This window comes from Melanostigma gelatinosum (assembly GCF_949748355.1).
Source record: "Melanostigma gelatinosum genome assembly, chromosome: 15".
Lineage (NCBI taxonomy): Eukaryota > Metazoa > Chordata > Actinopteri > Perciformes > Zoarcidae > Melanostigma > Melanostigma gelatinosum.
This window is the reverse complement of record NC_136648.1, coordinates 2,842,479-2,914,567: the sequence shown is the minus strand read 5'-3', so window position 1 is coordinate 2,914,567 and position 72,089 is coordinate 2,842,479. Positions and strand designations below refer to the sequence as shown.

Genomic DNA, 72,089 nt, shown 5'->3' with positions numbered 1-72,089 from the left:
ATGTTCACATCCTACTGTCTGAATATCCCTCTACTCGCCCTAGTCTGAGCGTCTGTCTCTTTAAGCCCAATCCTTAAAAAAGGCCTTTCACCCTGAACTCTCAGGGACTAAACTGAGGTCACCGGTTGAGTGTGAGAGGCTGCAAGGCCTTGAACTTGAACTTGAACTGAGCGGGACAGCACTTTGCTGCGACGTATCACGTTATCGTGACGTCTTTGTTTTTACCCTGATTTCAACGTCTTCCAGGCTCTTGCCTCACGAGGCCAGAGGAAATTGTCAAATAATCGAGTTACTTGTTTTTGGTCAAAACGGCTTCAGTAACAAAATGATAAAATGTTTGATGAATACATCTGTGTAATAAAGTCTCTGCTTGTGTTCCTTGTTGTGTTTTTATGTACCATCTTTATGAATCCTTAATGTTTCTGTGTGCATGTATTATTACAGGCTCAACACCCATTTGCTGTCATCTTTGTTTACTTTTTTTTACGTCTTTAGCTTCCAGCTTGTTTAACGTCATAACACGATGCATTGTGGGTCATTCTTTGAGACAAAGTCTGCAGAAATGCGGATTTACGTAAAAATGTTCATAAAGGGCTCATAACTGGCTGCGAGAGAGTCGTCAAACACTCGACGCTTTGACAGTGGGACAGCCCGAAACCCTCACGGACTTTGTCCGTTCATTTGTATTTGGCATTGGTCCACATTCTCAAAATACTCAGAGTATATATTCTATTGAGCCTGCATGTGACATAGGAAGGAAAGCTACATCTGAACGTTTTCTGATCTGGGCAGCACGACGCCAAACGGCCTGTCGTCTTATTTCACACTCCGTGGGTCGATAGGCATTCCAGATACCCAAATGTGTTTGAGTTTTTCAGAAGTCCCCCTTAAATTACCCAGCAAATGATGTTTTCTGGGTAATTTAACAACACTGTAGGTTCAGCGTTGTTAAATGACTCGACTAGACACAGCTTGGGCAAATTCTGAACGCTTTACTGCTGAGAGTGCAATTCATTTTAAACTTGTTGCTTTAATGTTTCGTAACAAAGTACTTGATATAGCCGTTGACTTATTCATGTAAAAAGTGAATTGTACACATGCTTGTACCGCCAACAAAACAGATATTTTACAACACATTTTGTAGTGATGATTAAACCGTTCCAGTTTCATGTCCATCCAAAAGCTTGGAAATTGGAACTGAAATTGCATATATCAGACACTTTAACACCTTATAGGCATGTAGAGGAGTGTATATAAAAGGTTCTGGGTGGAAAATAGAGACAGAGAGTGCATATAAGAAAAAGATAACCAAAGCAAAGATGTGCAGTTTAACAAACGAGCAAGTGAAATGGAACCCATTAAAAAAAAAAAAAAAAAAACTGCTGAAGGATATCCAATGTGTGCCTGAATGGTGCAAAGTAGGGATGCAACATGAAACCGAGGTTTCTCTGGGTGCTGTTTCTGGGTGATCAGTGGACTGAAATCCTTTATCATTATCGAGCCATTTAGCTCTGTGGCTCCTCACAATCTCCCAGCATTCAACAGCGATGTAAAACACCAGCGGCAGAGCCAGTCTGGGTCACTGTAAGCATGACTAAATCCCTACCGGAGAGATACCAACAGTGAGGACCCATCGGCCCGCCTTGGCAGGAAACAAGTCCCCGAAGCCTCGTGCTCCTCGCCGGGCCTGAGACATGTGTAATTAGGCATAAAATACAGCTGTGTTGGAGGGCGGGGTGGGACCGGGCCGCTGGAACACCGAGGGGAGCCTTGAGCTGCCAGTGCACAGAGACAATTAGGTCCAAATGAAAAATTGATTTCCACTCATACTGAATGGATGTTAAAACAAAGCACGTAATAAATACCATCTGGTGACAGGCGGGAGTGCACAGCAGACGAAGCCCCTTGTTAGCCTCGGGAGCGCCAGCGTATCGATCGCTCGTGGTGACAAAGGCGACTCTAAACGGGGCCTAGAAGATATACAATTCAATAAACATGTCAGGAGGCCTGAGATTGGTACGTGGCAACATGTGCGTACCTTTGAAACGCTGCTGTCGGTTGGCCCGTTCGTAGCCCGCCGACCATTAATGAAGTGAACATGAGGCTCGCATGGATCAAAATATTGAGTTATGCACCAAGGTCTGTGTTGTTTGAGGCCGGAGCACACGTATGAAGTTGTGCCGAAACCCATTCAGCAGCATTTAAGAGTGCTCGTTCTCGGATTACACCCCACAAGGCAAGACACTGAAGGTAAACAGGGTACAAAAACAAACGTATAGTTGTCACCATGAAACTTCCCCAGTTGATTAATTACGTTCAGGTTTTTTATATTACAAGTTTTCTGATCTTGAGTGTTTAGATTCACAAACTAAGCATTATCTCATCTCATGGTAACTTTTGGTGAATTTAGGCAAAATCTAGAGCAGACAAAGTACAACAAACACCTAAATGTATGTTTTGGATATTTTTATTTGCACTGGTCTGAAAGAAGACACTTTATGGAGACAACATTTTGTCTCTTATATTTCCCCTTCGGGAGCTTTAATTCAGGAATGAAAATGATTTCCGTTCCCGTGTCTTGCAGTGTCACAAGTACATTGTGTTTGAACTTCATCCAGCTCCTCATTGACGATATATATTTACATTTAGTGAAACATTAATGGATGCACCAGTTTATACATATTCTCTAACAAACAGCTTTCTATTTTTTGTACATCTGGAACATTTGCAGTCATTTAAAACCTGAACTACATTTTGGCCCAAACCTTAACCGCACAGAGGTTTCCATGTGAATATTGCAGGAATAAATCATTAAAAAAAGTAGTATGAAGAGCTAGTGCTTAGAAATCACTTATTTATTCTTTAGAAGATGAAATATTTTGGATGAATAAAAAAGGGAGGAAACTTCAATGTGATGTAAAAAGCCGTGTTGCCGGAGCAGTTCATCACCTGACATTTCTCTGTGTTTCATTCCTCACATCAAAAAGCTCCTCGTCTTTGTGGCAACGCTGTGTTGTCGCACTGAACATTGAAGAGGGTCCTCTTTCTAAGACTCCATCCTCCGCTGAATCCGGAGGGATTTCTCCCTTGAAGCGATGCAGAAGAGTCTGATAGCATCACTAATCTCAGAGGGCTTTATGCACTTCCTATACCTCAGTAAATCAGGACTGAGCATAGATCTTCAAGAGAGAGAGAGAGAGAGACAGACAGGAAGGTAACATGAAAGACAGACACACACAAATGGGCATGGTAGAGATATAAAGGAGAGACGATGAAACACAAACTACAAAATGGGTGAATGTGTATTTTCAAAAATGTTGGCACAATCGCGTTTACGGCCAAGTTTGAGGCAAAGCATCTAAAAAGCCTGCGAGACAACCGGAGAGACAAACAGAGAAAGAAGCTGCTTTCGGGTCACTGTGAAACATTTATAATCATGTCACCTCTATGCAAGAGAGTGTGGAAATCACGGAGACGTTAGTTGAGTGCAGTCACTGGCACAATAACAAGCTACGCAGATAAACAAAATAGACAACAAAACAATAAAGAGATGAAAGATGAGATGAAAATCCCAAAAGTCTCACCTCATAACTGGCAGAGAACACAAAGCATTATATCTGCAGCACGTATTCGCGTCTAATTAAATACTTTTGTTTCTTTACTTTAATCTGCTCCACAGTGCAACTACACACTGAATCACGTTTTAAAGGAGACCCTTTCATCAAAGCCTTTGAAGGTGTGTCCATTTTTTGTTTGTTGGATTTGGAGTTTTGTTTTTCATGCATTAATATTTGTAAAGCAAAACAGCCCAAAACTGTTTTAAACATGTATTTGAGACAGGAAATAAAACAAAGGAATCCATTATGTGTGTGTTTACTGACACGCAGCATTAATAAGATCCAAAGAGCAGAGCACTTTCTCCAGCTGCTGTCTGACGGGAGCGGAGTGAGAGAAGCAGGAGAAGCAAGAAACAGGAAGGAAGCAATTGCCAAGCGCTGTTGCAACCAACTTTTTAAAAAAAGCATGCAGTCAAGACGTTCTCCTTACTCCCTGGAACTGGAGTGGAAATGCAAACGCATGCACAAACTCAGGTCACTGGCACACGAGGAAGAGACCAGCGTTGTGGCTAAAACCAGAATTCAACCATCTGCATCTTTTTAACTCAAGTCAGTGAGTTTAGATGCTTTCTAGCCGGCAAAAAACAGGAGAAATGCCTGAACATCCTTCACATATAAGACAATTTCTTACAGCAACTAAATAATTGCACATCGTAGGGATGGATTACACACAGAAATAAGACGGTATCAAAGGTAACTGCTCATTAAATCTCTTTTAAAAGCAGCAGACAGTTAAATTGTTCCATTTGTGATTGTGCGTCATCCAGTGGAACTGAAGAAGAAGCTCGTGATTCCAGGAAAAGGAGAGACGAGACACAAAAAATGCATTGATATCATTTAATATCTGTGACGTTTCTAAACTTAGAGGATAACTGTGTTGCCGTTGTCGGTGCGTCGTGTTGCAGGTTTAAATTAGAGGCACCTGACTCGATGCTCTGGTGGGATGTTTAGGGTGCGTTTACGGCCCAATAAATCAGATCGGCTCTCTGCCTCCCAACATATTGCTTCATGGGTATTTATTGGAATACACATTTTATTAATCCATCCAGGAGGAATGTGGGTGTAGTCGCCTGGAGGATGACATCAACTTAACCTCCCTGCATCACCCTGACTTTATGGAAAACACAACTCTTCCCACCTCTCTAGACCGAGTATTCTCCCTCAACAGGCTCTAGATCACCTCTCTAGACCCAGTATTCTGCCTCAACAGGCTCTGGATCACCTCTCTAGACCGAGTATTCTCCCTCAACAGGCTCTGGATCACCTCTCTAGACCCAGTATTCTCCCTCAACAGGCTCTGGATCACCTCTCTAGACCCAGTATTCTCCCTCAACAGGCTCTGGATCACCTCTCTAGACCCAGTATTCTCCCTCAACAGGCTCTGGATCACCTCTCTAGACCCAGTATTCTCCCTCAACAGGCTCTGGATCACCTCTCTAGACCCAGTATTCTCCCTCAACAGGCTCTAGATCACCTCTCTAGACCCAGTATTCTCACTCAACAGGCTCTAGATCACCTCTCTAGACCCAGTATTCTCCCTCAACAGGCTCTGGATCACCTCTCTAGATCACCTCTCTAGACCCAGTATTCTCCCTCAACAGGCTCTAGATCACCTCTCTAGACCCAGTATTCTCCCTCAACAGGCTCTAGATCACCTCTCTAGACCCAGTATTCTCCCTCAACAGGCTCTAGATCACCTCTCTAGACCCAGTATTTTCCCTCAACAGGCTCTAGATCACCTCTCTAGACCCAGTATTCTCCCTCAACAGGCTCTGGATCACCTCTCTAGACCCAGTATTCTCACTCAACAGGCTCTAGATCACCTCTCTAGACCCAGTATTCTCCCTCAACAGGCTCTGGATCACCTCTCTAGACCCAGTATTCTCCCTCAACAGGCTCTAGATCACCTCTCTAGACCCAGTATTCTCACTCAACAGGCTCTAGATCACCTCTCTAGACCCAGTATTCTCCCTCAACAGGCTCTGGATCACCTCTCTAGACCCAGTATTCTCCCTCAACAGGCTCTAGATCACCTCTCTAGACCCAGTATTCTCCCTCAACAGGCTCTAGATCACCTCTCTAGACCCAGTATTCTCCCTCAACAGGCTCTAGATCACCTCTCTAGACCCAGTATTCTCCCTCAACAGGCTCTGGATCACCTCTCTAGACCCAGTATTCTCACTCAACAGGCTCTAGATCACCTCTCTAGACCCAGTATTCTCCCTCAACAGGCTCTGGATCACCTATCTAGACCCAGTATTCTCCCTCAACAGGCTCTAGATCACCTCTCTAGACCCAGTATTCTCACTCAACAGGCTCTAGATCACCTCTCTAGACCCAGTATTCTCCCTCAACAGGCTCTGGATCACCTCTCTAGACCCAGTATTCTCCCTCAACAGGCTCTAGATCACCTCTCTAGACCCAGTATTCTCACTCAACAGGCTCTAGATCACCTCTCTAGACCCAGTATTCTCACTCAACAGGCTCTAGATCACCCGATTCTTTGAGACTTGCTTGATTTTAGTTTGCTGCTCAAGTGAAACCTGCAGGTGCAATGCTTCGCTTGCATTGAATGTGAATGGGGAGGAGTTGTGAGTCCAAAAAGCTGCAGATGATTTGGATGACCTAACGACTAAGGGGCTGCAGCTGTGAGCCGGTGGGTGGAGTTCAACACATGGGTGAAGGCTCCTGGAGTGGAGACCCTGGAGCACAATGAAGAAGGCTTATGAGAGGCAGAGATGTTTGAGCAGGTCTCAGTTCTCTTTGCGACAATTATCTCAGAAGCTCTTCGTTGTGGGAAAGCAGGAGAAGCACATACACAAAATAATACACACTTGTGTCCATCAGGTGGGAGGAGCTCCAGTAAATCAGAGCTGATGATTAACACAAGTCCAGCTAGAGTGCTGAGGTACCTTTGTTCCTACTTTAGATATGTGCATGCATGGATTTATCATGTTTTCCTTTTTTTTAACAAATATGTTAACGTTTTACAAGCAAATAGCTTGCTGCAGTTTTTCTTTCTCTTCATGCAATGAGAACCTGTTTCTTATTGATACCCCGCCAGTCCTGTGCTCACTTCTTCCAGTGTGTCGTAGCACTTTTCAAGAAGATGTTTCTGATTAAAGTTAGGCATGACTTCAAAACATCCTTACAGAAAGGGTTGTGACATGTTTTTCTACTTTCTCCTCTAAAACTGGTTCTCACCCATTTTGAGGCTCCCCACACCAATTTTTAAAACCAATTCTGATAAATGTTTGTCTAAATAAAACTGCAACCCACAAACACTGCACTTGTTCTTCCTCTTTCTACACATGCACAAAAATACACTCGGGGACCCAAAACCTGCTTTTACTGCTGCTAATTGCACTACTTTTACATTTATTAACACTATTTTGTTTTTGTTTTATTAATATCATTGCACTGCATGTTTACTGATTTGTTTTTATGTTTTGTACCTTGCGTCTTGTTCTGAACCTGTTTTTGTATCTTGTTGTTTCATTCCAGTTTGTTTTCCACCGGGGACCATGGAGACACAGCGTTGTTCATGTACTGCTCTGTATATAGAAGGACAACAATAAAGTCTCTTATGTCATCTCATGGGAAGACAAGTCCTGCGATGAACCTGCATGAGAGATCATTCATTAATGAGCTGGGGAAGGGGGGGGGGGGGCAGAGTTCCCAGCATCTACGTAGGAAGCCAGAAATGCCCTCGGGACTACATGACAGTGATACTGAGTATAGGATAACATGACTGACAGACAGAACCAAGGGGCATGATGGGAGAAATGTTTGCATGTACGTACAGGAGGGAAAAACCCAAAATGTTTAGTTGTGAAGCTTATTATCAGCCTTTTGTATCGGTATAAGACACTACGTATGCTTCTTGTGTGCTAAATTAAGCTGCAACTGTTAAATACCTGTTTTATGAATTTAGCGTAAATCCTTCATCTGCTCAGTGTGTTTTTAGTTCCCTTTTCATATGTTCTGGTGCATTATGAATGTCACTTTTGGTCCTGGGATCTGAAGGATAAATCTAATTGCTACCCAGTGACAGTAATTTGAAGCAAAGATGTGACAGCATGCTGAATCATCCTGTTGTTGCCAAGAGGAAACTCCTGCATGTGGCCATTTGAGTGAAATCCCATCCAGGTTGCGTTCGCTCTTCTGCGAGGTGCCAGGAAATTACAAAACACAAGGGTGCTCTTGCCGCATGTGAGCGCGGCTCTCTCACAAGTTAATTACAGTGTGGTTGCTGCGGCATCATGGGAAAAACAACACGCAGGACAATTGCGTCCCATTACGGCTGCAGTGAGATGTGTTTGAACTTGTTGTTTTGGCACCCGCAGGGGAGGGGGGGGGGGTGAGGATCCTAAGAAATAGGTTATTTATTTAAAGCTCTGTTTTTTCCGTTGTGTTTTTCTTACTGCTGTTCCAGAGATTGAACGGAGGACTGATCACCAGAAGTGATGATGTTGTTGTTGTTGGAGGGCCGTCACAAGCACCAACAGTTTCACCGCAGTGATGTATCCCTTCTTTGGAAGTTAGCTCGCTGCCATGAAAGTCAGTCCAAGTAATTGCAGATATTGGATGTGACCAAAAGAGGAGTGATACACCCGGGGCGATATTTGTACATCGTTCAATCCTGAGCCAGAAATCAATTGAAAGCAGTTCTGCTGTGCATCCTAACGGAAAACCCGTAAACAGCTCGTGTCCACACACACGGCCACTAAGAGATGTTAGTTCTCATAAGAAGTGGTCATAAATACAGAAAGAGCACTGCACTGATCGAGGAGGATGTTTATGGAGGCTGAATATCAACTACTTGGATACGGTACATGATCACCTTTTTCTTGTTTTTGCTTTCAGATCTTGAATGCCTCATCTCATTTAAAAACTGCTAGGTCTAAACTTCTGTGCCTACATCTTCTACCAAATTATAAAATCTACAAAAGTGTTTTTGTCGTGATAATAACTCCCTGACGGCCAGATGGAAAAACAACCCAATCAGAGTTTAAGTAGGTGGGATTTGGAATGGTGTTACCATCCAGGGCAGAACTGGGGATAAATTACATTAATGCAGCTATGAAAGTTATCTTAAATCCACAGACATGGCAACGTGTGCAACTGGTAATGAAGTCAAATGTAATGTAAATTCAGGGTGGCATTCATTTAATTGAAATCTCTCAGATTAAACTTCCACAGGTTTTTCCTCAGGTCAGATCAAATATATCTAAAGAAAGAGCAAGGACTCTGTCTGTCCGTGTGCATGTCATTCGCATGTCTCAACCACCGTTAATCCCATCTACTTCACACGTGGCAGATGTATTACTGGGGTCCCAAGGGAGTCCCGTGTCCGATTTGGTCATATGGTGGCGCTATAACAAACTTTACGTTTTAGTCTGTAATGTTTGAACCATGATGCCCAGAAACAAAGTTTCCTGGATTCTGAGGTCTGGAGGAATCTATTCATATAAGCCACACCCCTTACGTCAAGATCGATATTCCACCATTTTGAATTGTGTCCAAATCTGGTTGGTTTTTTTTTTACTTCTCCAAACAGTTTAAGCAATTGTTTTTTTAATGTTCAAAACAGGTTTGCTATAGCTGGCCCCCGACTTTGCTAAAATTGACAAAAACAGAAAAAGAATACCATATCTCCTGAACGCGTTGTGCTTTGCAACAACATTTGGTGGACATGTAGCGATATGGCCACCCATTGGCCAAATGGCACGTTTGGCCATTTCACCATTGTAGCAGCATCAGCTTTCAATGAATCAAGAAGTCTCTGTCTCACTGTTTGTCATGAGCATATCACGAGAACTCTCCGTCTGATCGACTTAACACTTGGCAGGTGTATAGCTGCGGACCCAAAGATATGCGACATGTTAAATATTGATCAACTTTGCCCTTTTGGGCTCTGCGTACTGAGTCCGCATGCCTCAGCTCATTGACTGCAGTTCATTTTTTTCTTCTGGATACGAGATACACTGATGTTACAAGGCAAGGCAAGTTTATTTATAGCACATTTCAACAACAAGGTAATTCAAAGTGCTTCACATAAAACATAAAAGCATCAAAAGAACAGGAGATTTACAACCAAACACTTCTTCACTGCCTTGGTGTCAGCAAGAAATGAGCCCCTCTTGACAAAGCTGCAAGCAACACTTCCAGGGAACAAGCAATCGGTCACATGCGCTGAACCTAAAGATATAAAAAGGAAGACTGTGGGTGTTTTCCACTTTAATAAGGCATAAAAGCTGTCAATATTCTTTGGAAATGCATTGCCACTTGGTGACGTTGTGCTACATGAATGATTGAAATAATCTACAAAGACATTGGTGTTTATCCCAACAATAGGAATTCATAAGTCTTTGTGGACAAACTGATATTCTAGTAATCCATATGGGAGGCTCAGGGGTGTAGTCTGCTCAGGGATGACATCAGGGGCGCCTCCCTGCATGATTCTGACTGCACGTGACGGACATAAGTCCATTATAGCCGGACTCTATCAATTCACTGCCGGCTACTTTCTGAGCCAGAACCAAACATGACTATCAGCTGATGCATTTGGGGTCCATGGCAGTGTCGGTGGTTCAGTCAGCAGTGTGGTGCCGTCTCCCCAACAGCATATCGTGTTTGCCTATAGGCACTCGCTCTCTTGCCTAACAGTGCGTACAGAGCATACAACATGAAAGATTCTTTCATTCCAGGAAACGGGGAAACTCAAAGATGGTGTTAAAACATTATCATGCTGCATTGCTGGGAGTATTGAAGTTGCTCTCGGCAGCCATTGGTTATTGAAATGTGTTGTACAGCAGCTGTTATGATTCCCATGAGTTTGTGTCTGAGGAGGATTGATCAGATGTTTGGGTTGATCCAGATCTGCGACGTCTGCAACAGAAATGATCTTTTCATAGCTCGAACTATAAAACGGGCGGGATGTAGGCTTGATCCAAATCCAAAGAGGAGGTTCGCAGGCTCAAGAAGTCAATTGAGCTTAAAAATTAATGAATCTTGTTGTTAATCTTGAGTGCAAAGAAATATGAATTCTGCAGTTATTTCCTTTTTATCTCGTTTTATTTTGTGTGTACTTTCAAGAGAACTTGTAATATGAAACTGTTCAATAAAGACTCATAAATCCACCTCAGGACATTCTGCATCACATACTTTGGTCCTGCCGCCTATTGCGTCACCAGAATACCCACAATGACAATAAAAAACATGCTTTATGGATCATCATAATCCCCCAAAAAAGAAGGTTTAGGCTATTTTTCTAAATAGCCAAATGCAGTTTTAATTTTTTAAGATCTCACAAACCAGACCACTGAGGTGTCACTTTGTTTACTGGTGACTTCATCTGTCTGTGGTGTATGACCATGTCTGAATGTTACTGTGTAAACTCAATCATCCTCAGTCATGTGGAAAGTCTTGCATCACTATGGATGAAGTTCACAAACAAGCTCGGACAAGTCGGGTGTTTTCTGTCTGCGCTGCAGCACACAGCAGAGAATTAAATGACGCTGGTGAGACACTTGTCAGCCACCGTACTATAAACACTGATTATGTGCTTTACATCATCTTGTCAGAGTTGATGTCATGTCACCTATTTTCAAATCCCATACGTCATATGTTTGGGATGAAAAACTCTGGGGTGACTCTGTCGTCCTGCTGAGAATTAGAAGTGTTTGTGTTCAGCGAGAGTTGTTCTGACCCAGTTTGTGAATCTGTGCCACGATATCTGCAGTATATTAATCTAAGCTGTCCAAACCAGGGTATGTAGGATGCACTTGAACCAGAAAGCTGAACCTCTGACCCCCTTTCATTTTTTATTAAATTCTTTCTTAGTCTTGTAATTGATGTGCTGTGAGTAGACGTTGAAAGGTGTGGGATTACAAACGGGTTTACCAAGGTTTCACTTTTACCAAGTAGTCAAATATTCTTACTTTTTTCATTTCTTTGCCCATAAATCATATTGAATCATGTTGTATCCCAGATTATAACTGTGGTTAGGATGGAAAAAGCCTTTGTTACACAATTTAGACCATCAAAAGACACTGAAGTTCAATGATATCCAGACTGCTGGAATTATATTCAGGTTAGCGGCTATGTATGGAGCCGTGACTGACAATTTACCGTAGTTTGAATAACGTTTCATTGCTGTAATCAGGAAGGGAGCTGCTGTATCTGAGGTTGATGTCATAACCAACATCTGGTATTGGAAAAGAGATGCACAATAACAGACCTATTCCCGCAGCATTAGTCGCAATCAACATGGTCTCTCGTGTGCAGAGCGGCGTTTCCCGCCGAAAAGCTGACAGCACCAGTGGAGCAGCCTGCAGCGCTCTGTACAGGAATCAGCTCGCCTGGCATGTCGGCACAGGAGAACCGGGTCGCACTGTCAGATTGGAGGTAACCCCCACCCCCGAGGCGACAAGTTGATTTGTTTCATCAAATCCAAATGACCTGGTTTGTCTTATGCAGACCCCACATGCCCCGTCATTAACTTGTCAATCACACGTGGCGTTTTGTGGAGATGGCGAGGAAGTATGATTTATTGTGGATGCCTTCAATTGCATAACAGGCTCATCAGGTCTGAACTGTATTGTTCAATATGCTCAATATTCAATATCGTCCATTCATTCATGTATGTAAATTGTGCAATGAAAGCCTGTGAACATGAGATGCATGTAAAGCACTGCTGTCCTTGTCACCGTGTCTGTGCAGACGATCTGCTGCAGGAATTATTCAGACTGCAAAGAGAACAAGTGAGTTCATCAGAGGCCGAGTGCAGAATCAGACAAACAATGAAAGGGGCAACCGCGGGAACACTGAGCCAAATCTCATGCATGTCAGAGGAGCAGCGGCATGTCAGCTCCTGCACTGTCCTTTTCTTTTTTCTCTCTTTCTCACAGCAACACCATCTTCAGTTTCTCAGGGACAAGCAGGCACAGGCCCACATTACGCCACCGCTAATAACCGCAAAGAAGCTGGAATCAAGCCATGGGAAAAATAAATCTGTAACACTTTAGTGTGGCTGTATTCCAGACAGCCATGAAGTAATCACTCCAGTTCTCGTAAACGGCCTTTCTGCTCTGGTTTTGGTTTGCTCTTCACTGTCATGTGCTGGAACACAATAGGGATTTACTCTGCAGAATACCTCGTACAATGTGATTGTGATTAGACAGATTTGTTTGCGGGACAAATCCTGAGCTTTGGAAAAACTTGCTTTCACAACAGAGAAAAAGATGCAAAACTGCATCATTAGAAAATCGAAAAGATTTGAAATCCTCGCTCATCGACAGAAGGTCTCTGTTCAGAACAATGAGCACAGCAGCAAAGACTTCAAATCAGCAAAACAAGAAAAAACTAAAACACACGTACGTTGAGCTTTTCTTCAGTGAATCTCAAGATTAAACTTCAATATGTGCACAAACAGCTGTTTCTAAAGCAGAGTTAAATTGAAGATGTGATCAGATGAATGGTTGCTTTCACACATGAATTACTGACTGACGTTAATCCAAACGAGTCCTGTTTGAACATAGCGCGTATAGCTGTGAATGAGAAAATGTGCCGATATCTCGTTAAACTCCCGCTGGGTTCTGTCACACCGTTGTTCCATAAGTCACCGTCTACGGAGCAGCTCCAACGTTTGTCTCAGAATGACATCACCGTCTGTCGTTGGTGTCATTTCACAGAAGTGTCTTATCACAGCGGAATATGTGACGTACATTTCACAGTGGATTTTCCCTATTTTTTTAATTTGCAGCTTTTCTCTGCGAACGACTGCTGCGGATCAAGTTCTCGAGTTGGCTTCACTTCTCTGAACCGAATGTTGGTGCCTGCTATGATCCCATCAGAACATGAACCACCACATCCACTGAAACACTGATGAAATATTTCCTCAAAACGTTTCCATATCCATGGGAAAGTTGTGAGTGTGAGCAAATACAATGCTGTACAGCGAGCCAGGCGTTTGGACACAATGGGGAACTATTCATAGGCTTCTGCTCATTTTGGACTATGAGATGAATTTGACTTCATGCCACGAGTCTTGGCATGAGATTAAGTAACCGACAGTGGGTGTTAGGCAACACTGCAGGACTGAGTCACCGGTGTTGTATTCTTCATTGTCTCGCAGTTGAAATGCTTTGTTTATTTGCCCTGGACACACATGCCTGTCACCACTCAGTTGCACAGGTGTCTGGATGTGGATGCCTCTGCACTGGGCTGGTGGACTGCTACTCCTGAGAACAGTGTTTGCTTAACTTCAGGTAAACTCCACCCAGGCTTAACAGTGGCTTCAGGTTCTCCTCGCTTCAGCAACATACCGTTGTGTTAAACAACAAGCTGAAGGCTCAGTAAAACCAGGGGAGCTTCCAATGCGGGTGACGGTTCTCTGAAGGTTCGTCGCTACGAGCGTCACATGTCAGGTTCTTATTATAAAAAGATTGATGATCGCCGCTTTAACCGCATGTAAGCGTAAGTACAGCAACAGAGTCTGAATATCCACTCTTGGTTGACCCGGTACTGACCTCAAGTGTATTTCTGTGCATGCGAGCGTGTTTAGGCTCCTTCAAACCTTCACGGTATTAATATTAAACGGGGGGACCCTCATTTCATCTCTTTATTAACCCCAAAACCCTTTCTGTTTCATGAATTGCATTCACGTTATGAAATGAAACGGTTCATGATGAGATGATTAGTGCCCTGAGGGTCTATTTCCATCAAATCAAAACATATTGAATTTTGGTTTTGTTTTATTAAAGACTATTTCAAAGAAAGAAAATATATAATTTTTGACAAATAACATAATGCACATTGTTCTCCACTTGTTGTTAATGGATGGACTTTTCTTTTTAATCCGTGTGTGTGTGTGTGTGTGCGTGTGCGTGTGCGTGCGTGTGCGTGCGTGTGTGTGTGTGTGTTTTATCAGTGCATCTAATTCGTAATTGGTCCATGCTGGCAGAGGCACCTGTGAGAGATCCATCTCCTCCACAGGCGGACGGGCCAAGCGCCGCAGCATCTCCCACACAGATGGACCTCACAGCGAGGGGCTGTCCATGCAAACCCCCTCACCCCTCACCAACGGATGGATCGCAGCGGGAGCGTCGTTTCACATCGATCCCAATGAAGGCCCGCCTTCCTCAGCGATGACATTTAGATGATGTGTATCAGTGGAAGGCAGCGAGTTTGCTTCAGTGTTTGCTTTGATGATGGAGGAATTAGCCTCTCGTGCCAATAATGCCTCTTTTTATATTGTGGGAGGTTGCGACAGTGTGTGTAATTTGGTGTTTGCGTGTGTGCCAGGAGCAGAAAATGACAGTTTAACGATGCAAAATCCATGCACTAAACGTCGTTGTTGTTTTTTGGGCAATTAGTAAACTTGGCAGCTTTCTCAAACACCACCTTTCATCTGTCACTTTAAATATCTGATAAGAACAGTAATGATGAAGCTACAGTTGCCTCTCTTCATCACACACTCCTGCTGACATTTTCTAAACTTGTGAAATTGCTCACGTAGTAATCCTTACTCTTAAGTTACTCCAAAGAGAAATAACCAAGCTGAGTTTTCTTCCACAGCACTGCGGGGTTATTGCGGCGTTGTGAGTGAAGAGATGTTGGAGATAATGAGGTAAACATTGGTTTGTTGCACCCACACAACTTGTTTGCGTACAAATAACGATCACAAGTATAATTAACAGGCTGGTTTGAAACATGTTGTTTCTGGAGATATATTGAACATCACCATGAAATGTAATAGTTGCATGAAGGCTGGAATGGAAACTTAATTGATAATCCTGGCAACTTATGTGGACTCATAACACAGCAACGATTTTACAGGTTTCAACAGCCCAGACGCAAACTCACAGATCTCTCTCACATTCATCATTCTGCAGTGCGTCGTCCTCAGAGTGAGGGAACCCAGCTTGTGTCATTGGGGCTGTTGGAACATATCAGGACACACACCTATCATAAGAAGTAGGGGAACAAATTAAAAATACATGTTGTACGAGTGAAGGAGTGAATGAATGAGTCGTCTCCTGTTATGTAACGCAGCGTTGTGCACTGCAAAACTTTGAGTGACTGCCGGAGTAAGACTCCAGAGGAATGTGTGTGTTACAACCGTTGGTTTAGTCTCAAGAGTTCAGCATGATGGAATGAGCAGAAAGAAAAGAACAGCCGAAAATCTGAGTAAGATGAGACAAAAAAAAGAAGGAAAAGGAAAAAAAAGACAGAGAGAAGAGAGCACAGACATTGTAAGACGGAGAAAAATTGCCAAAAACCAGAGATAGAGAGAAACAGAGGGAGAGGGAGAGAGAGAGAGAGAGAGAGAGAGAGAGAGAGAGAGAGAGAGAGAGAGAGAGAGAAGTGTTATGTAACGTTGTCCTCAAGAAACTCTGCCAAAACTTGGCTCGGCTTGCCTCGCTACTACGACGACAGAGAATTTTCTCATGTAACAGATTAACCGGCGCTCAAGCAGGAGACCAGCAGATGCGTGATGGATCCCAGCGCTTCCAGCTCCCACAAAGTGCAGTAGAACACCTCAGTGCACTCTGTGTATACGGCTCTACGCTCAGGTGGAATTTAAAAGTTCTTCTTTAGGTCCGTGTTCCGTTTGGCCCGTGTTTACGCTCATCCGCTATTGGACTCCTGGCACCTCGGTGCTTATGTGGTGAACTACAGTGTGAAAGAGCCCGGACCTATTAATGTGATTTCCATTGTAACTTTGGTGTCTGAGCTCGTGTTCTGCTCTCTTAGTCAGATTTCTAAGAACAACGAATCTCTCACTCTCTGTTTCCAGGAAAACAAACCACAGACTGGTGAGTATGGTTTTGAGATGAACAATTCAGGAAGCTGCACAGCACACGGCCATCATGAGCAAACAAAGAGTTCAATTACGTTTCATTTTAGCAAAAAAGTTTTGGCTTATAATACACTTTCAATGCATTTGTAGCGAGTAGGCAGAGCTGTGTTGTGTCTTTGTGCAAACATTAGAGAACTTGATTCAATAGAAATCCTGTAAAAGGGGAAGTCTGTAAACTGCAGCGCACTGCTTTTTGCAAACTCAATCAGCCTGTGATGCAAACAAGATCAAACCTCTGCTCATGAGTCAGACTTTCCAAAAGAAAAAAGAGAAACTTCGGATATGTTGAATCTCGTGTCTGAACCAAAAATCCGTTTCATATCAACCTTTCTACATTCGTGCATAACACGGTTATGTTGTTTTATCATTCTCAATTGAAAGAAAGCTGCACTTTTGGTGAGAATAGGATATAAGTCAAGCATGAATCCACAATGATGGGGAATGAGTTATAATCCTCACAATATGAGAGATAAAATACTTCCATCACACCACACGGTGTGGAGGGCAGCAATACGGCCCCACTGGACAATGTCTAATATCGTACAGTGGGGGGAACAAATTCTGTAGCTCCATATCACAAATTACTCCAGTGAGATGGTGTGTGTACCCTGAGCGCGCAAAGTAGTAATTTGGGGAAATGATTTGTAATTTGAGGGCTCAGATGACGAATTGGAGGGGTAGAATGCTGTTTTATGCACCAACGTGGATGGTCAGACTTTCCATCAAACATTAGACTGAACCTAAATTGGCTTTCAGGGAAATCTTAGTACGATTACAGCATGTTAACAAAAGATAAGGGTTTAAATGTTGCCTCCACGCTTCGCACTCTTTGCCCGATCATGTCATCCAATCATGTGCGCCGAACCTAATTGGCCTCTCAAGGATAATGGCCCGTTAGTGTGTTTTACGTGCGAGCGTTCAAGACTTTCCATCAGCTTGTGTGTCTTGTGTTGCTGTATTTGCATGAGTGTGTGTGTGAGAGAGAGTGTGTGCGTGTGTGTGTGTGTGTGTGTGAGATGGCCCCTCTCCTCGATGTAAATGTCAAGTGAATGAGGTGGATCTATGGCAGGTGTGAGAACAGCTTGAGGCGCGTGTCATTAGCCCGCCACCGGTGTCACTCCGTCCTGTGCCGATCCAGCCTGGCACCGTCCATCCACCACATGCCGCACACGCTCACACTCGTTTATTTAAAGTGTGTGTATTCGCTGCAAAATAGTTTAATGCGGACGAGCGCTGGCCTCTGTTTGTGACTGTTAAACTGATTATGAAGGAACCTGAGGCGGACTCCATAAGGAGCTGGCTGCACTTTCTTTTTAGCTGACATTTACCCAAGCACAGGCCTAGCTGCCTGTGATGTCGTGCATTTAGAGTTGTTTTGCTTGTTAACCTGCAGATTTCATGTGGGTCTCTGTTTTTACTGTCCAGACAAGCACACCTGTCACACTCCACATGACTGTCGGTTATGTAAAGGTTGAAAAGACAACAAATGCTTCATCCTCCAGATCTAAAAGATAGTGAAAAGTGCGAGGAGCGCAGTAGGTGTTGAAGTGTGTCATCTCGAGCGTTTGACACTTTTGAACATGCAAGAGTCAACATGAGCGGGGGCTTTGGTGTGGACGAGGCACGGCATTTGGGACGAAGTGACAGACTGCCCCGGTAAGCCTTTGGCACTGTCATCACGCTGCATCCTGGGTAACGCTGCGTGACACGACCACGGGAGTCAGAAAATGGACCGGTCCACCGTGGGCGGGTGCCTTTTGCAGTGATTTAACAAGGTAAATGTTACTCAATACTAATTAACACTTATTGATGCAAATTAATGTGCATTGAAGGGGCCATAAATGTTTAATTCTCGTTACTTGCAGCAAATGGAAACCCCGCGGCGGTTTTACCTTGAACTAAATTATGTGCATGCATGAAGGAGGTAAAACGCAGTGGGGGGTCTTGATAGCGTGGCGTCATCTTTGTGAACTCATCTGGATGAACAGTAGTGAAAAATATGATTTATGTATCTAACTTTGAACACCTTAAATGTTGCTCCTTGGCAGTTTCACCTTAGATTGCCACACCTCCTTTATCCAGGGAAGCTTTGCTTCAGGTATCTTTCGGATTTCAGTACAACTCTGAGCCAACACTCATCAATACTCTGCTCTTTTACGTGACTAAATAATTGCTTTTAAAAAAACATTCTATGGAATTTTTGAAACAAATAAATTCAGAACAGGATCAGAATTCATGTTCAGAATATATCTAAATATTGTTGATCGAGCAGCAATGTTTAAAGCAACAAAGTGGCTTTTCTAAGCGAACAAAAACACTACGATTCTTAGTTTCAGGTGATTATAAACTGATAAAAACAGTTATGAATATCATATTCCATTGCTGCCAATGAATCCCCCTGAATGTTGCACACTGTTACCTTTAACGAGTGTCATTTACGTGTCTGGCCTGAACTGGCAGTCAGCATGAATCCATGCCCCCGTGTTGGCGTGAGGTGGTTTTGCAGGCTCAGAGTGGAGTGCTTCGTTCAAGGGGACCTCAGCAGTTATATTGAGTGCAGTGTTACTGTTGTTTTGAATCCCATTCACATTTCTCCCAGCGTGCAGAGAATAAAGGTTCATCAGGTTCCTGTCCGTACCGTCCTGCAGCAGCTGTAACACAGCAGAGCTTGTTTGTTGGGCTGGGCGGCTCTGGGGAGCGCCCTGCTGCCACACTGGTTGCCCCGGCGCAAACTGGCCACACACACACACACACACACAGAACAACACACACACACACACACACAAGTCTGTGATCACAGTGTTCATTGTAAGTGTGAGCCAGTGTGGCACAAACAAACACAAAATGGTTACCATTCTTGCGAGAGACCAAACACGTGCACGTCAAAATGCTCCCACGTGCGGTTGAATTGACAAACCAGCCCACATACTGAGAAACACACACAATCCCCAGAGCCCAATATAGAGTCCATTACTTTGGAATGCCACACTGCTTTCCTCCAAACACGAGATGCACTCGGCCTTGGCCCGGCCCGACTGGTGTGAGTCACACAGGACTCCAACAAACCGACACGACTGCCTCGTTACCCGCGTGGCTGCAGCGACTGCATGTTTAAGGACAGAGTGACTCACGGACGCCCAAGATTACCCTCACTTTAAACCCACCGCTTGTGTAAATACGGCTCCATTATTCCCGCTGAGCTCTCTCATCCACTGTTTGCAGTGGTGTGATTCATGCACATGTGACCAGAAGAGGGCCACTGCTCTGCATTTGGACAGCATGCGTGTGAGGGCGGGGCTTCCCCCACTGCCGCTGTCATTCTGCACAAGTCTTCCCATCATTTCTGTTGAGAATATCAATTATGAGCTCAAGGAAAAGACCGTATGACATCACTGAATTACACTTCAGAAGAGACGAGCTGCGCCGTTGTCAAACATCTGGAATGATGCAACACACAAATGCATTTCATGATGACAGATGGATGAAAAGATGTCAATTCTACCAGCAGGTCTTTTGCGGTGTGGAACCTGAAACAGGACGTTGCAGCATGTTGGCAGGTTCCGCTGGCATAACATAAGCACCAGCTGAAATGAAGCTGCTGCAATGCAACGGAGGCACAGCTTATCTCAGGCAAAACTCGTCAGATACAAGGTCTCTATCTGGACTCAGTGTGGGAGGACAAACAAGCTCCCCGGAAAAAACAGAAGGTATTACTTGATTTAACTCACGCTGGAAGGAGGGTTTTCAAACCACTCATTTAACTTAAGCACCTGATGCATGTACAAATCACCGACCTCACCGAGAGAAAGAGGCCAAAAATATCATCAATAAAAGCATGCTCGTTTCTATTTCCTCGTGCTAAGTCCACAGGGGGTTTTTATGACTCACCAAGCTGTGGTGCAAGAGGAAGCAGTCCGCCAGCTATCCGTCTTCTTCCTCGCCAAACACGGCCGCAAATCGCTTCAGCTTTAAAAAGTGCCCCGCCATCCGTACATGCGTCTTCCTGCTGTTTTAGGAATGTAATCTAATTGCAATACACTTGTGTTGCAAAGTGTAAATGAATCGGGCAAATGGTTTTGGAGGGCTTCCACTGCAAACAGCTAATAAGAGATTATAACGTGATTTACACATCATTTGAATATGCATGACCATGACAGCATTTGTTTTGCTCCTGCCTGAGCTTTTGGGCAGCTTTCCAGTCTTTGCACGTTGTTAGCAGCACTGTGGTTTGTCCGTGTCGCTGACCAAGCTTTTCATGAATTCATGAATCTGGGCCCTTGGGCCCCCCTTGGGCCCCCCTTGCTCTGGAAACGCTTCCTTGCGGCTCACTCTGAACCTGTGAGGCGATGACATCCTGTGAGGCGATGGGAAAGCTGAAATGTTTATTGATTATTATCGAACTGAAACAGTGCAGACGTTGCTTCACGTTTGGCAGGATCATCATGTCAGTGTCAGACTGTTCATCGCGTTGTTATCGCTGTAATGTGGTTAGTTCTCCACCGGCCTCCTGTTCTCTCGTGAGAGTCAGACGGACAGGATGTGGAATGCTGCTGATCGGCTGGAGGATTCCCCTCGGAGTGGGGGAGGAAAGGGGACTGGATTCCAAGTCTGGGTTACAGTGTGAAGGAAGGGGTCACGTTCCTGTTTGTTCGTGTTATGGCATGGCAGCCGTGGTGGGGATCTGAATGTGGGGGGGGGGGGGGTGTGCAGGGTCCTGTGGGGTCATTCGCTCCTATCATCACATTCACAGCTGCTGGGGCTGAGTGGGAGGACGAGGGCAGGAGGAAAAAAAAAAAAATCTCCCATGATGTACACTCCTCAAGCATGCTGGCCTTGGAGTTGCAGCTGAACGGTGCATCCTGGTGAATCACTGCGGTGGAGCATGAATGAATGAATGAGCTTTAAAAAGAGAGAAAGGGAACAGCGATGCTCAGCCAAACTTCCCTGAATAAACAAAGGTTCAAATAAACCTTAGCAGTCTGAATGCACTGTTTCTGCCGACTGAAGGGCTTCTTCATAACAACTGACAGAGAGGTTAAAAAACAACTGCATATTATAACGTTTAAGGGGAGACACCCCCGGCAGAAACGTTGGTTTCCATGCAGCCCTTCAATCCAACAAACTCTCCCGTTTCATTCCTATCTGTATTCTGAAGGTTGTTACAGAGAGGAGCTTGTTCATACGTCGTTCAAAGCCTGTTTTAGACAACATTTTAAACATGGTGAGAGTATGTATAGTGTATTTTATTTATGGCTGTTTTTTTCAGATGTATGAGAAATAAAGAAAGATGTACAAAAAAACTCCTCAGTAAAAAGCGTTGACTCTAATAGGTCAACAACACAAAACAAGCATTTTAATCCTGCTTTACCCAATGTTCCGATTTCTGTTGTGGAAATATACACAAAATAGCACATATGTAATAAGAATGCATTATTTGCATATTTAAAGTAATAAACGGGAACTTTCATGATGACATCCATTAGTTACATTGTTACCCTATTTATCTGGGGTGTCTCCCCTTCTCATGCAGGTGAAGGGATTTATATATATATATATATATATATATATATCTTTAATTTCCATCTGGTATCAGATCGAGTGGCATGGGATCAGCAGACTTTTACTGAATTCCAGAATAAAGTCACTGAAAACAAGCAGGGACAGAGGAAAGAAGAACAGAAAATGTGAAGTGAAATGGGTTCAAAGAAGCTCGATCCCGACTGCAGCCTGTCCACACGTTTCCCTATCTTGGCTGCAAACCCCATTCTAAGCATCCTTCCACCGTGTCTCACATCCCCAAGCGCTGCTGTTTGTTTCCTCGACCTGCTTTTCCTATCACTTCATCTCTGTCCTCTGCATTTCCCATTTGCGGGTATCCGCCGGCTTCCTTCCCCTCTGGTGAACAACAGGATGTGTGCAACTCTGACCGTACGTGTGCGATTTTGTAACTTACAAATCACTTGTAGCTCTCTACAGTGCCGCCGACTCCATTTCGCCACACCGAGCTGCTGTTTTTTGAAAGACAGGATGATTACATTCTTCTACTCTGCTGTGACTGTGATATGCTGTCACAGTGACGTTTAGTTTGTGTCAGGACTTAAGCACCTACATGTTTAAAACCATGTACGACCTGATGAAGCAATGAAGCAGCGGTGCAGTGGAACACAAAGCTATTACGGACATGAAGGTTCCTGGTACCGGGCCCAACAGACCGTGCACATACCTCATTCCCTCAGGAACTCCCAAGGTGCAGTTTAGGCCTTTCAAACCTGCTCTCATCCTTTTTTTACATCTATATCTGCTTTGTTAGGCTGAGATTCTGATGATTCGACTCATTAATTCAACTCTTAAGTGCAGGGCCGATAATGGAGACGAGGATCCGAATTGAGCCCGTCTTTGAAAGCGGAGGCCCCGCGCTGCGGAAACGACGGAGCGCTTTGGCTTCAACACGACACGACCTGCGCTCAACTGCGTTATTACGACCGTGCACTGCTGAACGTGACAATAAAGGTTGTTCATTTTTAACAATGTGAGAATGCAGCGAAAACCGACCGCAATCACGTCCACCACCAAGAATGAGATGAAATATTAGAAGAGTTTGTTTTCAACACCACTCTGGAAAGTCTTTACTTTCCCAACCGAGAACTCAAGTAACCCCTCAATGATAATTGTTCATAAGTTGCCGTTTTCATTTTACGCCATCGATCACATTCTAAGGTGTAAACGCATCGACTGAAATCTCACTTATATCTCACTTACTTATTCCAGCGAGGATCATCTCTCTCTCTCTCTCTCTCTCTCTCTCTCTCTCTCTCTCTCTCTCTCTCTCTCTCTCTCTCTCTCTCTCTCTCTCTCTCTCTCTCTCTCTCTCTCTCTCTCTCTCTCTCTCTCTCACATTTAGCTGATGCACTTGTGCAGAATGGATGGTTCGCTGTCGTGTTCCAACATATTGAATTGTTCAGTTTCACTTTGTATTTCAGGAGGAGAAGCACTCGGCTTCAGGGCACCAACGATTACAAACATACAAAGTAAAGCCATTTGCTTCTGTAGGTTTCTCCCAAATTCACCAAAGGTTGCAAATGTCTTCATGTAAGTAATCCACCGGGGAAGTTTGACAGTGGTATCTATTAGTTGTTGTATTTTTACCCTTTAAAATGTACAAAATTCGACAAAACATCTCTTTTAAAGCCATTTTCTCTAAATGAGTTTCTTCTCAGAGCCAGAAATCTCCATTTCAGAGAACTCCATAAAAACCTTTGACTCTGATATGTGTACAAAATGACAACAATATGCTTTTTCAAGAAACTTGGATTACAAGATGAAATAGTCTTAATTATCATAAGCAATCTACTGGGGAGGTTTGATGGTGATATCAGCTGTGACCAGAGCCGCCTCAGCGTCGCTCACTCCGGCCGCCCTCAGTTAACTCAGGACGTTTGATTCCAGGTTGAGGAGATTGGAATGCATCGCTTTACCTGCAGCTACACACATCCTGTGACAGGAAACACCTGCATGATTGCACCTGTACTCGAGCAATACACAAGTAGCAGCTGCATCACAGGTGTTCTGTGTGACATCAGAGCAAAACACTGCAGTATTTAATGCTAAAAATGTAGCTATAGATACAAAACGGTAGAATCAAGTACATACTGTCCACTGTATTTAATCAGTCTGCATAAACATACACAATCTTGTAAGAATTCTTATAGTTTGCCAGTTTTCGACTGTTAATTTAACCTGAGACCTGCATGATTGTCTTTAAGAGGCTGTGGCGGTTTCGCTTTTAAAGCTTATTGACGCTACAAAGTTCGACTGCTTTTTGACGAGGGGGGAAAACGGGCATGGCCATATATTCGCAGGGGTCCCTTGACCTTTCACCTCAAGACATGCTTTAGACAGCTGCACTGCATCGGTTTGGTTGCTGCTCGCGTCTATGAAATAGAACCATGTTTTGTCATGTCGTGTTGCAGCGAATCAAAGTATATCGCCTGTCATGTTTGAGTGAAATCACTCAGTGAGAGTTGAACGCTTTGACTCGCAGCCGTTGTAGCTTTTTAACCACGAGACCAAGTACTGGGGCTGCAAACCACCGTGGTTCACTCTTTCCAAATAGATCATTGTGTTGGTGTTGAGGTTCTATTAGTACTGTGGATTGGCCAATCAAATACATGCATACAGTGTTGAATTATCACATCATCGTGTTTTACTGTGTCCTCCCCACCACCACCGAGGATCCTGATGAGATGAACACGTAAGGGTCGGTCCATTATATCAACTACATGAATGGGGTTTATGGGTTCATGCTAAATTATTCAGAATCATCAGTCAGTGAAATTAATCTGCACCGTGCGCCCTGCTGGCTGAACTGCTGTTACCCTCTCTGCGTTCATTATTTTTATGTTGATTTTCACGCCATATTAATTATCATAAAATGTCTAATATCACCACAAAGTCAAACAAAAGGCAGAAGTCAGCAATGTGTATTCTGTGCCACTGAGACGTGTTAAAGGGCAGCAGCACGAGCCCGTTTTTATTCCAAGGGCTTCAAACACCAACGCTGCGTCGGCGCCTGAGACTCGCATGGCTTTCAACTATCTCCAACGGCAACAGTGTCGTCATTAGACGCTCAGAGGAAACGCTGTGGGAACAACAGCCACATAGGGCCGGATGGAGGTGCAGGTGAATGGGTCACACAAACACTTTCAACCAGGAGGCCGGCGTCCCAAAGTCTTTGTGTTTTACTGACAGTTCACGTAGTTATTTTCAGCCCAAACATGATCTTCTTCTTCAACCTAACCACCGGTAAGTGGTTTTGTTGCCTGAACCTAAAGTTGTTTCCTGTGAAGATGAAAGATTAGTTTGAAAAGTGAACTTGACACATGTTGCACGCTTTAGTTTGAGTTCACTAATCGTGTGTTTACTGCGCCCTCAGTGGAGCGCCATAGTTTGACACGCTGGGCTACCCGGTGCGTTCGAAAGAGACGCCAAGCATCTTGACAAAGCGTCGGAATGTGACGTGTTGGAATGAGAAGACTTTCTGGAAGTCCACGGTGTTCGTGCCACCCACCGATTCATTGCGGCTGCGAGAGGGCACTCGTGGCTCAGGCTTTTGTTGAAAGTAGCTACTGGCTGCCCCCAAAACGCCGTGAGAGGTTGCCAGATGACATCACGCAGTAATTAGCACATCAATACATTTGCTGCACCACTTCTGTTTTTCCCAAGATCGTAGCAGGCAGAGTGTCTGAAGACATGAGAGAAGTCATTCAGATCAGCATCAACTGTGGGACGCCGCACATTATCCCGACGGTTTGGAAAGTGTCTGAGGCTCTCGCGTGTCGCTTTGAAGAATTGATGTCACCGGCAACGCATTTACCAACGCCGCGCGTTACGTCACCTAAAAGCTTTCCATACGCGCCACCGAGCCACACATACTGCACCGGCACTCGCATTCATCTGTCTACAGCTACACCTCTCACTTCCTCTCTCGCTCCGTTGGATGGCTGCGTTAGTGCTCCCCTGGGACGCTCGCAGCCAGCATGCTGACGTTCCAGCAAATGGTTAACATACTGTCGGCAGGTCAACTGAACTCCCCCCCCTGAGATGAACAGATGACGTGTTCCTCAGCTGGGATGAGTCATGGCTCATTGTAATGTACAGGTGATAGATGTGGGAAACACATTGGAATTGACCTTTCTGTGTAACTACCAGGCTGGAGCTGTGTTTCTGCAGCTGGACTGGCTGATTCAGTTGATCAGAATTCTGATTCCTCTCTTACCATCTCCCACCTTCCATTCCTACGGCCAGATGCATGGTTGTGCATCACTGAGTCAACGTATAAGTGATCTCATGGGACATTGTGTGTGTCGTGTCCACAGATATAAGAAGGGGACGTAACCCATTGGTTTGTGGACTTTCCTTATGAAGCCGGTTTTGGGTGGCTTGCGATCGTTTCGGCTGCTGTCTGTACCGTTTGGCAAAGCTTTCTAAAACCGGCCCGTTATTGAGACAAGCGGGGCGCTGAGTTCAATCGGCTCAACACACAGGGACCGACAAGATCACTACGACATGTGATGTCACGAAGCAATTGCACGAACTCTGCTTGTATTCTTTGCAGCAGCAGTCGCTCCACAGACTGTTCATTGTGCCTGCTCCACGCTTTTACATGCTGTACTTTTCTTCGCTCTGAATATCTCTGCATGTTGATTAGATGCAAGTGACAGCCAGTTGGGGTGCCACACACTGAATATGTTCGCAAGATCAGCCCTCTCATGCATCCACATGGCACCGAACGGGATACATTCGCAAGATCAATCAAAAGCATCGACACAACAGCATGCACAGCTGATAACGCATTGTTATTTAGTTTTTACGCCATTCTCTCCGAACGGCAACGGAAAAACTTTTTTAGTCGAATTGTAACCGCGGGTTTCTAATCGGGCACCAGACACTGTTTGTGAATTAAGAACCGGCCATTATCTGCTGCGCTAAGAATTTTAGGACAGCTAATTAAAAGTGAGTGACCATTTTTTGGCATGGCTTCCAAATGCAGGATTTTAAACTGTGTGTGTGTGTGTGTGTGTGTGTGTGTGTGTGTGTGTGTGTGTGTGTGTGTGTGTGTGTGTGTGTGTGTGTGTGTGTGTGTGTGTGTGTGTGTGTGTGCCGGATGAGAAACAGCAACGCTTTTGTTTTCTCTGCTTGATCTCTGATATTTTCTGTGGTTACACTTTCACAAAAGAACTCTGGCCGAGTACGTCGTTTTCGGCTGTGGTATAAATATGACAATCGTGGTTTTGGATGCTGTGCGAAGGTTTGCTTGTATTTAAATAACAAACAATATGCAAGCAACATAAATAAATGAGTATTTGCATTGATTATTGAAAACATATGTTTGTAACATATGATAACTTACATTGTGTCATTCTAATATGTTGTAAACATTTACTTCTCAATAGGCATGTACCAATTAATCACACAAAGAAACACAAGGCTCGATTCATGCTCATTATTTTGTTGCTATGGATTCATCCTGTCAACGGCAGGCCAGCATCCGTCTCATGCTATCTTTACATCAGACTCAGAATAACTTCTACGACAACAACAAGTGTGCAGGAATTTGCTTTGAAGGCAATAAACACAGAGTTTCACGAAGCACAAAGGTTTTCTCTTTGTGATGACAGAAGAAAAGTGTCACTTGAGACATATTTGCTGGCGAGTGTGCTGCATTCTCGAGGTGACGACGGTGCAGGAACAGACTGACGACGTGAGTTTCAAAGCAGAACCTCCACAGTATAAACAATGAATGGAAGTCGAGAGTAAATGCTGGCACCCTGAATGTGTCATTGTTGCGGGCATTACATATGAATCATCTTTTCTTTTAGTTTACTTTTCTCACGACTTAAAGTTACGGGAGGAACTTCTTGTCTCAGTTTGATACCGATGCCTCTTTATGACGTAAGTAAACACGACCATCAGCGAGAAGATTGGCTACGTCTATATCGTTAGTTAATGATTGTAAGCAGTGCCACCGGGTCGCAATCTGAGCCAAATCAATCACGGAGGTTCACCAGAAACTCCTTCAGGTCAGACTCCAGCGGACCTGCAGTCAGAGCTCTGGAGAGAGGTGGGGAGCTCAGCAGCGTCTCCTCCTCTGGCCAGGAGCAGAGCCTCTCCTCGCTACTCCGCTGGGGGCCAACACCGCCACCACGCTGCTGGAGACCCGGGCCGTGTTGCTGGACCCGCTGGAGGCACGGGAGAACCAGAACCAAGACTGAGAGGGGCCGACTGTCAGACCCTGCTGCTGTAAAATCAGCTTTTTTTTAAAGGGAATCTGGTTCTTGTCAACACTACCGTTTTTATCCACAGGGAGCGCCAAAATCAACACAATACGTTTCTCATAGTAGCTTTAACACCTGTTGCATTTCTCTGGTGACATGTTGCACATAAAAGTATTTAATAATGAGGGTACATACAGAATGCGCTTTGATATAAATACTCTACCGTCCTCCACACTGTTCATATGGTCAACAATGACTCATTGATGCTTTGGGGAAGCATGACTCTTCCCTTAATCACCAATCATCCATGTCACAACAGAGAGCTGTCCATGTGCTCTCTGTCCCTGAACCCCTTTAAACTCATGACAAAATGTGCTGCCGAGTGCTGCAAATGTGCCCGCAGCTGAGATCTCAACAAAAGAGACTCCGTTGTGGAGGCGCTCGACCGGCCCGATGGCTCAAACAATGGCGCTCTGTTCCAAATATGTTGTTTGTCACATCGCCCGCCTTCGGCCCGTCAATGCCGCTGTTGTTCCGCTTGATTTCAACTTCATCCCACATCTTGTGCAACTGGATACGCGGTTTTACTCTCGTCTAATGTATGTTAGGTGTTAGTGAGCGTAATAATAGCTCAGCATTAGTCACCGTTTGGAATGAGGGAGTGAGATCTGAGTAAGATATTCTCCGTTGGAAAGAGGGGCAGCACATAGAGCACATAGATCCCAACTAATTGAAGTGCTGTTAGTCATGTGAGCTGAAGGCGAATTAACTCTTCACTCAACAAAATAAAAGCCTAATTCTTTCACAGACTGGATCACCAATAATGAACTGTTGATGTTTTATGAAATGACATTTCACAAGTGAAGCTTTTATGCTACCAACGTGATTCAGCCCGACGCAGAGCACACACCGAGGCCATACATCTCTTCTATCGACATGTAGGCCTATTACCTCCGATTGATATTCATGCTCCTTTGATCCGGGGGTGATGGGAAGTGAGGGGTAGCACTGATCACGGCAGAGCATCTACATACATGTAGAGTGCTCGTGTGTATTTATAACACCTTATTCTTCTATCTATCTATCTGTATATAAATATATATGTATATAGAAACTCTCCCTGTGCACCATGGGTGGCCCCGTGCTTTTTTTCATCTTGTCTGCATCTACAGGAAACAAGTGAACCGGCGATGTGGTTTCATGATCATAATCGAGAATAGCAAATACGCTTTTGGTGCACGAGAAGTAAACTCTTTTGTAGAACAAGCGAGCCACAGGTGACTGAGATTAAAACACGCGCGCACACGCACGCGCGCACATTATGTCCTGCAGGAGCAAACCTGTCCCCCATGACACGCCTCCAGCCGCCGCCACTACAATAACCTGCACAGCTTTTTGTGAATAATCATCTTTATGGCGACTCTATTATAACTTAATGGCTTATTAAACTGCTCCACTGTCTTCGGGGGGACTCGTAACACTCCTCGTGGATCTCTGGACGGCCATGAAAGGGAAGAAGTCTCTCATTTGCTTCAGACTGCAGAAATTGATCAGACCTTTAACGGTCCCCTGAGTTCGCAGACGCCTCCGAACATCACCGCGTGGATCGCGCGCCCCAGGCGGGAGAATACTGAGCCCGTGTGTTTATTTGCACACGTTCCTCTTTACATTCAAGGTTCTAGTCGCCAAGAGAAGTGGTGTCAGTCGTGTTTGTGTGTGAAACAACAACAGAGAAGTGGCGTCTATTTCGAGACTGAAGCGCTCGGCGGCCAGCAGCCAGCAGCCAGCGCTTCTCCTGCTCCGGAGACGCTCACGCTCGAACCAGTCGACTTCCTCGTTTTGGTGCGCGAGCACTCCGGTTTATATACCGCTCTAAAAATAGCGATCGTTTAGCCCAATGGGAGCCGGGGACGCTTCGGACCGCGCACCAACCGCAACAGACAGGATGAGTCGGCTCCGGCTCGTCATTGGCCAGGAGGTGGTCTTTGGAGGCGGGCGGCGCGCTCCTGTGAGCCCATTGGCGGACGCGCCGAACGTAATGCAATCACATGGAAGGGAGGGGGGGATGTCTGTAATTTTGAATCGGGGGGGTGGGGGGGAGGGAGGGGGTAAGTTTTACAGTGCAGTGACGGACTTTTTTTGGAGAGTTCAGTGTTGTGCGCTTCTCGGTGCGTCACACGCTCCAAACCTCCGCTGGAAGCGCACGAGTCCGGACCTTCATACATGCGAACGCAGCCAAGACTCCAGCTTCTCTCCGAAACACAGCGAGCTTTGGCTTTTAGTTTTCTCTCTGCAGGCTGCATCTCAGCAGTGAAATGGATGTCATCCCCATGTGTAGCATCTTCCAGGAGCTCCAGATTGTGCACGACACCGGATACTTTTCCGCTTTACCGTCCCTGGAAGAGTACTGGCAGCAGGTAACGACTTTATTCCCCTCCATCGAAACGCGAACAAAACAAAAAATAGAAGCTTGACAGATCGTCCCGTGCGACTGTTTTACGTGGTAAAGTGCGAGGAATGTGGGTGAATTTGGGAAACTTGCTCTCCAGTGACAGCGGCGCGTGCGGTCCTGCGAAATGTCAAAGTTGTTTACGCAACTCCACGTTTGATTTAGTGCAACAGTTAATTCCCCGTTAAAAGTCGACTTGCGTGCTTTTTTTGAAGGGGAAGTGATGCAAGTTCCCTTAATGACACAACTCTGTCACATTCCAATGAGATGGGCTGTCATCGTGTTCCTGATTCAACACTATTCCGATGATAAGTTTGAAGTGACTTCGTGTGTTTCGCATTCTTAGTGACGTTTGCTGTTGAAAATACTGCTGCACATCGTCTCGGCTCGCGCTTGCAGGTTGTGGAGGCGCGTAAAAATAAAAACACGCCGTGTTGCAGATTTAGCGACTGAATAGCGAGCCGTGCGTCTTTGCGCGTATCTCCTCCACACTCTCTCTCTCTCTGTCTCTCACACACACACACACACACACACACACACACACACACACACACACACACACACAGACAAGAGTGACAGCCTGAGAGAGCGGGAGGGGGAGAGAATGATTTCTATTCCAATTTGGCTCGACAAAGCGGCCCCAGGATGGCAGACGCAACAGTGCAGTTCTACACTGGACACCAGCTCGAGGTTGAGAGTCGCCTCTTGCTCGGGGTTTTTTGGTTGAAATGAAATGAATTGGCAGCCCGCGTTCTGTCTCCCGCTCTCTCAGAGCTCTCCGGGCTCCGGGCCAAGTCGCCCTCAGGCATTTAAAGCTCGCCTGGGATGTATCCAGCTCTGCTGACGAGAAGCATTTGCCTCGAATGGCTTCTCTCCCATTCCCAAATTACTACCACAACATTCTTCAGACAGAAAGTGTGTTGGTGATAAGGGCTTGGTGGAATGTGACACCATGCTCTATGGACGTGTTTATCCGTTATCATATTTCCATATGAATAATAGCATTGATACTTGTCCTTCTGTTATTGGAATGAAGTGTTTCTATGAAATGTACCACGTTACCTCTGAGTCTGCACACGTCTTCTATAGAAAGTCATCTTTCTTCACTTAACTTTATGACTCATCCTCCATATTTATGGTGTGACCACTGGTACCACTGGTGTGTTCAGTGGTTTCATAATGAAGCTTGCAATCTGCTTCATTAGGAAACCGTCACGGCCCTCATGTCTGGCCTCTGCTCGCTGGCTGCAGTGGGTGGAGGAAGTGGTCTCTGGCTTCCTTTTCAAAAATAAAAAAAGGAAAATGAGCCCACAATCCACAGCGGCTCTTGCAGTATTCATGCCGGGGCTTTTTTTATGGACCCCCGTGAACCAGAGCTCCCTCCTCTCGGTCCCCGGTGTGCTATGTTATTTCTAGCGATGCCTCCGAATGCATTATTAAATCCACATAACGTTGAATAATTGATCGATTTAAAAGATCTACAAGCACTTCCCTAACCCAATGGGGGGGGGCTCTGTAGCATATGTCAATTTCATGAGCGAACCTCCAGCACACACCCATACACACGCACCCGCGCACATGTTCTCAGAAGGAAATGTGGCGCTTGTAATCTCCCCTGATATGGCCTCAGAGGGCACCCGTAGAGCGTCCACTGTCCTCTGCATAGGACATTGTGTCTTCCTGCAGGCAGGAAGGAAGCAGGGCCAGTGGTGTCACAGTGTCACAGCGTTTCCCCCTCCTGCTGCTGCTGCTGCTAAGAATAAACACAGCGTAGCGTTTGTGTTTCCCGTGAAAAATCATCATCATTTTGGGGGGGGGGGGGGGCATTTAGGGACTTTCCCGTTTGAAGAGAAGCGTTTTGTTACAGGCCTCAGGCCCTGTACGCCTGTGAACTCACTCTCTCGTCTCCCCCCACGCAGACATGCCTGGAGCTGGAGAGGTACCTCCAGAGCGAGCCCTACGTCTCGGCCACGGAAATCAAGTTTGAGAGCCAGGGGGACCTGTGGAGCAAGCTAATGCTCGCCTGTGGGGACAAGTCGGACGAGTCGGACCCAAAGATCCCCCGCATCAAGGAGGAGGAGGACAATCAGGACGGCCTGCACATCGACGCCGGGGGCTTCAACTCCGACGCCAGCAGCGAGGCCTCGGACAGCTCCGAGGAGCTCTCCCCGACCCTCGACTTCTCCTCCGGCCCGTTGACGGACATTCTGGGAGACGCCGGCGAAGACCTGGGCTCCGCCGTCATCAGCACGCCGCCGTCTTCGCCCGAGCTGGGCAAGGAAGGCTCTGCGTGGAACGGGATACAGACTGTGCTGCACTCACCCGGGAAAATTAGGACTGGGGGCATAGAGCGGGCCGCGGAGAGGTCGGGGCTGACCAGCGGGGAGGCGTCGCCGGACGGCAGGAGGCGGGTGCACAGGTGTCAGTTCAACGGGTGCAGGAAGGTGTACACCAAGAGCTCGCACCTCAAAGCACACCAGCGCACGCACACAGGTAAAGACACTCGACATTGAGATGTTGCTGTCGCTGCCATGCAAATGTCATGAGTGCAAAGTCACCAGAGGGGTGGGGGGGGGGGGATAACACTCCAGGTTATTCTGGAAAGTGAGATGAACGTAGGTATTGACAACGCTCCCACATTGAATAGTTCGTCAGGAGGAATGCCCTCAACTGACCTAATTCACACAGAGGAACATGACTTCATGCAGGGGGGGGGGGGCACCCAGAGGATGTGGATCCTGAAAACAAATCAACAGTTCTCAGCTTTCACCATGGGAACAGACCCAGAGACTCAGCCGTTTGCCGTCGCAGGCAGAAAAAAATGATGGGAATCTGACATTTGCAGTGTTTGCAGGGGGGGGGGGGGGGGGGGGGTTCAAGTGTGAGCAGTTTCCCCAGTCACCTTCGACCTCTGCCAGCCTGTTTACAGATGTGCCGCCCATTAGCGGAGGAAGTCGCATTCCGAGCATCCCCGACTGACCGCGTTAGCCGCGCGGTTAATGGCCTTCAGGACCATTAAGAACAGGCTCTGTTGCTCCTGCAGCCTCGCGGCCGTTACATAAGCCGTCTGCTGGCGCGGCTCCTTAGAGCTGCATACCACAGCGCTCGAGACCCACGAGGCACGAGGTTGTTTTCCTCTGCAACTTACAGTCGTCGGCTCAATCTGCTTGGCGCCGACTCGAACAATCTCACTCTTTGTCTGAAACCAGCTTTGTGAAACCTCTCGGATGAGTTGGAATAAGTCCAAAACGGCTAAATGTTGAATTTCAGAATGTTTGATGTTGTGACGTTTTGATTGATAGATCACAGTTTGGGCATTTGCCATAATGAAAGGGACGCAGAGAAAGTATTCTGTTGATAAGAAGGTTATTGGACGAAACACAATCATGTCTGTGAACCCATTGAACTGTCAGCAAACGGGTTTTGTGTGGGGACAAAAAAAGTGGCGGCGCTTGTGCAGAAATCTCTCCACAATGGTGTCTCTGTTGACAAGCAATGCACTTCCTCATGAATGTTCATCTCGTTGGCAGGTGAAAAGCCCTACAGGTGTTCATGGGAGGGCTGCGTGTGGCGCTTCGCACGAAGCGACGAACTCACCAGACACTTCAGGAAGCACACCGGAGCGAAGCCATTCAAATGCAGCCACTGCGACAGGTGAGAGTCCTCAGGGCATTGGATGTTTATGATAGTTTACCCAAACTTTTTTTGGTTTGATTTCATGCCTCCTTCAAAGGATTTAAAGAATATTAACTTCCAAACATCGCAGTGAATCCCCTTCTCCACTCGTTCACTGACAACAGAGCACCGTTTATGCAAATGAGTTTATGGAAACGGGGGTTAGGTGGATGAGGGTCGAGGACGGACTGATGGAACGGTGTCGAGGTCAAGGGGTTGGCTGAAAAGAGATTTCGGCACAAAGGGTCGAATGGGGATCGCAGAAGGTGTCGTGCCGGGTGCAGCATTTCAATGAGCCATCGGCGCTTCACAAGAACCACCTGGGGGACGATAATGACAGATAATGGCGTGAGACAAACCTGTACAGGTCGTTCCAGGAAACAGGATGAGAGCGAAGCACGGGCTCTGTCCTCGAACCCTCCACGCCAACGGTCCATGTCCTCCGAGTCGGAGACGTCGGACGTCTAAAGACGGCTATTTTCAACCACCGGTGGGCCGCAGAGCGCCATCTAGAGGGCCGAGAAGGAGGTTCTGCCAAATAGCAATTTAAATTATTTTTTATTAATTTACTTCCAAAGATATCTTTTTTTCATCTAAATGTCCAGAATTCACATCAATAAATAAAAAAAACAGTTATGTTTTTAATATCACAATACAGACAAACGTGCTTTGCCTCTGTTAGCTCACTAGCTAGCTCGCTGGCTCCAAGTGACGTTGGCGAAAAGCCTGGACCAGTAAAAGCTCCAAAGCATGTGAGGAAATATGAATGCGTAAGTGGTATTTGTACTTGCAGAGAGGCATACAACATATTTACAGCTCAGTTTCTTTTCTCTCTTTCATTTTCAAAGACGGTCCTCAGAAATATTTAACAATTAGAAGTGAGCCCCTGATGTCAGAAGTCTCCTTGTAGGGCGAGAAGAACAAACACGGACAGCCGTCCGTCACGTAGAAGTTCTAACGCGTTGATTTACTGTGTTCTATGAACTGTGTATCTGGATACAACACAACGACGCCGGTCTAAATCCTCTCTCTCTGTTTTCCCCTCCTCAGGTGTTTCTCCCGCTCTGACCACCTGGCGCTGCACATGAAGAGGCACATCTAAGATGGCCTCCGCGTCGAGATCTCTGAGGGATGATTCTGGTTGATTTGTCCTGACCTGTGCGGGGGGTGGGGGGGGGGGGATCAGCGAGGCCGGTGTGTGTCCCGGGAGCGTTAAACGGGGGCACCGCCACGTTCCAGTCGGTGGGAAAAAGATGAAGCAAACGCAGGCTGTTATTTGCACCATACTTAGTGCCTCCAACACCTCGCTGTGGAGATGGCTCTTGAAAGGCTTTTACGGAGGGTCGGGGTGGGCGTGGTCGGGGGGGTGGGGGAGAGAAAGAAATGTAAAAAAAAAAAAAAAAAAAACGGGGAGAAATTTGGTCTGGAGTAGACGGGAAGAGACTCTTCTGTATGGTGTTCAGCGCTTTTTTTCCTGGAGGATTATGGGACTCCTGCGGGTGTGCCGCTCCTCCAATGACAGTGTGTTTGCCTGTACGCATGGGGGACTGTGAGTGCCTGAGACTGGATGCCTGTGCCGGCTTTTATGGAGCGGATGGAGCTTGCATTGCGGAACGGCGATTGAATGACACGAAGGGGGGTTTGATGGTGTTACGCGAGGGGGGTTTTCGGGGGGATTCTTGTGGTCTCACTGAGAACGAATGCAAGCAACAACAACAACAAAAAATAGGTTTCTGTCCGTGCTGTTTGAGTCTATTGGCTGTGGAGGGGAGTAGGGGCCTGTTTTGTGTTTTTTTGCGGGAGAGAGCGCGCCCCCTCTCTGCCCGGAGGTGGAACTACAGCTCCCTATTTCGAAAACACGGGAGGTTGTTTTGTTTAGTGCAGCTATTAAATGTGCAATGTATTACGTAGCCTGTCTCGAAAACATACACGCTATAAAGCTCATCTTGTTGTCCATTGTGTAAGCTCTGTATCTTAAAAAGACAAAACCACAAAAAAAAAGCGCGGTTATTGCCATTATAACAGAAGTTGCATGGGATCTGGGGATGTGTTGCTCACCTGTTTGGGAAAACAAAGTTTCATTTGAGAGCAGCTACCGTCATAATACTCAATATCGTAGTATACAATATCACAAAACACATAAGGCAGTCATTGTTTTTGAATACTTTTCTTGATAAATTGGGGATACCACTATTGCTTTTTTTTCTTCACTTTTGCTCTTCTCTTTTGTTCTATCTGTGAATGCACTGTTGACCTTACTGATGCCTTATGTAAGTGGCCTTGTCCTGTTAGATAGATCTCTCTCACACACACACACACATCTGGAGGGTTGCGGATGCACTAGTAGTGCATTATTGCTTCATAAAGGCTCTGATCCATGCAGTCACAGCTTTGCCCTTTTGTCTGGCAACTGACTCCTCTAAACTCCTGAATAATAACACAGAAAACGACTAAATATCAGCTTCATAGTGACTGCCATTTTTACATCTCCGCGCATTCTCTGTTGAACATATCGTCAACTATATCACAACTAAATCATATTTCCCCCCCCCAAAAAAGTGACCCCAGGTCTGAGACAGAATCTTGGACCACTTGAAAAAGCAACTCGAGTTTTGTAAAGGTTTACTACTATGTAGTACAAGGTGGCGCGGATACACTTCAGATTGACTGTAACTTGCTGTCAAAGGTACAGAGTCTTGGAAATATGTTCTCATGAAAACGTGGCACGCTCAGCCGCCAATTAGGATTTTACTGCAGAGAAAACATTTCCGCTGGGGCCCATTTATATGTTGATGTGTCAAAAAGGTATAGTCTTTAAAGAAAAGTGTGGGATCCTGAAGAAATAATGACGACATTCTCAATCATGAGTCTGTTTGTGATGTTGTGTGTTTTGGTGAGTCTCGCCCTCGGGGTGAGTCGGTGTCTTTACTCAGCCCCGGCTGACACAAGCCCGTGATCTGACTAAACGGTACCCTGGAAACCGGTCCAGCCAGTTCAGCCGAGCGGTGCTGCAGGTCTCGAGGTGTCCGTCTGTGTCTGCAGCTGAACTGAGAGAACACCAGTCTGTACCAGCTTCACTATATGCATGTTTTACCTTTAGTTCCTGTACACGACTTCAACGCACTCCTCCGTGGGTTGATGGAATTCTCTAGAGAGTTTATCGAACTCCCCTCGGTTTCACAGTTGGATGAACTCCATCACCGCTTTCCCCATTTCTAACCAACGTTTTTTGGAGCCACGGTGTTTTTAATGGATAAAGTTTTGTTGAAAAAGTACGACTTATGAAAGCGTTGACAAAGATCTTATCTGCTTTAAGGGTATGGCTTGTTTAAGTGGTCATGAAACCTGTTGTCTCTCACTCATTCGTCAACCTCGCAGCTGTACAGCTGAACCCGGTCCACATTAAAGGAAGTCCATACACTGAGAAATGTCAACAAAAAAAAATGCAAAGATGTGTACATTGTAAACTAAGAGAATTTTGTAAGGAAGCTTCTATTTTGAAAGGGTATGGGACCAAAAACAAGTGCAGTGTGTTTCTAAAGATGAACCAATAAAGACGAGAGGCCGACGCATTCTTGTAAAATAGACAAACTCCATTCGCCCTCATCTGCTTCTGTAACATCTTTGTTTTTGATTGGAGGAAGGTAGAGCAAATGTATGTTTTAAAAAGGCATCAATTGCGTATACACCTGTGGCCTATCATCTTTCAAGAAAAAAAAACAAAAAAAATTAACTTTTCAGACGTGAATTGTTCTGGACACTTGAATTGTCATCATTTTTTTGCATTATTTTGCTCGCTAAGTATTATGTGTTGTTTCATTTGCCATGTGATGTCTTTCGCTCAACTTTTCAAAGACGCCCTTTTAGCCAGAGAATCTTTATCGGATAAACATGGAGATGAAAATATGAGGCTCTATTTTTGTTTGTTTTATGGCATAACAAGATTTTTTCATTTGAAATTGTTTTGTAAAATAGTTTCTGTATGAATGTATTTTTTATTGGAAAATCGATAAAAAGAATTTATTGGCTCTACATGTGTTTTTTGTTTCCTTTTGTTCCCTGCGTCAAGTCTCTGTTCATGGGATATTCAGCAGATTCCCAAAGGAGCAATTATCTCTGTTACCCCTGTTCCCATATAAGTCAAAGGTCAGGGTCAAGTACAGATCTGCACTTTACTGGCAGGAATTCAGAGACTGGAACCAGAGCCAGAAACTTATAGTAAATGACATATCTGACTCTATTCGAAAACCTTTATGCTAAAGATTATTCTGGTTCATCACAAATTGCTCGTATATCAAAAAAGTCCGTGTCTCAATACTTTCAAACTTCCCAGCCCCAAGCCCGTCGATTTCTGCTAAATATGTCGTCCCAAAACAGCTGGACACCGTTGTCGGGAACTATTTTCAGCGGTGGATTAATCCACACTTGGTGCCCTAGTGAGTATTTGTGGCAGCAGGACGGTGTTTGTTGTATGGAGTCAAAATAGACTACAGTGTGTGTGTGTGTGTGTGTGTGGTAATGAAGGAACATGTCACCAGTCCGACGGTGTGGCTCATTGATGTGTTTTTAATGGAGTTCAATGGCACAGAGCAGAAAGATTTATCAGGCTTTGATACACACACAATTACTTGTTAGCACTCGATCCGCTAGGATCCGAGCCTCGGCAAAGTTCTGTCGGATGTAATTTATATACTATATTATAATAGTAATTGTTTTCACAAACGCATCAATAATGTGATGAAGTTACTAGAAATGATGGGAGAAAAACTAAATAGCAGAATCTGAAACCTTTACGATGTCCAATGTACACTCTTTATATATGCTTTTATAATGCGCATTGATTTACACTATTTGCTGCTGCTGCACGTCTCCAATCCAAACGTACCCGTTTGCTTTTTATTGCTTAAAATACAACGACCATAATGTATAACTTGTAGCTTACTATATTATAGGCTTTAGGTGGAACCATGTCGTAAACGACATACTTAATATCTCTGAGACGCTGCACGCAATGTAATCCAGCCTCCAACGGCAGCATCTTTTTCAGAGGCTTTGTAAAACAAATCCATAACAATCAATCCAATGTTTTCTGTGTTTATTTCGCCCTTTTTATTGTGTCTTCTCGTGGTTATTATCGCTGTTGGCCGTCCACTAGCAATGCCGTGGGTTGAGTCTGTCGACCAATCGGAGGCTGTGTTCCTAACTGTGGCAGCTCTGATCTCAGAATCATTTAGGTAATGGAATAATGTGAAAGTAAACAATGACCTTATATGGTAATAATGTGTAATATGGGAACTACAGTATGGCTGTTGTGGCAGTCGGAGGAATAAATGCTCAGAAATCGTGTTGCTTTTATTTTGATACCTCTTAGGTTTCATCAAAATCACATTTTGGAAAAGTTGTGAGCAGAAAAGTCTCTATTCAAAGCATTATATAAACCTAATTGTTCTGTCTTTGTGTTGGAAGATACATTAATCTCATCTTTTCATGAGATTTGTTGAAAATAAGAAAAACACAGAAGCTGATGGCCTAAGCCGTGAATATAAGACCCAACTTGGAATAAACTGGAATCATCCATTCAAGTAAAGTCATGCCATGATCCAAACCTCCCTATAGAATCATCTGGGATATTTAAGGTATGTAAATATCCGGCAGCAATCAGAATATTCAGTTTATTCTTCCAGATATATTCACCATCAGGACGTCGATGTGAAGCTATATCCCAAATTCGACAAAAGAGCAACGACGTGAGCCGTTCGGTGGAATGTGCATTGTGAGGACAATCTGTTCCTCCTGCTCCAGCCAAGAGCAGCGACTTTTCATCTTACTCTCCAAGACATTTATGCAAATTAAGTTGTGCCGCAAACAAATCCCCGATAAGAGCTTCCGCACTACACAGACAAATAGCCTCTTCATCTCCGATTGCAGGCACAAAGTGCTTCAGCTTTGACGTTGCTGCTCCACAGAGCCTGCCGCGCTCCGTGCCCCAAAGCCCCTGAATAATTGAAGCACTCGCAAGAGATATTTATTGGTGTTTTAATTCAAATTACCAGAACTAAAAACTGTGCAATATAATAAAATAAACAAGTAAAGAAAGGAGATAAGTCAAGTGGGGGGGATTAAAGAAAGGACATATCATATTTCCTCAATCTGATACTTCTGGATGGAGAGCTTCTCATTCCCTGAGGAAACTTCCTGGTGACAAGAAATCTTCTACAAGGCCAAACAATGTTCATGCAGTCTGTCGAAGGATCTCCTCACATGACCTGCAATAATTTGGGGGAGTGGTTTTTGAAAGATATTGTGGAATTGGGGACAGTCTTGATTTGTATTGCCGCACTGTCAATTATCCCGTGGACACAATAACAGCATTTATATCAATTAAATATGCACGACCGCGACAGACTCAAACCGGCCGTGTTTTTTTCTTCCCTGACAGCTATTAGACTTCCCACTGTGTTCACAATTAGAGACGAGCATGGTGCTCTGGCTTCAGACAATTAAGTGGTAAAAGTGGATCCTTTTCCCCACAGAGAACTTGAATGTGGGGGAATTTTGTGTAAGTGTATGTAAAGAAATACACCCCATCCTCTGTCTTGTGTTACATGGGCATCCATTGAAGTGTAGTGAGAGATAGTTACGCTAAAGCTGTTGTCATGGCTAGCTTTGTCAAGATATACTTTTGGATATATTTCTAGATGTTGTATTTTTATTGTAAGAACCATCAGACTGTAGTCGTAGTCACAGCTATACAGACTACAGACAGGGAGCATGCATTGCATAACTATGCAAATCCTTGCAGGTATCACAGCTCAAATCTTCATAGTTTTTGTACACAAATTAGTTATTGAAACACCCAAATTAAGTCTGAGTTCAGTTGGAGATTTGTAAAAATATTGACTGAGATGGCCAACAGAGAGAGACTCTGGCGATGAGACAATTCGACATAGCGTCTTCTTTAAAGGTGCTCAATACGGAGTTCCGTCGCTCTCAACATGGCCGCAGCTGAACCGGCGGCTGGCAGCTAACGGCGCTAACGGTGCTAACAACGGCAAACAGCGCTGACAGAGCCAACGGCGTTTACCTGAGGGGGAACCAGAGGGTGTGCGTTACGCTGCGGTGCAGAGCGGCAGCCTTAAGCTAGCCAGTGTGGCTCAACAGACAGACTCACATGCACTAAAATGCACTTAACAAAGCTCAGACAAGCTGAGATAAAAACACAGACAGTGGGAGAACGACGTCATTCTCTGCTCAGGTAGACATTTCTAAACAATATATTTACAATGCAGATGTATTCGTGCTCTGAATCCCGTTTACAGACTCTTTAAACGGAGGCTCGTGACAAGGTGTGTTCGGAAAAAGATTCCTTGGAGTTTGAATGCTGGCGCTGGTGTTCTCATCTATAAACAGTCCAATTCAAAGACATCAGGTCTTATTAAAAACGTCAGAACAGTATTCGTCTTAATCCACTGTTTGTTATTTGTGTGTATTTGAACTGACTTTCCCTAAAACAACACAAAGGCCATGGCCTCAGTGGCCTTCGACCCTGACTGACCAGAGCAACCACAACCTGTCACTCACAGTTTTTACTGCTGCAGTAATTTAACTCCAGTACCTCTATGAATCTAATCGGACGGGATTGTTTGAGAAGTAGACATTACTAGTTCAAGGCCAACTATATTTCTGAGAGTAACTGTATCCATCACAGGGTAGGAATTACCAAGATGTGCATTTATCCATTTTACATTGTAAATACTAGCCTACAGTTATCATGGGGCGGCTCCAGTGGGACTCAAACGCTGTGAATCTCTGGCGTGGTTCAAGCTTTAGCAAAGAGCATTGAGAGAATGCATTCACATGCTATCAGTGAAATGAATGAGAACATTCAAGGTTAACCAGTACACACACTCTCCCCCTCCTCAGAGCTCGTATGCCCACCTCTGCGTCCCTGGAGGGGGGGGGGGTTGCTTGTTCAAAGTGGAGGTCAGCGACCCCCCGTGGATGGTAGTCCGTCACCTCCATGTCACCCGGGAACCTCTCCGGCCGGTTTTGAATCATATCCAGCCACTAAAACTATACAGATTCAACAATACAACATATAGTGGACATTGTGTTGGTCTCCAGTGGTTTGTAATGCTCCATTTACATTTGGTCACTTGGTGAATGTTCTGTCCTGTGACTCTGAATGAATTCAATAATCTTAAGATTATAATCAGCATAAGTAGATTTAACCGCTGATCTATAGTTTTTATTTCATTTATTCGAGATGTTGGTCTCTCTTACTATAGAGGCCAATGACACAAAGTCCCTGTTACTCTGGATAATCAAAGAAAATGATGATGATAATCTAAGAAAACTGAAAACTAAGATTACTGGTTTGAATTTCAGAATAAAGAACATTGCAGGCAAATGTGAATAGAGAGCACATTTGTCAAACCTCTGACGTAACAATTGGTGATGTGGTTATCGATGACAGAGAAGAAGAAAGTTGAAGATTCAATCACTGAGAGATACATATAAACTCTTCACCATACAGCCACACAAGCCACAGCATTGCTTTATTTACTTCTTGTAGACTTTCCATTTAATAGAGCCCCACTGGGAGCCGACATCCATACTGCTCAAGTGTCCTTGAGCAACAGCTCTCAATGTCTACTAGCGGACATGCCAGCTGGACAGGAAGGGGATGCTGTGCTGCATTTCTGCCCGGCAACAAGATCCAGCTCTGTGAAAAAAGAAAACACTTCAGGAAACAGTTCTAAACCAACATAAGAAAATGTAATTTCCTGGGTTCCAATTTTACAAAATGATACTGTTAAAGCTCCGACTTCTTCCGATTCATCGTTTGTTGGGTGGTGGTACAACAGGTTTTATTTGATGCCTGCTTGCGCACTGTATTTTTATACATTTCTGTGTCAGGTTTTGCCATGTTTTGGACATTTATTTACATGTGTTATGGTTTTCTTACGCAGATTTCTCCTTATGACATCAATAGAGAATCAGAAATGGTTGGATTGTGGAGCTAAATCCTCCATTTGGGGTTCATTCTTGTTCTGAGGCCTGGATAGCTTTTCCAAACCCTGTGTTCACAGACAGTGATGAAGAGGTCTGGAGGTTTAAGGGGGCTGGGGCTCTGGCCACGCTACGGGTTCGCTGCCTGATGGATGGGCATTCCTCAGCCTTCCTCCCCCTCTGAACCCCCACTCATCCTCCCCTTCCACCACTCTCCCCCCTAGGTGATGAACAAGCTCATTACTATGGCATACTGATAAAAGGAGGCCATTATCTCTTCACAGCGCACTTTGAACTCTGACAAAGGAGTCTAACCCCCACCCTCCCCTCCCTGTCTCTGGCTGGCGGTTACGTAATGCGGTCATGGCGCGGTGGAATAGGTGGCTCACTGCCAAGTACATCCCACTCTGGGATCTACTCCAAGATACTGCCGAGACCGCATACACCGGATTCTAGCTCGTCAGTGACCCGAGTCTATCTCTGCTTCCATCCAGCCATGATGCCTCTGTGAACAGAGGGGAAGCCTGACATCTTCACCGGCATTAAGAAAGACATTTAGACACCAACCGGGGGGAGGGGGGGGGGGGGGGGTGTCTTCATGGATACCCAACACAATGCCATTCCCAGCTCACTCCCAACTCGTCAAATACCGAAGCTCGGTCAGTGAACTACGAAGCTCTCGGTGACGCTTGAGAGGTTGTGTCGGGGACGGTGTGTCGGTTTCTGCTTGTTTTTTTCAAAATAAACTTGCGTGTTCACGGGAAACACGGTCTCCGCTCGTTGCATGCGTTTCAAAAATAAACTTTCAGTGTAGATTTAATTGTTTTTAGGTTTACTTAACGTGACAAACCACTTGGTTAAGGCAACACAAGTACTTTATTGAGGCGTTAAGGACGTAACTCATGGAACAAAAGGTGAACGAAGACAACTTTGACTTGGTTTCACACGGGACATGGAAAGTGGTCTCATGGGTTACTGTCCTGTGTTTGTTTTTCTTGCTCTTTAGACTAGGTCAGTTACTCTGACCGTCTAATAATGACATGGATGGTTTTGCGTTGGTGTTAGTTGGAAACCCGGTGCAGTGGGAATACCGAAGATTGGCAAAAGCCAGAATTGTCAACTTGCTGGTGGCGCTAAAGGAAGAGTCTGGGGATTCATTCACCGCTGTCACACAGCTGTCGAGGTATTTCAGTTTGGACTGAAGTGGTGGAGCGGCCGACCGAGAGGCCAACATTAAGCTCTCTAGAGCCGTGCCGCCAGCATGGCTAACAATGCTATAACATTTCAATTTTATTTTAGTTTTAGTCATTAAAAATCAATTAATGTAATGCGAACGCTGCCCTTTGCTGCCTTAGCTTAGCTCGATGGTAACTTCTAATATTTAGAACAACATTTAAAGGTGTGAATTTATTTATCTGTCAAAAAAAAGAAAAGAAAGTTGCAGTTTTTAGTCGTGAGCAGTGTCTGTTGGGTACTTGAGTACTTCCTGCATGTGGCCACAAAGAGCTCCACCAATCAGATTCACAGGGCAACCTGTGCAGCCTGAGAGGCAAAGATGAAAACAATTGAAGGCAACACAAATGCGTGTATCTGTATTTTCCCTTAACTCAGAGCTGAGCGAGTCACTCGAGCTGAGTTTTTGACAGAAGGGGGACACGCACGCCCCATTCCCAGTCGAGATGACGCCCATGGGACCACCTCCTCCGCTTTCAGCCCACGTACGGCTCACTGTGCGTTTGAATGGAGAATAATTTAAAACACGGCGTCTTCATCAAGGTCACGGCAACTTTTCTCTCCTCTTTCACAGAATAAAAAGAAAAAACAACCCCCCCCCCCCAAACCACCACCGCCGCCCTACACACACACACACACACACACATGAAGGGGAAAACTCACTCACACCTCTTTCCCTGAAGGCTTGCGAAGCCCTGTTTGAATTCACCTATCTCCATGACAACTACTCTCTCTTTACCGGCTGTGCCCGTGGGAGGTTTTCGCCTTTTCTAATTTCACACTGTGTGGATATCTCCATTCAGTAATTACAATCCCATCCATTCTCATTCTCCCTGTCCAGACAATGTGCCCGGAATATACACACACACAGAATAAATATATATAAATATCTTGCCTCTTTTCACACATATAGCCACACTAACCTCGCACCAACACACACAAGGATAGACCCCCTGCGTTCACGGACACACAGGTACCGAGGGAGTGTGTGTTTGGGAGTGTGTGTGAGCAAGAGATAGAGGGAGAGAGAGACAGATGTGAACTGTCACGACTCCAAATTCACCAACGCACACAATCACATACAAGCACATCGCTCTCAAAATCCAATTACGAGCCAACTTCCAGCCCGTAGAGTTGGGCTCATTGTTAAAAAAGGTAAAATAATTGCAAAGTAATCGGAACTCAAATCAATATGATTTGTCTTGCAAATAGGCTGCAACGGTAAGAGTGGATACAGTAGAGGTAGAATACCCTGCAGGACCCTTTAACATGCCACGGCCTTCAGTCAGGGGCCGACCTCACCGAGACACGTCCCGAGAAACGCATCGTCCCCAAAACGGCACATGCCAACTCTCGGGAAAAGCAGCCATTGTATCACATTGGTTCTGCTGCTTTGTCATATCCCAGCCACTGAGCGTGGACTAGCGAGAGTCAAACGGGGCTTAATGAACTCTGGAGGTCAGGACTTAACTGGTACCTGGTACCTCACAGGAGGATTTACTTTACTTTCTCTCTTACCTTGTCATGTCTCATACTTGCCTTTCTGAAAAACATCAACAACAGAAAGAAAATGCTGACACTGCCAGAGTCATCAGCTCCATTCCCACCGAGCACACCTCGACTGCATGTGACATAAGAAGAAGGGCGTTACCAGGTCACTGAAGTGATGACGTCGTCACCTCAGCTACACTGACACGTGCAGAACATTTGGATCACCTGACTGCAAGTCACCTGTCCCAGCTGAGCTACAGAACTAGCCTCTGTAGTCATGTGTGTCACTGTTGCTGCTTCGTACAATGACGACGAAAGAACAACAAAAGTCACTTCTGTTCTTTCTCTGTGAAAACAACATCAATTGTCAACGTCAAAGCCCGAAATGCATGTGCTGTAATGCATATTCAAAGCCACTGGACCAGTATTAAAACCTTTATTGCCTAATACCAGTTAGAGTCACACACTGATGGCAATTTAAATGAAGACATTACGCGGCTCTTTAAAGGGCCAGAACACTTTCTACATGAAAAGAAGATAATGAGAAAAGTTCTAAAACAAAAAAAATCTCATTTAAAGTTCACGTTTGCATCATTTGCAAACATTGGAGCACATGGGACCTCTGTTTTGAGTTATGATGGGATCAGAACATTGCAATGTCATTATTTTCCGTCAGTGGGTCCTGCAGGCCTAAATTCAACGCAATGATATGTGTGGTGGTGAGTACGCTCTTCTTCTATGGTTCCTCTTCTCGTCTTAGCTGAGACCTTCACACCAAGTGCCCGTTAGTTGAATAGCTCATCACCGACCTCAGTTTATCAGATGCCGAGTTCTAGTCTCAGGACTACCAGGGTACCTGCATCCCAACAAACCACTTACGCATGTAAACACTGGCCCGGCTTAGCTCGTGTTTACCACACAACTCTTTGAGGTCATCGCTGTGTCCGCCACGTCGGCCGCTCGAGCGCATATCAACACCGATAGCACGCTGGCTGACGGCTGGCTGACGGCTGTACAACGACGGCAGGGATGAAGGCGGAAGGCTGAGTGGGATGCGGTCATTTGGGTGGTTAAAGCTGTAAAAGTTGGTCAGAAAATCAAGCTAATGTGGGATGGATTTCTAAAATGGCCTGCTGGGCCCAAAGTGTCATGGACCACCTGACCTTTACCTACAAAGTGTCCCGCAAACCAACCAACTAGGACGAGACACACAGATGACCAAAAGAGACACAAAACTACTGCAAAGACGACCACAGAGAACAACAAAATGAGTACAAATTAGGTGATGTGGCCCTTCATGTCTGAGCTCAGGGCCCCATTGTCTCATTATCCGGCCACGCCCGAAATGTTATGGTTTTCGAAATCCTGTGTTCACGACCCGATGGCGTATTTTTCACCTCCTCTCGTCTAAAATCAAACACAAGAACCTGAACTTCAGAGCAAATGTAAACATGGTGTGCAGTTGGGTTCATTTGTTTGTTGAGAGTCCAGCTGTTTTTGCTGAGTCTCCTTTAATGAGCTTCACGGGCAAAACAATGCGTCTTGCCTTTGTTTTTTTTCTCGTTTTTTTCTCTTTCACTTTTAAGGGTTGAGGTTTTGAAAAAGAATAATAAAACAACTGTCAGCTAATTGGCAATAGGATTGCACTATGGAGGAATAAAAAAAACAAAAAAAAACTACAAAGTGACTCCACAAGGGAAATGTAGAAAGCTACACTGTAAGCACATACACCAGCACATCCTCCTGTTGCAGAGCAATCCCTCGTCGTCTACTTTTATGCTTTCATTGTTCAATTTTTTATTCGTCTTTTCTCGCACGACACAGAGAGATACTTAATTCTACAGTAAGTCTCCGTCTGAAGAAGTTTACTCGGAGCGACGGCGGTCCAAAGTTTGTGTGCCAATGGAAACAAGTCTGAAATCTGACTTCAACCCTGTTAAGCAGCTCAGTGGAATCAGAGGTTTGAGCACCCAGGGCATGAAACTCTCCCGACTGAATCATCGGTCCAAAAGATCTGTTAGAAAATGTGTTTTTTTGACAAAAATCAAAGGCACAACGGTGTGTAAATCAAAATGGTTGGCGGAAAAGTCAACTACGACTCCTGAATGAGAATTTTGGTTTGAAAAAAAAATGTTAAGAACTAGATATGAGGTGCATATGCCCCAAAACGTGTTGCATTGTGCAGCCCATTGCATTACGCTCGTGGTTGTGTCCCTTGCTGCGTGGGCTCAATCCTGCTTGGTGCAAAAACTTTACATTCGGATTATACCAAGCGCATAAAATCACTTTTCTAGACTTTACAAATAGAAAACACAAGAGGTCCAAAACTAACAATTGATTTTGTTTGCAAATGGAGGTGTTTCTTTCACAGATGTCTATTTAATTTTAAGGCAGTTTGTAAAGGGCCTCTGAGAATGTGTAGTGTATTTAAACAGATTGTTCCTTTTTTATGTCTTTTTAACACCTCAAAAACCTGGCAGCGACGTAGCGGACAAATCAAAATGACTGTGGTCCAGATTTTGGCAATGAACCAAATTCGCCAACGATTATCAGTGATTACCGTTGAGGAGCTGAATTGACGCTTTCCTGTGGGGGAAACCCAGCATCTGGGATGTCAATGCTGGCTGGGGATTCATGTAATGGTTTAAGAGACAAATCAAGCCAACACAACAATAAGCAGGCAGGCTGCAGCTTTACAAAGCTGACAGTCGCTCAGTGTCACAGGAGGCTGCCACTCTACCGAATGCGTTGTAGGTGTTCCAGATCAATTGCACATTCTGCAGACTGAAGTGTATTCAAATAGAAAACCAAGACTGCTCACCAGCCTTGGTTTGATGTTTAAATCTTGAAACAAATTGAACACCTAAAGGTTGGATTAATCATCTTTATTTCTCGAGTGATACATTATAATAGACGTGTGATATTTCAGGGCTTTTTTAATGTAATTTCCTGCAGCATAAAATAAGTCTTAGTTTATATCTCATTCTTGTTATTACACCTGCAGTCACATATTTGCAGGCACACACACACACACACAGGCCTACTCATTCATGCACAAATTCTACAAACAAACAAATCACTCACACATAAACCACGAAAGGAAACATTGTTCCTTGCATGGATCAAATGACACAAGCCTTCACGTGGCGGAGGACACATTTGGTTTCTTCCGCCGCACTAATAATATGCCATCATCGGGCCGAACCACAAATGCACCGCTCATGGCCATAATCTTGTTGTCAGCTGTCTCGCACTGTGGATGACGTGCAGTCACTCAAAGCCATTTGGCATGTAGGGCTGAGATCCCACAGCACCAGCTTAATTGGATTTTGAAATGTGTGTGTGTGTGCGCGTTCATCTGTGGGTGTATGCACACATGCATTGGTAGTTCAGCACATCTGATTGTTTTCATATGTGTGCATGTGCTCTCACATCAAATAAAACACATCGCTGTCAGGTGGAAACCTCGTGAGTCACATCTTTTCAGGAGAGGAGGAACACAGCCTTGATCTTAAACAGCTTGTGTTTCCAGTTGATCTTATTGGTTTTGAAAGGGTTTCCTCCGCTCAGGTCTTGGTGAATTTGTTTCTTCGCAGACTGGTGGAAGAAGCACTAAATACTGAAGCAATAACGGAAATTTCTGCTTGCAAAACTTGAATAAATGTTACGAGATCACACGAGCACTGCATCTGGTTCAGCGTAGATGCTGCGATAGCATCCGGTCTGAACCGGAGAGCATGTCGTCATTGAAAGAAGAGCAAAGAACGGCACTGAAGGGTTCTTTCAACGGAAAAGATGATTACCGCCATTCTTCTTTGCTTTGTTAGGAGTTTGAGTGACAGATGGTTCATCCAATCACATGCCAAATACCTTTTTGAAGGTGCCTGCCCTTTTGCAAACTTTCCACTGACTTGTCCTTGTTTTATGCACCGTTGGACTTTGATGTTGTGATGTTGCCATATGTTCCTTGATCTTAGCTAAGTCAGATTTAATATAAATGATAAATATGATGGCAAAAACACGATCCAACTCAAACCAGAAATGCCCTTTGAGTAATGGTGGAATGTACTCAAATATCAAATGTTGTCTTTTTGACAAATGTTCCACGTCAATATTAAATGTTTCAGTCATTAATAAGTACCTGGTATCTGTTAATATATGCATTGTGAAAATGCACTCAATATTTGCATATGGAATTAAGTGATCTGAAAGCGATGTCTCTGTGATCGGATGAAGGATTGCACATTCCTCACACATTAAGAACCTAAATGTGTTTAGACAGTCATCGACGCATTCCGTCATTCAGACCACCAAGTCTGTTGAATGAAAGAGTCCCGAGAAGGTGAGATGGTGGAGCCACACGACTTTCACCTGAAGGTTTGGGATACGGACGTGTGATCTGAACCTGCAAAGTAACTCCAGCCACTGTAGGCTACTACTGCAGTGGAGTGAAAACACCGAGATGCCTCTCTATATTTCTCTCTATATTTCATGTCAAGTTATGAAACCTCAAAACCGTATTAAAGTACAGTACTTCAGTAAATGCGTGAAAAATCATCTCAAGTGAAAGAGGTTGTCACACCAACAGTTTTGTGCGTTTTTCCACTTTCCTGCTCCCCGCGTGCATGTGCTCGCTCTTGCATGCATGCGAGTTGATAAACCCTAAAATGAAAGGTACGAGATAGCCGGGTGGAAGTTTGCCAGCGTGTGAGATAGAAGTGGACGCTCCACTGCCTCTCGGAGAGACAAGGGAGCCGGCGTCTCGTCTGTGTTCACCCAAACAGCGTCACCCGGCCTCTCCGGAATTCAACTTCCCCTGTTGACTCCAAAACAGAAGGGAGTGCGAGTGGACCCACTGAAGGAGCCGTGCCGCTGACAGGCTTTCAGACCGCGATCACTCACAGCGTGGAGGAAGCGGCTGTTTGGGTAGAAGATTGAATGGCTTGCCAGGGGAAGAAATACACGACATATATGTTTTGAATGAGCACATACATAGAGGTTTCTTTTTTCAATTCAATATGCAACAGGTCGCGGGAAGTTCTCTCTCCAATCTAAAGAACAAACGGAGATGAACGAAACCAGAATATTGTTTTTCCACAGCAGCAGAGAGACAGTCACAAACTTTTCAATCTGTGAAGTGAATAAAAGAGGCCATGCTGGTGACGGGAATATTCAAATGGAATCTCCAAAACTAGGCTTGATAGACGCATACGAAATAAACTAGTGCAAACTCAGGTTGTGTTGGAAAAATAAATGGAAAAGTTCATAATTTCTCTTGATAGCGAGTCGTAGAACTGAAAGCAGTTGTTCACAGAATGCAACAGAACCCTACCGCTCCCTGTTTATCATAAGGAGGTCGTCCTCACCGGGAACACTTTTTAAATGATGTTTATATGTGACCTCTTGCAAACATAGAACATATATAAGAAGTGGTCGTAGTTGTTGTGATGTCACCCGTTGGTTTGTGGACTGTCGTCTTGAAGCCTCGAGTTCGGTGATTTGTCTGTCACCATCTTGGATTACGGCCATCTTGTTTTTTTTTACAACCAGTGAACGGAAGTGACCATATTTGGACTGCTGAGTAGTGACGTAGAAACGGCAGATACAGCTCTGGTAGGGTAGCGACCTGTCACTCACAGTAAGCCCCGCCCTAAAGCATCCCCTGCTTTATGGTCTGTGTGACTCTAAATGGACCGGAGGTTGCCGCCTGCTTGCAAATAATAATGGTCCTTCCTATGGTGGCCTTGAGAGGTCAACGCGCTGCAAATTGAGAACACATGCAAATAGACATAATAAAAGCAAATAAAGAAACATTTTCACCAACTTTAGGACACACAAAAACATCAATTTGACGCTGCAAATAGAAACACTCTGCAAGAAGCTCCCAACACAACAGAATCTGTTTCCAGGGGACACTAAAAATTGATTCACATGGCTGACAGGTGCAGCGCTTATTGTTGCCATTTGTTGCTGATGAAGGTATTGAATCTGGCTACCTCTCAGTAGTGATGGAAAATGACCAAAAATGTTTTCAATGCTTCAATCTGGACTTTGGTGTCCACAGACACATGAATTTGTGCCATCAATCGTTAACAAACTGTCTTAAAAAGGGACCTTTGGGGAAATGGAAAGCTGAAGAATAAAGATGTATATCAAAGCTTACAGTGTAGCTGTGTTGGAGTATAAACAGCAAAGCAGTTAGCTCGAAAGCTACTGTGACTGACCACTGCTACCATGTTCCCCGGGTGGCTAGCATGTTAGCGGTTAGCTCACCATGCCTAGTCACTGCAACACTTCTTGAAACCAGTAAAGGCTCTCAAGTGATTTCGTTGTGCCACTTCCTGGTTTGAGCAGGCCTTCAGGAAGGAGATTGGGTCGGGTTGAGCCGTCTCCCACCATTCAGTGTTCGTTTCTTTTCACCGAAACTAAACCAGACCTTTAGCGTATCGGTGGCACATGAAAGGGTCACATGACAACCAACATACTTGATCGATAGGTGCGAGGACAAAAGTTTGATCTTGAAAAATAGCACCTTCATCCTGTTTTGTGCTATGAAGCAAATGATACTGATTAGAATAAAGTCTAGAAGCTTTTCTTCTCCAAAATGATTTAATCTGCAGAGAAAGCAGTGAAAGACAGGAAGAGGCCGTGATAGGGATATCGATAGATGGAGGGATAAGGGAAAGAGAGGTAGACAGACTTTCCCGGAAGCCATCTGTCTTTGTTTGAAGGGTCTGACTGCTGTCAGGTTGCTGTGATCGAGACGTAAACAAACAGGAGGATCACAGCTCCTTATCTCAGCTCATTTCTGCTCCCTAACAAGGCAAACAACAGCAATCCTGTCATGTTGACTGTGTGTGCATGTGTTGGGGGGGGGGGGGGGGGGGGGGGGCTGTGTGTGCTTGAGTGTTTTTGTTGTTTTCTACTGTGTGCAGTTCAGTGATATTTGACCGGAAATATGTGCATATTTTAAGAAGCATGACGCAAATACAGAGAAATGCGAAGTAGTGCGATGTCCAGCTCATCAAAGATGGGTTTTGGTTGTTTTTCTTCCGGAACTGACATCTCTTCACCTCTTCAAACTATTCCAGAATAACTAGTTTTGATGCTGAATTGGATGTTGTTACTGCACTACTGTCCATATTGACTGCTACATGTATCATTAGGTGTACATGTACACAGTCAAAAGCTATGAGACACGGTCAAGCTAATCGATATGGGGCGCTACAGTTTAAAGCAGTTTGTTTTTGGACGGGGTTAAATTATATACGAAGGATTTTTTCCTGTTGAACAATGTTCTGTGTTATTTCACATCCCTTGAATGCATGCTAAGATGTTGATATTCTTTACTTCCAGGGACAGAGGAGCACTTTCTCCAACAGACTGATGCAGCTCCGCTGTCACAAGGACAGATACAGAAAAGCATTCCTGCCCTCTGCCATTAGACTTTATAATAAAACACCTCGGGCCAGATCGTCGTCCTTCACATGACTACACCGCTACACGGCTGTTGCTTGTTGTTGGTGATCCTGGCTCTACTGTCCAGGTTGTTTAGTTGAGTTTAGTTTACTAGTTGCTAATTTTATTGAATTAATACCACTATATTCATGGTATATACTGTGCATTTCTATTTTCTATTCTATTCTAGCTTATTTTTTATTTTTTATTAATCTATTCCTTCAATTCAATATCTGCTCTGTTATTTTATTGTACTGTAGATATTGTGCATTCCATACGTTATATTTTACTCTGTAAATTGCTGCTGCTACAAACGAATTTCCCCCTGGGGATAAATAAAGTGTACATCCATCTGTCTATCTGTCTAAGTTCCTTTTCCTTACCTGTGCTTTCTCTACTCTGTTTACTGGATTACAGCAACGCGTAGCCTATAGTGACATCAATGCTCATCCGTGCATCGGACTGATGGAAGACACTCTGCACAACAGGCTTCATTATGTGTGTGTGTGTGCAAGCACCTGGGTTTGTGTGTACAGTTCTGTATAAAGTCAAACATAATGAGATCTCACTCAGCCTCAGGTCTGCTCACTCACTGTAAAAGCAGACAGAGAGACGCCGTCATCTGCAATTCAAATGAGCAATTCACTGATTAGTTAACGGAGCCAAAAGCTCTTAATATAGTGCAGTAATGACTGAAATGCAATTTCCATTCAATCAATGTTTTTATTTAGACCGAGTGATATGAAACTCTGTCGCAAAGTGGAGGGCAGATGGAACTCTCCTCAGCAAACATACAAATACGCACACATTTCACTCCGAATGTGAGATAATTGGCAAGATATGTGGGGGGGAAATGTCTTTCGCTGCTGAGCCTAATTAGGGAGAGAACATTTTTGTAGCTGCCAAACAACAGCAGACAAACCAAAGGTGCCCTATAAAGAATCTGAGGCTTCATTATAATGTGACAACGAGGAGTTCATCTGTCGCTGCGGAAGACATCCCTGACAGCCAAAGGCCAGGAATGCTAATCCTAATGTTCTGGTTTTTTTACGGATGAAAACTTGTAAAAGCAATATAGGGACGAGGCTGCAGCATGGTGAGAGATCAATACGCTGGAGGAGTTCGAATGAAGCAGGTCAAAGGCCACAGTTGGCATTGATCACCAACAGCTGAAGATCATCAGCGAGCCTGTCCTGCTAGATCAATAATGCATCCCCCCCAAAATGAATGGAGGACATTTTTCTTCGAACAGATACTACACTATGCAAAATGTTTTGGAGCAGGCAGCCAGAACAACAACAGGCAGTGTGGAATAAAACAGGTATACCTCCGCCCAACTCATTTTATGTGTTTTTTCAATTTGCACATAAAAAAGAAACTTGTTCGATATGCCAAAATATGTCAAAAAGAGGCAAAATATTACAAAAAAGGTTTTCTTTTTCATTTGGCTCAAGTAGAAAACTAATGCTGCTGGAAACAGATTTTTAATTGACATTGTGGTACCTGCTTCTGCTTATTCTACTGTAGACAGAGCTTTCACATCTCGCTGCTTCCACTCGAAAAGAAAGGCCAAAAGGGGGGGGGGGGTTAGATCTCCCCAGTAATGTATCAGGGTTACTGGTGCTGTTAGCTATGAAAACTAATGCCACTCACGGTGGCTGCGCTCCGTGTTTAGTGCTGATTAGGCAATGAAAGCATGCTAAAGCGCTACACTTAGACAGTGAACATGGTAAACATTACACCTGCTAAACATCAGGATGTTAGTAACGTCATTGTTAGCATGCTTATGTTAGCATTTAGCCCAAATCACCGCTGTGACTAAGTACAGATCACAGAGACACTAGCATGGCTGTAGACTCTTATTTAATTGCAAATGAAGGCATTATGCCGTTTTCCTTATTGGCATCTCAAAGAATAGATTCAGCTCTCAACCGTGTGACACTGAAAACCAAATCCATCTCATTGAATTCAGTAATACCATCCCGTCAGTCAAAGAGAAGGAGCTAATTACCGGTGTAGTGTTTGTTTGCAATGAAAAGCTCATACAGGGATCTCTTTGGGATTTATGCCCATATGAGCCTCTCTGGGGAAAGTACTGTCACATCAAACTTCTGCTAATTTTAAGGAGGGAATTTTAAATTTGTTTTGCGGGCCTCAGTATATTCACAAATGGTGACAACACAGATGGCAAACAAGACAACAAGCAGATGCCAAGCAGTTTAAGGTGACAAGAGATTACAAATGGGAACAACATTCACACTGAACCAAAGGTGATTATCAAATTCAACAAGGCCGACTTGGCACTTGTGTCTGTGGAGACGGTTCTTCCAAGATTCTTGTTGTACAAAAACAAAGTGAGGAAAGCTTTTTACCGTTTCAGATGTGCTGCCAGTCTGATGGTATGCAATCAATTAAGATGTGTTCGTTCTCCCATCTGTTTCAGCTGACCCCGGACAGATCACAGACTGTATATAAGAAGTGGACATAGTCGTCGTGACGTCACCCATTGGTTTGTAGACTGCCGTTGTGAAGTTCGGCGATTTGGCCGTCACCATCGGGGCATACAGCCGTCGCCACCTTGGCTTTTTTGGCAATAGATGAACGGATGTCACCATATTTGGAATAGAGACGGCATATACGGCTCTGGTAGCGGCAGCAACCTGTCAATCACAGTAAGCCCTACCCTAACGTCTATTTGACTCGAAATGGACCGAAATGAACATCATGCTGTATTGAAGAAGACTTGAAACTAGAGATTGAGACATAAACTCATGTTTACAATGTTTACTGAGGTAATAAATCAAGAGAGAAGTAGAGTCATGTTCTCATAGACTTCTATACAACCAGGGGAGTCGCCCCCTGGTGGACACTAGAGAGAATGCACATTTTAAGACACTTCCGCATCGGCTTCACTCGGCAGAACCGGCGGTTACCTCCTGGTTGGGACGATCCTTCATTTTGTGTTGATTTTAGAGCTCCCTGTGGAAAACAGCAGTAGAGTTTATTAAGCAGACTCCTTTTAGGAAACCTTTCACTTTATTGCAGCGGGGTCTAACAGTGTGCCGAGCACAGTCCTGGTCCTCTCATGGTCTCTTATTAAGAATAACTACATAGAAATATTCTTGCTGACGGTCTTGGTTGCTTGTGTAGGTCATATATAGACCTAGACCTATTCCTCACAGTAGCATTAATGTTGATGTGCTTTAATCAATATTTTGTATGAACAATAGATTCAACTATTTCGTTCAATGTAAAAGGGATTCCTGTAACGATCCGACTCCTTCCCTCGGCTCTGCGGAGCATTCTATTGTCCGTCAGCTCACTGCGATGGCTGTAAGGCCACATATTTACGCTTTTCTTTTCACTTTCATCGTGTTGTTTTTCTGCCACAGCAGGCAGCTGTTTTCAGCTGCCTGCTGGAGAGTCAACAGGAAACACCGTCTCCCTCTTCAGACTGATTCAGTGTCCTTCAGCAAGGCTTTCCTATGTCAGCCAAGACAAACACGAGGAGGCTACAGAGACATAACTTTGCAGCAGCAAGAAGAAGTCAAGAAGTCCTCTTAAAGCTGCTCAAATCAAGATGTGTCACTGTGTATTAACAATAGATCTCACTTTCATTTTCGCACTGTTGTGGCACCAAATACAAGTCACATAATCATTACCAGCCTGTGAAGCATACACACACACATACATATATAGTTCTTGAAGCAAAAGGTAGCCGTCTCACTGTGGGTCAATATCCATCCATCTCTCTCTCTCTCTCTCTCTCCCCTCCTCCTCTTTACGAGCGTCAGTCAGTCAGAAGAAGAAACGGATTTCAGTCGGTTAAAGCGAATGTTTTTGCAGTTTTTTGTAGGTTTAATGTTATTGTAGACCAATGTCTAGCTCTAATCAAAGCCATTTACCTCCTACCACGGAGGTTGGTCGGTTTGTTAGCAAATCAATATATATTTATGTGGCTATAGTCTTGCCTCCAAGATGTCAACGTGTCCTTAAACGAACCCCAAGTCGCTTTAAAGCATTCCACAGCTCCTAAATGCTTAGAACAGGTTAAATACAGACACGTGCGTATCTGTATGTTTATGACAATTGAAATTAAGTTTTAAACTTATAACTCAAAAACGAATTCAGTCAAATTAAATGGGAAATCAGGCCATATCGGCACAAACAAAACTCCACGGTGAGAATCTAGATTCATTCATTTTTCATGCAATTTTAATGACGGATTTATTAAGGAATTACTTGGAAATACAGCCTTTTGAATTTCTTCTAAAATCTCCGCATGAATTAAAGTGCACTCACGTGAACAGATAAAATGTGGCACATGCGTGCGAGGGTTTCCTTTAACCGTGTCTATTTCGGCACAGATCTGGATCCGGATGCAGAGGGTATGTGATGGATCAATTAATTACAAGAGACATGTCACAATTGTGACTCCTCTACATCTAACATGTACAGAATATAACAGGACAAGTCCCACTGAGGCAGGCTTGGGAGGCCGCAGATGCACCGGCAGACCCGAGAAGCGCCAATAAGTGTCACGAATGAGCAAAGACAATTAAAAGAACAGAGCTGGAGGAGAGGAACAGGAGCGACCGCTGAGAAATTAGAAGAGAGCAAATACATTATTCACCTTCCCACCAGCCTGCACAGAACAAAAACACAGCGCTGGCTTCAGGTGCAGCAGCCAGCGGTCCTGATTGAGTGTTTCTCATAGTCAAGTACTGTATAACAGTGAGCAATGATAAAAGTGCATTAGTGAGACGGATCTGTCCTCGAAATGAAGATTAATTAGCCAAAGCAATGCTGCTGGAGATGCACATGCTCTTGATGGAGTAGCTTGTGGCAGTTCTTTTTCCCTCGGCCTGCTTAAAATTCAACGTCAAACGGCGCTGCTATTGGCCAATAATTACAACATCAGTCATTATTGATCATTGTCACTTTAATAAACAGCTCTCAACATTTTGAGGAATTTGCCCGAGATAAAACGCCGGGCAACAACGCCGGCCTCTCTTGGCGACACGTGATGAATAGACGGAGCAATAACAAGGACTTGTGGGATTCAGAGAGCTCCAGAATCAACATTCAAATGGTGGGTTTTCTTTTAAAGAAAAGAGCCAGAGAGCGTAATGTCGGCTGAGCCTCAAGATAGCGCGTCAAGGATACACCGCTTTTGTTTGCATTGTTTTGCTGATGCGTGTGTGTGAAATAGCTGGGGGGAAATGTCAGTGTCATTCCATTATGTATCAAGGCAAAACACAGAAGGATATGAATTCCAGTCTGAAACGAGAGTGTGTGTGTGTGTGTGTGTGTGTGTGCGTGCGTGCGTGCGTGTGTGTGCGTGCTCTTGTAAGTGCCTGCACTCGTGTTTGGGAGTACACAGAACAGTATGTGTCTCAGGACAAAGGATTTGTCTTTGCTTCTGTTTCATGTCTGTCAGATATTATTGTAAGACAAACAGATACAAAAGCCAATAACAGAACAGCACGTGATAGTTTCCAAATATCACCGCATGCTTCGCATTGACTTCCTGTTGTCCTGATGCCGTGGTTACTATGAAACTCGACTGTGATGGTTGTTAATGAGTGTCCCTTCAGCCTAACCTGGGAGTTTAGACTCTGTTTTTGCGTGTTCGTATTACTGATGCTTTGATAAGTCAAGAGAGTTGTCACAATGTTTTACTGTAATCCACAGTGCGCAGAGGCCTACCATTGGAAGCAATCATCGGCTAAGCTAGCGATAAAAGCTGCTTCTCTGATAGTTCAGTCTCAAGGCTCGTCGTACTGATGATTCTGCAAAACTCCAGATTATGTGCGATGTTCTTTTATGTATTAATTTCTACAATATCTCTGCATGTTAAGTGTCAACCAAGTCACCCGAAGAAATGCTGGCATTGCACCTTTTCTCCAAAGCACACGATATGATGAATGTCAACATTTGTGAACCGAAAACCCACCCATCCATCCACCCACCCATCCATCCATCCATCCATCCATCCACCCATCCATCCACCCATCCATCCATCCATCCATCCACCCATCCATCCACCCATCCATCCATCCATCCACCCGTCCATCCATCCATCCGTCCATCCATCCATCCATCCGTCCACCCATCCATCCACCCATCCACCCATCCATCCATTTTCTTTCCACTCCTCTCCACCTCAATTTTTTTCCAGTTCTTCCTGTGGAACCCTGAGATGTCTCCAGGCCAAAGAAGAGATATATATAATCTCTAAGGCCAACACGTTCTCACTCCCATCACGTCAGATAACACGGAAAGAGCTACAGATGCTGTATAACATACGTGATATTCGACGAAGTGCGGATTGGTCGTACTAACACAAGGTCCGTGTCTAGGAGACGCCTGTTCTGTTCGTGTCCGGCGGAGCGAAACTAAACGCAAAGTTGACATTTTGTCTCTCCAGTCGTGTCATGTGACTCATGGGAATCACTCGGCAAGTGACTCGTTTCTAACTCTCCAGTCCCATGAGTTGTTAGTCAACCAGCATCGTTTCCTGAACCTTTATTTTGAAAAGACATGATGCGGGAAATAAGTATATATTGAAACAGCATCACTGACACATACAAAACTGACTCTCAACCAAAATATTGGACAAATGAACACGTCGACGAAAAGTCTGGAGATCACTAAAGTCAGTAGGATACATCATCTGTGAACCATGAACGCCTGCAACAATTTCATAGAAAACCCATCCAATAGTGGTTAAAACATTTCAGTCTCTTAAGTCCGTTTCAAGCGACCCCGACCTCTACTTTGGGCCTCACTTTGTTCTCTGCATTAGTATTAGTTGGTATTCGTCATAAATCACTGCAATCATGTTCCCTGAAGTGTTTTCACTGCATGCAGTCCCAACAATAATGAGTTGAAACAACCTCACAAATGCAGATGCAGAAAATGCTGAAATGTAGAGCCGACAGTTGAAAGTAATTCCATTCTTCTCTTATTGTCCTGCAAACCTCTGCTGCTGAAAGAACACCTGAGGACCTGATTAGAAAAACAGACTCGTCGAGAGAGCGAGAAGAGACATCGGCAAGAGGTTCCTCCTTGTGGACGTAATTGGCAATAAGCCATCAATTAGAGCAAGACATATACCCTGCAGCCTGTGGGCCAGTGAAGGAGGGGCGATGAGGAGACACAGACAGAGGCAGCCAGGAGGAGAAGGAGGCGGAGCCAACAAAACGCAAACGGCTGCCGGAGAGAAACGGATGTTTGAGAAACACTTCTATTTACAATTAGCGCTTGACACGATGAAGGCACTCTCAAATGAAAAGGTAGTACAACATGTAAACCATAGGTTGGTGTTTCATTTTTACCACTTAAGATTTTATTCAACTTTTTTTTTTTTCTTTTACAAAATGTACCAAAACACTAACAAAGAGAAAGATCTGTGGTAGATAATGATGAGAATAAATAAAACCAATTTGAAATCAGACAGTCGGAGTGCTTTTTGACATGGTTCAACAGTGCATTCTGTTTCTTCAGCCTTCTTTGTTGTTGCATTTATGACTGAAATAATGTCTTATTTCATTTTCATGGTCATCTGAAGATTTACTCAAGTGCTGCAAATGGTTAGAATGTAACAAAACAAGATGGTTGGCTTGAACTGGACGATTGTGTTGTGGTGTCCTATTAACCAAAGCCTGTGGAGTGCTTTCCACATCTTACATTATGTATGTGTGATTAAGAAGGGTTTTGTGTTAAACAGCCTCAAAGATATGCACTCATCCCGTGCTTATGACACGCTGAAGATAGTTTTCTCATATCTTTACTGCCACGTCCTAGAGCTTCCTTTAAAGACGTCTTTTGCCACGATTGTTCCCTCTGTGATATTTTCCAGCATGTCTCCTGCATGTGCTGGATCCCTGAGAAGGCGACAGCTTTGTATCCGTGAGCTGAATTATTCACATCCATGGGTCGCCAGCCATCATCTCCCCGAATGATAAATCCTTCAGGAGGAGGATGCACATTTCAAGAGTTCATACATCACTGACCGACCCAGGCCGGCCCACATGCGTGTCAATAAATCCTCCCTTGTGGTCACACGCTGCCTGTAGTTGAATTGGATGGAATCATTTTTGCACTTGAGGGAGCAGCTTGTTTCTGTTGTTGGAGCCTTTATTATGGCTCGCCAAGCATTTATTGCCTCAATTGATATTCTAAAAATATGGGACCAAGCTAACTGGGCAAATCCGGAACCTGTCTCATGCAGGTTTTACTCGGGACGGCAGAAAGATAATCCTGCCCTGCAGGCTTTTAATATTTGTTATGCCAATGAGTGATGCCACTCACAGAACAGCAGTGATACTAAACTCTGTGTTGGAAAGCTATAGTGGATGAGCAATACTAATGTCTTAGGTCATATGTCATTAAAGATGCCTGGAGGGACAGTTATTGGTGGAGTTATTGGAAATTAAAAGTAAAGGATGCAGGCTTTGCCGTGTAATGAAAAATAAGCACGGAGGTCAGTGAACTAAGCCGGGCTTCAAACACAATAACCACGAGACACGTTTGCTGGATCTGAAGGTGAGTGAACATACGAATGATGCGTGTTCAGTTACTTGCTAACATTTAGCAGTGAGCCTCACTGATGTCATTTCAACAAAGTAAGAAATAACAAATAGAATGTGGAAACCCAGCAGCATGAATCCCTGACAGCGGCTTCGCTGCTCGATGTGACTGCGTCAGATTGGCCGACCTTTCCAGCGGGTGTTTTCACATCCTTGGACAGAATGGGGGAAGCAAGTCAAATAGCAGATAATAAAGCCCTGCAATGAAACACTAAACGTTCCCACCGTATGTTTCCTGCTGACTTGATATTTACAAAAGAAAGAAAACATATCTTTGGTTGGTTGCGGTGCTGAAAAAGTGCCGCTTAGGAACACTTGCTATGCCGCGACGGCGTCACTCCCACTTTTGAGCTCGCCTTCCGCGCACCTCGGCAACAGTGGATGTTCAAGGGCACGTTAAACGCGACACGTGAACGAGTCCTCATGTAGATGAGCTGCTCTGTTCAACACTACTCTGGGGCTTCAGTTCCAAGATTTTCTTCAAATGTGTTATTCTACTCAAACACTGGATTGTTTCACCTCGGGCCTCACCGAGCTGAGAATAAGTCAAATCTGTGGGTGAAGCACTGCCTGATGGAGCTGTTAGGGGCTACAGATCTGCTGCTGGGCACCTCAACTCCCCCCCCCCCCCCCGTGCAGTTTGTATCCTGTCACCTCCACTTCTCATCAGGTACAGTGCACCTGAAACTAATCACTTCTCCCGTGCTGGAGTAATTTGGACCGCAGTCGTACAAATTCTCTGATGACAATTTGTCAAATGACCAAAAAACCAAGTGACAGTGAACCCGGGGCGCTGAGAGGCAGTGCCATTACTTCACTTGTAGAAGTTTTCTATCTCAGGTCAGCACTCAGGATACTGTGCTAAAGTACTAACACTGAGAACTACAGCAAATGATCTCACACACACAGACAGAGTGGTTGTCTGTATTCTCATTTGTACTATAACTAGTTGTCCATTCAGCTCTACTTGGTCGTTAAAATGCAAATCATTCGAGTGTCATGTGTTTCAAGTGTTTTCCTACTGGTGGAGCGCAAACTGAGGCAGCAACTGCCAAGCAAACAGTCAATGGAAATAGATGGTTACACAGTGCGAGTGAGCCAATAACGGCATCATTATCCTCCGCAACAAATATAGAAAACATCATTTGAGCTCATGCTTGTTTGAATTATTTCCAAGTGAAGCGCTTTGAGGCCTGAGACGTGATCCCCCAGCACCATCCCTCCCAGCTATCGAGTGTGCCGGAACACACGCAGTCATTTTGAAATTCACAGAAGCCGCACATGCGTGCACAAGCACACGTTGTTGACAAAAGGCTTCTCCTGTTTACAATCAGATGGTGCTTGAAGTAAAAAGCCTCACAGGGAGCGTATTTGTGTGTGTGCTTGTGTGTCGGCAATATCACAGAGGGGGTTGTGCACGTTTGTGTGTGCACGAAAGACTCAGGACTCAGTACGCTTTAAATAAAATCAAGTTTCATGTGTTGTTGAATGCAAAATGCTACTCTGGTCACTGAAACTACAGGAGCGCAGAATAATCACAGTGAGACAAATGGAAAGAAGCATGCCAAGGGGAAAAACATTGTAATAATTAAAAAAAGGGAAAGCACACATTTGTACAAAATATGCAGCCAGTCTGTTGGTGTGGAACATTGTTTTCTGTTCAAACAGTGGCAGCACTGCTTTGGAGGCGGATATAATCTCCACATGCAGCTGCAGGCCGGTCTCATGCAGCACTCGCACCAATACCGACTGAACACGACCCGCCTCGATCGTATATTCCACGGAATGTCCGTATGTTATCCACGTAATCATGTACAAGGAAGTATAAAGACAGCTGAAGCACACACGATCTTTTCCTGAACCTGAACTTTGATGGGTGGAGCTTTTGGGCAAAGTTATGTCATTTAAAAGGTAAAATAAATAAAAAATCATAAACCCAGGAGGGTCCTATGGCATTCGCGGGCCACGTATGATAAATAATCTCTCCAGCACTACTGTAAATTGGACGTGCCTTGAAAATATCCAGAGGTAGACTCTGATCCAACTGCCTCTGTTCAGGTGCTCCCATGAAATGGGGCCTTTGAGCAGGCTGACCGCCCCAACGTGGTGCCCACATGTTTGGAGAAACCACAGCCAGTGGAGAAAACGTGATGAAGTTCTGGAATGCCTTTGTTACATTTTCAATTTGCACCAACAGCACTTTCCAAAAATGTGAGCCGGCCATTTCCCCTGAATTTCGTGCGACTATTAAACGAACTCAACAAAACAGCGTCTTATTGTTTTAAGATGTTTTTGTCTTCATCAGATAGTACAGTGCACAACAAGTCGTCATGTGGAGAAAAGCCTCCGTCTGTAACAGTCACCTGAGCGTGTTGACGCGGTGATGTCACCGCTCTCACAGACAGACGTGCCGCTGAACAAACACCTTCAGGCAACAGGTGAGTTCCACTCGGACGTGGGTTCAGACATGTGACAGCAGAGTACGTCTTCAGAACGTCTGACAGTCTTGTGACATTTGCGATTGACGACCAGAAGATGATCTTTTTGAAAAACATGTTTTCCAACATGAAGAGGACCTAGGTGCAATTACTCGACTGACTCCAGAATTATACAATAGAGATCCAACAGGTTTGCAGTCTAACAGGGATTTGCATATTAAAAACACTCTTTGGGATAAGAAAAATAAAAAATACTCTGTGAGCGGCACACAGCGAGCCAGCAGCACTTGAGAATATGACGCCCGTGAACGATGGAGAGGAGCTGTTCTGTCTGAGCAATGATTGTTTCTGGCCGGGCGCCAGCAAACAGAAGGCTTTTCAGAGCAAACTGGACGGGCAGTTAAATGACAAAATAAAAGATTTGTGGAATTAATTGGATTGGCAGTACTTCAGAGGTGGTGTTGTGGAGAGTTTGTCTTTAATCCACTTTTTGAGGAGTTTTATTCAGCAGAAGTAAAGCAACCCCTTACATCAAACAGAGAGTCAAAGCTCAGAAGTAATACTTTTCAGATTCAGAGTGTTCTGCACCATAACAAACGAATAGAACTTTTTTGCTGAAAATCTGCCAAGTTTATAATGCACTGCTATAACATGGTATCGTTTGAGAACAGTTTCCTTATATTGTTGTCGTCAATATCAAGCGAAATTACAGATGGAGGCCTAAAACACGGAAATGAGGATTTTGCACTTCTTGTTCCCTGGTTTTAAAGTCAGTGGAGTCTGCGGTTAACGCGAGCTTAAGAGATTTTAACGTTTTGTTCTGCGGTATAAAATACGTCAGTAAATAGCCCACTCTTGTGAATTGTGGATCTTTTGCGTGTCTCAATAAAGGTAGTTGGTAACAAACGGCTAAATGTGCTTGGACTCATGGTGGTGTTTAAGGCATAGACTGAATATAGATTGACGGCACGTCCGCACTTCCTCCCACTCTACAGAAGTGAAGCCAGAATATCTCGGGTACGGGAGCTGCCGCGATTCATCGGCGTCCCTCCTCGATCCCCCAATGAGAAATCCGTCCTTTTTTTTTCCGTACGCGCCACTCGCTGGTAACGGAATTTTAAAAAACACGGCGTACATCAAGGCCCACGTGCCCCTCGTCTCAAGGCTCCGGCAGAATCAACGTGAGTCTGGCGTCGGGCCCTGAGAGCAGGACCGTGTTGCGAAGCGGCGCTTGTGAAAGAAGTTATTTGATTTGGCTGGCTAGGCACAACCGGCATGGTTATGTTCAACATTCTTGAGCTAATGGTCCATGTTACTGCTACTCTGCACTCGTGGGGGGGGAGTGGATAAAGGAATGGCATCACTTAGAAACACACTGTTCTGCTGTATCAACCTGTGTGTCGACCTGTGGAAGGATGTAGTACAATACGCACACAATAACAATAAGTGAGTGCACCAATGTGTGTCCAGAGGGTACGGGATTGGATGAGTTGAGTGTTACTGAGTGCATCGTTACGTTTTCCACAGGTTGATACAATCGAATGGAGAGAAAAGAAGCATTGAGCCGGAGATCAAACTGTGGCTTTGCCGGGCAGCTGCCAGGTGAGAATGATTGCGAAGAGGGCGTTTCTGAAAAGGTTGATATGGCTTTAGTAAAGTAAATAAAGGTTAAAGAAAACTGCTTGGCTTAGAGCGACAGAGTTGCCGATAATGAAGGTAAACACAGTTGTTGGAATAAGGAAAACAAGATAACAGATCTTCAAGTCTCACACTGTTGTTTAACCTTGCCCTCATGGAACTATGAGGCTGTTTAAAACATCGCACTCTACGCTGCTTGAATAGATTCTGTATCAGCTTGTTCAAGCTCTATATTGAAGCTATATGATGTTTACAACTGAGTAAATATTTAAACCATATTATTATCCACAATATTTCAAATGTTTTCTGATGGCTACATCGCTACAGTTAATGGAAATACACTAGATAGATGTCTTGTACATCAATTGATACACTTCTCCCTGAAATACAGCAGAGACAGAGAACTCACAGCCGTGTTGGAGAGGTGCAACTATTTCTTCCTTCATGCTTTATACTGTCCAGCCAGGCATGTTGGGTCATCTCCACCAGGGTTTGAATGAAGGTACATGACTTCAATCAAACATTGTTTGCACAGCACGGGTTTGTAATGACGATCCAGGAGGTCCCACTACCACTGTTCTCCAAAGCTCCTCTCAGGCTGCCGTTTCTTCTTCTATTGGACCACTGCTTCCTGTTAATGCATTATAATGACCATCACTAAAAACTTAATAATAATAATTATGCCACCATTTTACCTCAAACTTGTCACTGAAGCGGATTTCTCTGCACAGCTCAATTGAGGGTGAAAACCTGCAGCCTCCCAAGCTTCATTGGTCTCAAACACAACCATCGCTCCGGCTTGTTTTTTTGTATGGCGCGTCTGCCAACAGCAATCTGACTTGTGTCACTTTCCAAACCCCGTCTCTTACTGTTGCAGCACTTTGGCAGAGGCGGCATCAGACGTGTTCCCCGTATTCCACGCTGACGGCCCAAATGCAAGTGTTGGCGGCCGGCCAGCATCACTCATTTTCTTTCTTACATGCAGTTTGCTCGCAGCTATCGTTCATCATTCGGGAGGAGTCTTTCCACACTCCACAGTGCAGGAGCCGGGCACACAGAAGTCAGAAAATAAGGGGCAAACAATCCGCTCAGTTGATATCATGACAGTATTTGAACAGCAAACTCCCAAATGTCCAAATCTCTTAGGAAGCACCGTTGAGGTTCCACTGAGCAGGGGTGCTAAAAATCGATACGATGGGTAATCGTGTCGACTCTCCTTAGATCAATAAAATATCATTTAAATGAGTCAAACGTGTAAAAACAAACTCACGATTATACAACATGAAATAAAAAAGCAGTACAGTGGCCATAAAGGTTTTGCCACGTCGAGGAAGAGTTCAACCCACCTGAGCATCGATGGGAGATTTTGGAGCCAATAAGGGAATACCTCCTGCAAGAACGATGTTCACCCCTCCAGTTCTCAGAGACGTCTTGTGGACCAACACCTTCCTGACCCGACTTTTCTTCGAGTTGTCCTTTGAATGTGCGTGTTATCAGCCCATCGCTTTGTCTCTTTTCAGTCAAATCCCTGATGGCCTGTCGTTGTTTGAGAATGTTGAGCTTCTAATATCTTCTAAAGTTACAATAGTCTGCCACTCGATGCTGCAAAACGCAAACAAGCGCTTTAAAGGGAAAGTTTGTCAACGGTTGATAGATTGCTGGTCCAAATGCCAAACCTCTGACTGGCCCGTTAATGCTTCCGGAAGCTATGCTGGTTGAAGTAAAGACAGTGAGAGATTGGACTTTGTTTCATGGCAGATTAAAAGTCCTATCGTATCACAACCAGACCGGAAATGAATGTACGATCCTGAGTGTAGTGCATGTTTCTGTAGCATTCAGTGTACAAGGAGAGATGTGTGCATCACTCGTCGTTCTGAGAGAAAGTAACACGACCAATTCTTTCAGTTCGTAGTTTTCTTTCCACCGGCATCTTTGAGATAGAAAAGGCTTTTAAACTTCTTTCACAAGCTCAAGGGTCTTCCGACTCGCTCGGCAGATTAACCAGCACGTCATCTTTTCATTTAACACAGAAGCTTCACTCAAACCTCGATCACGCCGAGCATCTCTCCAGCTCCAGCGTCCTTGAACACGTCGCTCCGGGGGGGCAAGGACTGCGCGTTAGCAAAGGCGAGAAAAACACAGACCGAGCGACGTGCGTTGAAGCTCAGCTTGACAGTGTGCTCCAGTAAAATGAGGCTGTATCATGATGTGTCATTTGACCACGTCTGAAGGCAAAAAGTATTTTTAACCCCGGGTCGCTCTACAAAGAGCTCTGTGTCTCTCTGTGCATCTTTGTAGTCTTGAACCATCTGACCTCGGAGGAGTTCATGGTCGTGCTGTGGGCAGTTCCACACAGAGACAGTTGAGCTTCAGAGAGAGTTTCAAACCCCGTCCTTCCTTTCCTTTCCTTGATTCCTCCTCCCTATCACTGCGTAAAGTGGGCATGAATGTTGGATTGTCTGAAAGCGAAAACGGCGTCTTGTCACTTGTCAAATTTCTTTGAATGCGTGTTTTTGAAAACGTCAGAGAGGCGCTAAGTTGCTATTTACATTTGTGACATTTTCTCATGTAAAGTTAACGTTAAAGGACCCGGACTTGCTGGCCTCTAACTTTGCACGTCGCAACCGCTATCCAAACATTGCGTGACGGCACAGAGTCGGAGAGCTGCCTTTAAAGGGACTTGTGAGAGGGGTCGAGGTCGGTTCCAATGAATTTCCTCCCGGCCGCTTTTGGATGTCTCGCTGTGATTGACGGCAATTTTCAACTCTTTCAACGACCAGGAAATTACATCCCAAAGTCAGCGAATGGAGTCGTCGTGACGGCGGGCGTCTTATCTGTGGCTTGAGTGTGTCAACTTGTGTGTGTGTGTGTATGTGTGTGTGTGTGTGTGTGAAGGGGGTAGAACTGGGTCATGCCTAATCAAGGGGAAAGACATCTCTATCAATGTCTCCTCTCGACAGATGATAACCTAAACAATGATCTCTTCTGACATCTTCTCATTCATTCATAATGCTGCCTGCTAAGGGGGGAGCACAGATCTGATCTAGCGATAAGTCACACAGCAGAGAGTTGATTTTACAAAGTTTTCTCCAGGGCGAAAGATCCTGCGTGCTCAGTAAACCCGTCTGAAGGCGTTTTACATTTGTATTTCAGGGGTTTAGCCGACGCTCTTATCGGCTCAGCGAGCGAGCGCTGTGTGAGAATGAGCGTAGGTTCGTGGAAATTCAAAGGAGCAAACGGGTCGGGTGAAAAGGTCGGAGCAACAGCACGTCGATAACAGAGGTAAGGGATGATTAGAGAACAATCAGGTGGGATAGAGGGGTGCCAGATAAAAGAAGACAGAGCCAGGAAGCAGAATGCAGAGGCAGTTCCGAACGGGAGCAAAATTAGCTGCAAGCCGATGAAGATTGATCAACTCTCACTGCTAGATGTTATCAATTTACAATGTTTAGCACATTCTGGAAACTGATTTCATTTATATTCTGATTTTATAACATCGCCAACTTCCAGACAGGACAACTCCGTGTTAGCGACCTGTCAATCATGAGGTAGCCCCGCCCTAAAGCATACCCTGCTTTATGGTCTGTTTGACTCTAAATGGACAAAGATAAGAGAAAAGAACAGTGTTTAAAGGGCCAGAACCTTGTTGTTATGTTGTAATGTTATATAATATTCATAAGTATTTTATATGCTTTTATTCCATATCTTTTCAATCAAGACGTGACCCCGGGATTTATCTTGCCACCCTTGGGGGATTCCAATGGGGATGTTGTGAACTACAGGGCTAATACATGACATCAATTGACAACACAGTCATGTAATTCAGTGGTTTTCCCATGAATCTTTTCAGAATGCCCAAATTTTCCCCACCCATAATAATTTGTACCCAAGACCATTTTATCACAGATCATTTCATCAGCCAACGTATATAGTAAGTGACAAATGAATCTCCCATCACAACGGCTGTTAAGTTAATCTGTCAAGTGGAAGCTGAATGGCCCGTCCTGGATTGAACAGATCAGCACTTTCCTCCCCAGTCTTGACTTTCTGGATGTCATGTCAGCAAAGCACCGCCAACTGTGTCAGGGATTACACACTGCGTGTGGTCGCTACAAATTCTTGACTGGGACTATTAGACCACCGTTATATTGGGCCTTGGACCCCTCCCCCAGATCTCATCTAACACCACCTCCCTCACCCCCCCCCCCCCCCCCCCTCCACAACTCCCCAGGCAAGGCAAGGCACTATTTTCGGCCACTGGGCCCAATGCTTGACTTACTAATGACACAACAGCGATGCAAGCTCACTTTTTGCTGCTCCATTTCTTTTCTGTGCCATCGTTTAGTGTTACATTCACTCTTTCTTCGTCAGCACGCGGCCCTGCAGAGCCTCATGTGGGCTTCTGCTCCTCTGTTGCATGCTGGGTGTCGAGGTGTAGTGTCTGCATTATTTCACACAGAGACGTACCTAAATCCTCCATTTTGATCTCAACTACACGGCGGCCGGTAAATATATTCAAATTTGACACAATCATGTATTGTTTTGAAAGATATGCATGCAGCAGTAGCTTTGTAGATGTACAGTGAAGCCAAAGGGCCGTGGATGGCTTTCAGGTAACAGCCCCGATGTGAAAAGTAAAAAATTGGACCATTTTACTCTTACAAAATAATGCTGGATTTGGTTGCAAATTGCAGCTCTTTTATCTCTTGAGGTAAATGTGCGTATGTGTTACTGTTGCATATGTGCATATTTCACTGCAGGTTACTTCTATGTGCTTATATTTGTGTGTTTGGCAAGGGTGTGTGTGTGTGTGTGTGTGTGTGTGTGTGTGTGTGTGTGTGTGTGTGTGTCAGTGCTTTTCATGGGTGCACTTGTTTGTGTGCATGAGAGTGTGTTTGTCCTTGCTTATCAAATATTTACTGATCACGAAGCAGTTAATGATGTACAGTTGGCCACATCATACTGCTGAGTCCACTGCAGGGAAGGGAGGTATGACAGAACCAGAGCTGTCTAACCATGATGCAGGAGGATGAGGTTTTCTAAAGGGACCCTGGTGCACGGAAGCACTACTGCTTTTGTCCAAAGGGACCGCCAGAATCAACACAAAATTGAAGTTCTCAGCTGGGACCCTCAGTATAATCGTGCCGTTCCTCAAGGCTCCATCCACGGTCCTCTCAAGTTCTCAATAAACATACATGCTTCCTCTTATAGGCAACAAAAAAACATATCTTTTGGTCATTGTTTCACTTGTGACATTAAATCAAAGATAAGGAATCCTCACGTCATTGCAGTATTTCCCTGACTTTAAAAGAAATGGTCTCCAAAATGACCTGTTAAAACCGTGTTTGCTGGAGTGTCCTCTCAGAGTCTGGCTGGTTGATTCCGGGTCTTGGTGGGTAAATAATGGTGATCAAGCTTCCGGGGGCCCTGTAATTTAAAAGACTTTGACTACTGAGCTCTGACACAGGAAGTCATCTGCTTCTTTTAACTCCCTTCTGAAAACGTCAATAAAAGAGCTTCTCCAGCGTTACAGTCTTGCCAAAAAACACTTTTTCATTTGTGTTTCTTGCTCTCTCCTGTCATCCTTTCAAAGCACTCTGTGCCATGTTTTAAAGAAAATGCTCCATAGAAAGGTTACCATTTTTATGATGGTATCTATTTGAGCATATATGTGCGGAGCTATATATTTCTTATATTTCTATACCTGCCTGTCACATCGTATTTCTCTTTGAATGTCTTCTAGTCGGGGTTTACGTTCATGCTTGTCAGTATGCATTCGAGTGCTACATATAGCTATATACATGTATGCACCTGCTCGAATGTGTTAGTGTGTGTGTGCGTGTGT

The 72,089-nt window shown here is 44.6% G+C and overlaps 1 protein-coding gene across 1 annotated transcript; it reads left to right on the top strand.

Moving 5' to 3' along the window:
- The first annotated feature begins 30,422 nt into the window (after positions 1-30,422).
- Positions 30,423-35,562, top strand: LOC306789071 (Krueppel-like factor 6). The gene is made up of 4 exons (XM_079284844.1): positions 30,423-30,673; positions 32,625-33,198; positions 34,236-34,359; positions 35,431-35,562. Exons 1-4 carry the CDS (start codon positions 30,572-30,574, stop codon positions 35,480-35,482), a joined length of 852 nt encoding a protein of 283 aa, XP_079140970.1. The 5' UTR covers positions 30,423-30,571; the 3' UTR covers positions 35,483-35,562.
- The last annotated feature ends 36,527 nt before the right edge of the window (positions 35,563-72,089 follow it).

Bases quoted from the DNA above. Each gene is read 5' to 3' on its own strand.
- LOC306789071 (XM_079284844.1), top strand. From the start codon at position 30,572: ATGGATGTCATCCCCATGTGTAGCATCTTCCAGGAGCTCCAGATTGTG. The intron at 33,199-34,235 runs GTAAAGACACTC...TCTCGTTGGCAG, and splicing joins ACACCAGCGCACGCACACAG to GTGAAAAGCCCTACAGGTGT. The intron at 34,360-35,430 runs GTGAGAGTCCTC...TCCCCTCCTCAG, and splicing joins AAATGCAGCCACTGCGACAG to GTGTTTCTCCCGCTCTGACC.